This window comes from Salvelinus alpinus, chromosome 6 (genome assembly GCF_045679555.1).
Source record: "Salvelinus alpinus chromosome 6, SLU_Salpinus.1, whole genome shotgun sequence".
NCBI classification, from domain to species: Eukaryota; Metazoa; Chordata; class Actinopteri; order Salmoniformes; family Salmonidae; genus Salvelinus; species Salvelinus alpinus.
The window spans coordinates 99,222,771-99,294,859 of record NC_092091.1 but is presented as its reverse complement, the minus strand read 5'-3'; positions in this window follow the sequence as shown (position 1 = coordinate 99,294,859).

Sequence of the window (72,089 nt, the reverse complement as noted above, 5' to 3'; positions counted from 1 at the left end):
CATCTACCACCCCACTACCACTATCAGATTAGAGCCATATTGGAGACTAGGTATCTACCACCCCACTACCACTATCAGATTAGAGCCATAAAGGCACTAGGCATCTACCACTCCACTACCACTATCAGATTAGAGCCATAAGGGCACTAGGCATCTACCACCCCACTACCACTATCAGATTAGAGCCATAAGGGCACTAGGCATCTACCACCCCACTACCACTATCAGATTAGAGCCATAATGGAGACTAGGTATCTACCACCCCACTACCACTATCAGATTAGAGCCATAATGGAGACTAGGTATCTACCACCCCACTACCACTATGTGATTAGAGCCATAATGGAGACTAGGTATCTACCACCCCACTACAACTATCAGATTAGAGCCATAATGGAGACTAGAAATCTACCACCCCACTACCACTATCAGATTCGAGCCATAATGGAGACTAGACATCTACCACCCCACTACCACTATCAGATTAGAGCCATAATGGAGACTAGGTATCTACCACCCCACTACCACTATCAGATTAGAGCCATAAAGGCACTAGGCATCTACCACCCCACTACCACTATCAGATTAGAGCCATAAGGGCACTAGGCATCTACCACCCCACTACTACTATCAGATTAGAGCCATAATGGAGACTAGGTATCTACCACCCCACTACCACTATCAGATTAGAGCCATAAAGGCACTAGGCATCTACCACCCCACTACCACTATCAGATTAGAGCCATAATGGAGACTAGGTATCTACCACCCCACTACCACTATCAGATTAGAGCCATAAAGGCACTAGGCATCTAACACCGAACTACCACTATCAGATTAGAGCCATAAAGGCACTAGGCATCTACCACCCCACTACCACTATCAGATTAGAGCCATAATGGAGACTAGGTATCTACCACCCCACTACCACTATCAGATTAGAGCCATAATGGAGACTAGGTATCTACCACCCCACTACCACTACCAGATTAGAGCCATAATGGAGACTAGGTATCTACCACCCCACTACAACTATGTGATTAGAGCCATAATGGAGACTAGGTATCTACCACCCCACTACCACTATCAGATTAGAGCCATAATGGAGACTAGAAATCTACCACCCCACTACCACTATCAGCTTCGAGCCATAATGGAGACTATACATCTACCACCCCACTACCACTATCAGATTAGAGCCATAATGGAGACTAGGTATCTACCACCCCACTACCACTATCAGATTAGAGCCATAAGGGCACTAGGCATCTACCACCCCACTACTACTACCAGATTAGAGCCATAATGGAGACTAGGTATCTACCACCCCACTACCACTATCAGATTAGAGCCATAATGGAGACTAGGTATCTACCACCCCACTACCACTATCAGATTCGAGCCATAATGGAGACTAGACACTACCACCCCACTACCACTATCAGATTAGATACATAATGGAGACTAGGTATCTACCACCCCACTACCACTATCAGATTAGAGCCATAAAGGCACTAGGCATCTACCACCCCACTACCACTATCAGATTAGAGCCATAAGGGCACTAGACACCTACCACCCCACTACCACTATCAGATTAGAGCCATAAGGGCACTAGACATCTACCACCCCACTACTACTACCAAATTAGAGCCAAAACGGAGACATCTACCACCCCACTACTACTACCAGATTAGAGCCATAAGAAGAGACTAATCATTTACCACCCCACTACCTCTATCAGATAAGAGCCACAATGGAGACTAGGTATCTACCACCCCACTACCACTATCAGATTAGAGCCATAAGGGCACTAGGCATCTACCACCCCACTACCACTATCAGATTAGAGCCATAATGGAGACTAGAAATCTACCACCCCACTACCACTATCACATTCGAGCCATAATGGAGACTAGAAATCTACCACCCCACTACCACTATCAGATTCGAGCCATAATGGAGACTAGACATCTACCACCCCACTACCACTATCAGATTAGAGCCATAATGGAGACTAGGTATCTACCACCCCACTACCACTATCAGATTAGAGCCATAAAGGCACTAGGCATCTACCACCCCACTTCCACTATTAGATTAGAGCCATAATGGAGACTAGGTATCTATCACCCCACTACCACTATCAGATTAGAGCCATAATGGAGACTAGACATCTACCACTATCAGATTAAAGCCATACGGGCACTAGACATCTACCACCGCACTACCACTATCAGATTAGAGCCATATTGGAGACTAGGTATCTACCACCCCACTACCTCTATCAGATTAGAGCCATAATGGAGACTAGGTATCTACCACCCCACTACCTCTATCAGATTAGAGCCATAATGGAGACTAGGTATCTCCCACCCCACTACCACTATCAGATTAGAGCCATAATGGAGACTAGGTATCTACCACCCCACTACCACTATCAGATTAGAGCCATAATGGAGACTAGGTATCTACCACCCCTCTACCTCTATCAGATTAGAGCCATAATGGAGACTAGGTATCTACCACCCCACTACCACTATGTGATTAGAGCCATAATGGAGACTAGGTATCTACCACCCCACTACCACTATCAGATTAGAGCCATAATGGAGACTAGACATCAACCACCCCACTACCACTATCAGATTAGAGCCATAATGGAGACTAGGTATCTACCACCCCACTACCACTATCAGATTAGAGCCATAAAGGCACTAGGTATCTACCACCCCACTACCACTATCAGATTAGAGCCATAAGGGCACTAGGCATCTACCACCCCACTACCACTATCAGATTAGAGCCATAAAGGCACTAGGCATCTACCACCCCACTACCACTATCAGATTAGAGCCATAATGGAGACTAGACATCTACCACCCCACTACCACTATCAGATTAGAGCCATAATGGAGACTAGGTATGTACCACCCCACTACCACTATCAGATTAGAGCCATAATGGAAACTAGGTATCTACCACCCCACTACCACTATCAGATTAGAGCCATAATGGAGGATAGGTATCTACCACCCCACTACCACTATCAGATTAGAGCCATAATGGAGACTAGAAATCTACCACCCCACTACCACTATCACATTCGAGCCATAATGGAGACTAGACATCTAACACCCCACTACCACTATCAGATTAGAGCCATAATGGAGACTAGGTATCTACCACCCCACTACCATTATCAGATTAGAGCCATAAGGGCATTAGGCATCTACCACCCCACTACCACTATCAGTTTAGAGCCATAATGGAGACTAGGTATCTACCACCCCACTACCACTATCAGATTAGAGCCATAAAGGCACTAGGCATCTACCACCCCACTACCACTATCAGATTAGAGCCATAAGGGCACTAGGCATCTACCACCCCACTACCACTATCATATTAGAGCCATAAGGGCACTAGGCATCTACCACCCCACTACCACTATCAGATTAGAGCCATAATGGAGACTAGAAATCTACCACCCCACTACCACTATCAGATTCGAGCCATAATGGAGACTAGACATCTACCACCCCACTACCACTATCAGATTAGAGCCATAATGGAGACTAGGTATCTACCACCCCACTACCACTATCAGATTAGAGCCATAAGGGCATTAGGCATCTACCACCCCACTACCACTATCAGATTAGAGCCATAATGGAGACTAGGTATCTACCACCCCACTACCACTATCAGATTAGAGCCATAAAGGCACTAGGCATCTACCACCCCACTACCACTATCAGATTAGAGCCATAAGGGCACTAGGCATCTACCACCCCACTACCACTATCATATTAGAGCCATAAGGGCACTAGGCATCTACCACCCCACTACCACTATCAGATTCGAGCCATAATGGAGACTAGACATCTACCACCCCACTACCACTATCAGATTAGAGCCATAATGGAGACTAGGTATCTACCACCCCACTACCACTATCAGATTAGAGCCATAATGGAGACTAGAAATCTACCACCCCACTACCACTATCAGATTCGAGCCATAATGGAGACTAGACATCTACCACCCCACTACCACTATCAGATTAGAGCCATAATGGAGACTAGGTATCTACCACCCCACTACCACTATCAGATTAGAGCCATAATGGAGACTAGGTATCTACCACCCCACTACCACTATCAGATTAGAGCCATAAAGGCACTAGGCATCTACCACCCCACTACCACTATCAGATTAGAGCCATAAGGGCACTAGGCATCTACCACCCCACTACCACTATCATATTAGAGCCATAAGGGCACTAGGCATCTACCACCCCACTACCATTATCAGATTCGAGCCATAATGGAGACTAGACATCTACCACCCCACTACCACTATCAGATTAGAGCCATAATGGAGACTAGGTATCTACCACCCCACTACCACTATCAGATTAGAGCCATAAAGGCACTAGGCATCTACCACCCCACTACCACTATCAGATTAGAGCCATAAGGGCACTAGGCATCTACCACCCCACTACTTTTATCAGATTAGAGCCATAAGGGAGACTAGGTATCTACCACCCCACTATCACTATCAGATTAGAGCCATAAGGGCACTAGGCATCTACCACCCCACTACCACTATCAGATTAGAGCCATAATGGAGAGTAGGTATCTACCACCCCACTACCACTATCAGATTAGAGCCATAAAGGCACTAGGCATCTACCACCGAACTACCACTATCAGATTAGAGCCATAAGGGCACTAGGCATCTACCACCCCACTACCACTATCAGATTAGAGCCATATTGGAGACTAGGTATCTACCACCCCACTACCACTATCAGATTAGAGCCATAAAGGCACTAGGCATCTACCACTCCACTACCACTATCAGATTAGAGCCATAAGGGCACTAGGCATCTACCACCCCACTACCACTATCAGATTAGAGCCATAAGGGCACTAGGCATCTACCACCCCACTACCACTATCAGATTAGAGCCATAATGGAGACTAGGTATCTACCACCCCACTACCACTATCAGATTAGAGCCATAAAGGCACTAGGCATCTACCACCCCACTACCACTATCAGATTAGAGCCATAAGGGCACTAGGCATCTACCACCCCACTACCACTATCAGATTAGAGCCATAATGGAGTCTAGATATCTACCACCCCACTACCTCTATCAGATTAGAGCCATAATGGAGACTAAGTATCTCCCACCCCACTACCACTATCAGATTAGATCCATAATGGAGACAAGGTATCTACCACCCCACTACCACTATCAGATTAGAGCCATAATGGAGACTAGGTATCTACCACCCCACTACCACTATGTGATTAGAGCCATAATGGAGACTAGGTATCTACCACCCCACTACAACTATCAGATTAGAGCCATAATGGAGACTAGAAATCTACCACCCCACTACCACTATCAGATTCGAGCCATAATGGAGACTAGACATCTACCACCCCACTACCACTATCAGATTAGAGCCATAATGGAGACTAGGTATCTACCACCCCACTACCACTATCAGATTAGAGCCATAAAGGCACTAGGCATCTACCACCCCACTACCACTATCAGATTAGAGCCATACGGGCACTAGGCATCTACCACCCCACTACTACTATCAGATTAGAGCCATAATGGAGACTAGGTATCTACCACCCCACTACCACTATCAGATTAGAGCCATAAAGGCACTAGGCATCTACCACCCCACTACCACTATCAGATTAGAGCCATAATGGAGACTAGGTATCTACCACCCCACTACCACTATCAGATTAGAGCCATAAAGGCACTAGGCATCTAACACCGAACTACCACTATCAGATTAGAGCCATAAAGGCACTAGGCATCTACCACCCCACTACCACTATCAGATTAGAGCCATAATGGAGACTAGGTATCTACCACCCCACTACCACTATCAGATTAGAGCCATAATGGAGACTAGGTATCTACCACCCCACTACCACTACCAGATTAGAGCCATAATGGAGACTAGGCATCTACCACCCCACTACCACTATCAGATTAGAGCCATAATGGAGACTAGAAATCTACCACCCCACTACCACTATCAGCTTCGAGCCATAATGGAGACTATACATCTACCACCCCACTACCACTATCAGATTAGAGCCATAATGGAGACTAGGTATCTACCACCCCACTACCACTATCAGATTAGAGCCATAAGGGCACTAGGCATCTACCACCCCACTACTACTACCAGATTAGAGCCATAATGGAGACTAGGTATCTACCACCCCACTACCACTATCAGATTAGAGCCATAATGGAGACTAGGTATCTACCACCCCACTACCACTATCAGATTCGAGCCATAATGGAGACTAGACACTACCACCCCACTACCACTATCAGATTAGATACATAATGGAGACTAGGTATCTACCACCCCACTACCACTATCAGATTAGAGCCATAAAGGCACTAGGCATCTACCACCCCACTACCACTATCAGATTAGAGCCATAAGGGCACTAGACACCTACCACCCCACTACCACTATCAGATTAGAGCCATAAGGGCACTAGACATCTACCACCCCACTACTACTACCAAATTAGAGCCAAAACGGAGACATCTACCACCCCACTACTACTACCAGATTAGAGCCATAAGAAGAGACTAATCATTTACCACCCCACTACCTCTATCAGATAAGAGCCACAATGGAGACTAGGTATCTACCACCCCACTACCACTATCAGATTAGAGCCATAAGGGCACTAGGCATCTACCACCCCACTACCACTATCAGATTAGAGCCATAATGGAGACTAGAAATCTACCACCCCACTACCACTATCACATTCGAGCCATAATGGAGACTAGAAATCTACCACCCCACTACCACTATCAGATTCGAGCCATAATGGAGACTAGACATCTACCACCCCACTACCACTATCAGATTAGAGCCATAATGGAGACTAGGTATCTACCACCCCACTACCACTATCAGATTAGAGCCATAAAGGCACTAGGCATCTACCACCCCACTTCCACTATTAGATTAGAGCCATAATGGAGACTAGGTATCTATCACCCCACTACCACTATCAGATTAGAGCCATAATGGAGACTAGACATCTACCACTATCAGATTAAAGCCATACGGGCACTAGACATCTACCACCGCACTACCACTATCAGATTAGAGCCATATTGGAGACTAGGTATCTACCACCCCACTACCTCTATCAGATTAGAGCCATAATGGAGACTAGGTATCTACCACCCCACTACCTCTATCAGATTAGAGCCATAATGGAGACTAGGTATCTCCCACCCCACTACCACTATCAGATTAGAGCCATAATGGAGACTAGGTATCTACCACCCCACTACCACTATCAGATTAGAGCCATAATGGAGACTAGGTATCTACCACCCCTCTACCTCTATCAGATTAGAGCCATAATGGAGACTAGGTATCTACCACCCCACTACCACTATGTGATTAGAGCCATAATGGAGACTAGGTATCTACCACCCCACTACCACTATCAGATTAGAGCCATAATGGAGACTAGACATCAACCACCCCACTACCACTATCAGATTAGAGCCATAATGGAGACTAGGTATCTACCACCCCACTACCACTATCAGATTAGAGCCATAAAGGCACTAGGTATCTACCACCCCACTACCACTATCAGATTAGAGCCATAAGGGCACTAGGCATCTACCACCCCACTACCACTATCAGATTAGAGCCATAAAGGCACTAGGCATCTACCACCCCACTACCACTATCAGATTAGAGCCATAATGGAGACTAGACATCTACCACCCCACTACCACTATCAGATTAGAGCCATAATGGAGACTAGGTATGTACCACCCCACTACCACTACCAGATTAGAGCCATAATGGAAACTAGGTATCTACCACCCCACTACCACTATCAGATTAGAGCCATAATGGAGGATAGGTATCTACCACCCCACTACCACTATCAGATTAGAGCCATAATGGAGACTAGAAATCTACCACCCCACTACCACTATCACATTCGAGCCATAATGGAGACTAGACATCTAACACCCCACTACCACTATCAGATTAGAGCCATAATGGAGACTAGGTATCTACCACCCCACTACCATTATCAGATTAGAGCCATAAGGGCATTAGGCATCTACCACCCCACTACCACTATCAGTTTAGAGCCATAATGGAGACTAGGTATCTACCACCCCACTACCACTATCAGATTAGAGCCATAAAGGCACTAGGCATCTACCACCCCACTACCACTATCAGATTAGAGCCATAAGGGCACTAGGCATCTACCACCCCACTACCACTATCATATTAGAGCCATAAGGGCACTAGGCATCTACCACCCCACTACCACTATCAGATTAGAGCCATAATGGAGACTAGAAATCTACCACCCCACTACCACTATCAGATTCGAGCCATAATGGAGACTAGACATCTACCACCCCACTACCACTATCAGATTAGAGCCATAATGGAGACTAGGTATCTACCACCCCACTACCACTATCAGATTAGAGCCATAAGGGCATTAGGCATCTACCACCCCACTACCACTATCAGATTAGAGCCATAATGGAGACTAGGTATCTACCACCCCACTACCACTATCAGATTAGAGCCATAAAGGCACTAGGCATCTACCACCCCACTACCACTATCAGATTAGAGCCATAAGGGCACTAGGCATCTACCACCCCACTACCACTATCATATTAGAGCCATAAGGGCACTAGGCATCTACCACCCCACTACCACTATCAGATTCGAGCCATAATGGAGACTAGACATCTACCACCCCACTACCACTATCAGATTAGAGCCATAATGGAGACTAGGTATCTACCACCCCACTACCACTATCAGATTAGAGCCATAAAGGCACTAGGCATCTACCACCCCACTACCACTATCAGATTAGAGCCATAAGGGCACTAGGCATCTACCACCCCACTACTTTTATCAGATTAGAGCCATAAGGGAGACTAGGTATCTACCACCCCACTATCACTATCAGATTAGAGCCATAAGGGCACTAGGCATCTACCACCCCACTACCACTATCAGATTAGAGCCATAATGGAGAGTAGGTATCTACCACCCCACTACCACTATCAGATTAGAGCCATAAAGGCACTAGGCATCTACCACCGAACTACCACTATCAGATTAGAGCCATAAGGGCACTAGGCATCTACCACCCCACTACCACTATCAGATTAGAGCCATATTGGAGACTAGGTATCTACCACCCCACTACCACTATCAGATTAGAGCCATAAAGGCACTAGGCATCTACCACTCCACTACAACTATCAGATTAGAGCCATAAGGGCACTAGGCATCTACCACCCCACTACCACTATCAGATTAGAGCCATAAGGGCACTAGGCATCTACCACCCCACTACCACTATCAGATTAGAGCCATAATGGAGACTAGGTATCTACCACCCCACTACCACTATCAGATTAGAGCCATAAAGGCACTAGGCATCTACCACCCCACTACCACTATCAGATTAGAGCCATAAGGGCACTAGGCATCTACCACCCCACTACCACTATCAGATTAGAGCCATAATGGAGTCTAGATATCTACCACCCCACTACCTCTATCAGATTAGAGCCATAATGGAGACTAGGTATCTCCCACCCCACTACCACTATCAGATTAGATCCATAATGGAGACAAGGTATCTACCACCCCACTACCACTATCAGATTAGAGCCATAATGGAGACTAGGTATCTACCACCCCACTACCACTATGTGATTAGAGCCATAATGGAGACTAGGTATCTACCACCCCACTACAACTATCAGATTCGAGCCATAATGGAGACTAGACATCTACCACCCCACTACCACTATCAGATTAGAGCCATAATGGAGACTAGGTATCTACCACCCCACTACCACTATCAGATTAGAGCCATAAAGGCACTAGGCATCTACCACCCCACTACCACTATCAGATTAGAGCCATAAGGGCACTAGGCATCTACCACCCCACTACTACTATCAGATTAGAGCCATAATGGAGACTAGGTATCTACCACCCCACTACCACTATCAGATTAGAGCCATAAAGGCACTAGGCATCTACCACCCCACTACCACTATCAGATTAGAGCCATAATGGAGACTAGGTATCTACCACCCCACTACCACTATCAGATTAGAGCCATAAAGGCACTAGGCATCTAACACCGAACTACCACTATCACATTAGAGCCATAAAGGCACTAGGCATCTACCACCCCACTACCACTATCAGATTAGAGCCATAATGGAGACTAGACATCTACCACCCCACTACCACTATCAGATTAGAGCCATAATGGAGACTAGAAATCTACCACCCCACTACCACTATCACATTCGAGCCATAATGGAGACTAGACATCTAACACCCCACTACCACTATCAGATTAGAGCCATAATGGAGACTAGGTATCTACCACCCCACTACCATTATCAGATTAGAGCCATAAGGGCATTAGGCATCTACCACCCCACTACCACTATCAGTTTAGAGCCATAATGGAGACTAGGTATCTACCACCCCACTACCACTATCAGATTAGAGCCATAAAGGCACTAGGCATCTACCACCCCACTACCACTATCAGATTAGAGCCATAAGGGCACTAGGCATCTACCACCCCACTATCACTATCATATTAGAGCCATAAGGGCACTAGGCATCTACCACCCCACTACCACTATCAGATTAGAGCCATAATGGAGACTAGAAATCTACCACCCCACTACCACTATCAGATTCGAGCCATAATGGAGACTAGACATCTACCACCCCACTACCACTATCAGATTAGAGCCATAATGGAGACTAGGTATCTACCACCCCACTACCACTATCAGATTAGAGCCATAAGGGCATTAGGCATCTACCACCCCACTACCACTATCAGATTAGAGCCATAATGGAGACTAGGTATCTACCACCCCACTACCACTATCAGATTAGAGCCATAAAGGCACTAGGCATCTACCACCCCACTACCACTATCAGATTAGAGCCATAAGGGCACTAGGCATCTACCACCCCACTACCACTATCATATTAGAGCCATAAGGGCACTAGGCATCTACCACCCCACTACCACTATCAGATTCGAGCCATAATGGAGACTAGACATCTACCACCCCACTACCACTATCAGATTAGAGCCATAATGGAGACTAGGTATCTACCACCCCACTACCACTATCAGATTAGAGCCATAAAGGCACTAGGCATCTACCACCCCACTACCACTATCAGATTAGAGCCATAAGGGCACTAGGCATCTACCACCCCACTACTTTTATCAGATTAGAGCCATAAGGGAGACTAGGTATCTACCACCCCACTATCACTATCAGATTAGAGCCATAAGGGCACTAGGCATCTACCACCCCACTACCACTATCAGATTAGAGCCATAATGGAGAGTAGGTATCTACCACCCCACTACCACTATCAGATTAGAGCCATAAAGGCACTAGGCATCTACCACCGAACTACCACTATCAGATTAGAGCCATAAGGGCACTAGGCATCTACCACCCCACTACCACTATCAGATTAGAGCCATATTGGAGACTAGGTATCTACCACCCCACTACCACTATCAGATTAGAGCCATAAAGGCACTAGGCATCTACCACTCCACTACAACTATCAGATTAGAGCCATAAGGGCACTAGGCATCTACCACCCCACTACCACTATCAGATTAGAGCCATAAGGGCACTAGGCATCTACCACCCCACTACCACTATCAGATTAGAGCCATAATGGAGACTAGGTATCTACCACCCCACTACCACTATCAGATTAGAGCCATAAAGGCACTAGGCATCTACCACCCCACTACCACTATCAGATTAGAGCCATAAGGGCACTAGGCATCTACCACCCCACTACCACTATCAGATTAGAGCCATAATGGAGTCTAGATATCTACCACCCCACTACCTCTATCAGATTAGAGCCATAATGGAGACTAGGTATCTCCCACCCCACTACCACTATCAGATTAGATCCATAATGGAGACAAGGTATCTACCACCCCACTACCACTATCAGATTAGAGCCATAATGGAGACTAGGTATCTACCACCCCACTACCACTATGTGATTAGAGCCATAATGGAGACTAGGTATCTACCACCCCACTACAACTATCAGATTCGAGCCATAATGGAGACTAGACATCTACCACCCCACTACCACTATCAGATTAGAGCCATAATGGAGACTAGGTATCTACCACCCCACTACCACTATCAGATTAGAGCCATAAAGGCACTAGGCATCTACCACCCCACTACCACTATCAGATTAGAGCCATAAGGGCACTAGGCATCTACCACCCCACTACTACTATCAGATTAGAGCCATAATGGAGACTAGGTATCTACCACCCCACTACCACTATCAGATTAGAGCCATAAAGGCACTAGGCATCTACCACCCCACTACCACTATCAGATTAGAGCCATAATGGAGACTAGGTATCTACCACCCCACTACCACTATCAGATTAGAGCCATAAAGGCACTAGGCATCTAACACCGAACTACCACTATCACATTAGAGCCATAAAGGCACTAGGCATCTACCACCCCACTACCACTATCAGATTAGAGCCATAATGGAGACTAGGTATCTACCACCCCACTACCACTATCAGATTAGAGCCATAATGGAGACTAGGTATCTACCACCCCACTACCACTACCAGATTAGAGCCATAATGGAGACTAGGTATCTACCACCCCACTACAACTATGTGATTAGAGCCATAATGGAGACTAGGTATCTACCACCCCACTACCACTATCAGATTAGAGCCAAAATGGAGACTAGAAATCTACCACCCCACTACCACTATCAGATTCGAGCCATAATGGAGACTAGACACTACCACCCCACTACCACTATCAGATTAGATACATAATGGAGACTAGGTATCTACCACCCCACTACCACTATCAGATTAGAGCCATAAAGGCACTAGGCATCTACCACCCCACTACCACTATCAGATTAGAGCCATAATGGAGACTAGGTATCTACCACCCCACTACCACTATCAGATTAGAGCCATAAGGGCATTAGGCATCTACCACCCCACTACCACTATCAGATTAGAGCCATAATGGAGACTAGGTATCTACCACCCCACTACCACTATCAGATTAGAGCCATAAAGGCACTAGGCATCTACCACCCCACTACCACTATCAGATTAGAGCCATAAGGGCACTAGGCATCTACCACCCCACTACCACTATCATATTAGAGCCATAAGGGCACTAGGCATCTACCACCCCACTACCACTATCAGATTCGAGCCATAATGGAGACTAGACATCTACCACCCCACTACCACTATCAGATTAGAGCCATAATGGAGACTAGGTATCTACCACCCCACTACCACTATCAGATTAGAGCCATAAAGGCACTAGGCATCTACCACCCCACTACCACTATCAGATTAGAGCCATAAGGGCACTAGGCATCTACCACCCCACTACTTTTATCAGATTAGAGCCATAAGGGAGACTAGGTATCTACCACCCCACTATCACTATCAGATTAGAGCCATAAGGGCACTAGGCATCTACCACCCCACTACCACTATCAGATTAGAGCCATAATGGAGAGTAGGTATCTACCACCCCACTACCACTATCAGATTAGAGCCATAAGGGCACTAGGCATCTACCACCCCACTACCACTATCAGATTAGAGCCATATTGGAGACTAGGTATCTACCACCCCACTACCACTATCAGATTAGAGCCATAAAGGCACTAGGCATCTACCACTCCACTACCACTATCAGATTAGAGCCATAAGGGCACTAGGCATCTACCACCCCACTACCACTATCAGATTAGAGCCATAAGGGCACTAGGCATCTACCACCCCACTACCACTATCAGATTAGAGCCATAATGGAGACTAGGTATCTACCACCCCACTACCACTATCAGATTAGAGCCATAAAGGCACTAGGCATCTACCACCCCACTACCACTATCAGATTAGAGCCATAAGGGCACTAGGCATCTACCACCCCACTACCACTATCAGATTAGAGCCATAATGGAGTCTAGATATCTACCACCCCACTACCTCTATCAGATTAGAGCCATAATGGAGACTAGGTATCTCCCACCCCACTACCACTATCAGATTAGATCCATAATGGAGACAAGTTATCTACCACCCCACTACCACTATCAGATTAGAGCCATAATGGAGACTAGGTATCTACCACCCCACTACCACTATGTGATTAGAGCCATAATGGAGACTAGGTATCTACCACCCCACTACAACTATCAGATTAGAGCCATAATGGAGACTAGAAATCTACCACCCCACTACCACTATCAGATTCGAGCCATAATGGAGACTAGACATCTACCACCCCACTACCACTATCATATTAGAGCCATAAGGGCACTAGGCATCTACCACCCCACTACCACTATCAGATTCGAGCCATAATGGAGACTAGACATCTACCACCCCACTACCACTATCAGATTAGAGCCATAATGGAGACTAGGTATCTACCACCCCACTACCACTATCAGATTAGAGCCATAAAGGCACTAGGCATCTACCACCCCACTACCACTATCAGATTAGAGCCATAAGGGCACTAGGCATCTACCACCCCACTACTTTTATCAGATTAGAGCCATAAGGGAGACTAGGTATCTACCACCCCACTATCACTATCAGATTAGAGCCATAAGGGCACTAGGCATCTACCACCCCACTACCACTATCAGATTAGAGCCATAATGGAGAGTAGGTATCTACCACCCCACTACCACTATCAGATTAGAGCCATAAGGGCACTAGGCATCTACCACCCCACTACCACTATCAGATTAGAGCCATATTGGAGACTAGGTATCTACCACCCCACTACCACTATCAGATTAGAGCCATAAAGGCACTAGGCATCTACCACTCCACTACCACTATCAGATTAGAGCCATAAGGGCACTAGGCATCTACCACCCCACTACCACTATCAGATTAGAGCCATAAGGGCACTAGGCATCTACCACCCCACTACCACTATCAGATTAGAGCCATAATGGAGACTAGGTATCTACCACCCCACTACCACTATCAGATTAGAGCCATAAAGGCACTAGGCATCTACCACCCCACTACCACTATCAGATTAGAGCCATAAGGGCACTAGGCATCTACCACCCCACTACCACTATCAGATTAGAGCCATAATGGAGTCTAGATATCTACCACCCCACTACCTCTATCAGATTAGAGCCATAATGGAGACTAGGTATCTCCCACCCCACTACCACTATCAGATTAGATCCATAATGGAGACAAGGTATCTACCACCCCACTACCACTATCAGATTAGAGCCATAATGGAGACTAGGTATCTACCACCCCACTACCACCATGTGATTAGAGCCATAATGGAGACTAGGTATCTACCACCCCACTACAACTATCAGATTAGAGCCATAATGGAGACTAGAAATCTACCACCCCACTACCACTATCAGATTCGAGCCATAATGGAGACTAGACATCTACCACCCCACTACCACTATCAGATTAGAGCCATAATGGAGACTAGGTATCTACCACCCCACTACCACTATCAGATTAGAGCCATAAAGGCACTAGGCATCTACCACCCCACTACCACTATCAGATTAGAGCCATAAGGGCACTAGGCATCTACCACCCCACTACTACTATCAGATTAGAGCCATAATGGAGACTAGGTATCTACCACCCCACTACCACTATCAGATTAGAGCCATAAAGGCACTAGGCATCTACCACCCCACTACCACTATCAGATTAGAGCCATAATGGAGACTAGGTATCTACCACCCCACTACCACTATCAGATTAGAGCCATAAAGGCACTAGGCATCTAACACCGAACTACCACTATCAGATTAGAGCCATAAAGGCACTAGGCATCTACCACCCCACTACCACTATCAGATTAGAGCCATAATGGAGACTAGGTATCTACCACCCCACTACCACTATCAGATTAGAGCCATAATGGAGACTAGGTATCTACCACCCCACTACCACTATCAGATTAGAGCCATAATGGAGACTAGGTATCTACCACCCCACTACAACTATGTGATTAGAGCCATAATGGAGACTAGGTATCTACCACCCCACTACCACTATCAGATTAGAGCCATAATGGAGACTAGGTATCTACCACCCCACTACCACTACCAGATTAGAGCCATAATGGAGACTAGGTATCTACCACCCCACTACAACTATGTGATTAGAGCCATAATGGAGACTAGGTATCTACCACCCCACTACCACTATCAGATTAGAGCCATAATGGAGACTAGAAATCTACCACCCCACTACCACTATCAGCTTCGAGCCATAATGGAGACTACACATCTACCACCCCACTACCACTATCAGATTAGAGCCATAATGGAGACTAGGTATCTACCACCCCACTACCACTATCAGATTAGAGCCATAAGGGCACTAGGCATCTACCACCCCACTACTACTACCAGATTAGAGCCATAATGGAGACTAGGTATCTACCACCCCACTACCACTATCAGATTAGAGCCATAATGGAGACTAGGTATCTACCACCCCACTACCACTATCAGATTCGAGCCATAATGGAGACTAGACACTACCACCCCACTACCACTATCAGATTAGATACATAATGGAGACTAGGTATCTACCACCCCACTACCACTATCAGATTAGAGCCATAAAGGCACTAGGCATCTACCACCCCACTACCACTATCAGATTAGAGCCATAAGGGCACTAGACACCTACCACCCCACTACCACTATCAGATTAGAGCCATAAGGGCACTAGACATCTACCACCCCACTACTACTACCAAATTAGAGCCAAAACGGAGACATCTACCACCCCACTACTACTACCAGATTAGAGCCATAAGAAGAGACTAATCATTTACCACCCCACTACCTCTATCAGATAAGAGCCACAATGGAGACTAGGTATCTACCACCCCACTACCACTATCAGATTAGAGCCATAAGGGCACTAGGCATCTACCACCCCACTACCACTATGTGATTAGAGCCATAATGGAGACTAGGTATCTACCACTCCACTACCACTATCAGATTAGAGCCCTAATGGAGACTAGAAATCTACCACCCCACTACCACTATCAGATTCGAGCCATAATGGAGACTAGACATCTACCACCCCACTACCACTATCAGATTAGAGCCATCATGGAGACTAGGTATCTACCACCCCACTACCACTATCAGATTAGAGCCATAAAGGCATTAGGCATCTACCACCATCAGATTAGAGCCATAAGGGCACTAGGCATCTACCACCCCACTACTACTACCACATTAGAGCCATAAGGGAGACTAGGTATCTACCACCCCACTACCACTATCAGATTAGAGCCATAAGGGCACTAGGCATCTACCACCCCACTACCACTATCAGACTAGAGCCATAATGGAGACTAGGTATCTCCCAGCCCACTACCACTATCAGATTAGAGCCATAATGGAGACTAGGTATCTACCACCCCACTACCACTATGTGATTAGAGCCATAATGGAGACTAGGTATCTACCACCCCGCTACCACTATCAGATTAGAGCCATAATGGAGACTAGAAATCTACCACCCCACTACCACTATCAGCTTCGAGCCATAATGGAGACTAGACATCTACCACCCCACTACCACTATCAGATTAGAGCCATAATGTAGACTAGGTATCTACCACCCCACTACCACTATCAGATTAGAGCCATAAGGGCATTAGGCATCTACCACCCCACTACCACTATCAGTTTAGAGCCATAATGGAGACTAGGTATCTACCACCCCACTACCACTATCAGATTAGAGCCATAAAGGCACTAGGCATCTACCACCCCACTACCACTATCAGATTAGAGCCATAAGGGCACTAGGCATCTACCACCCCACTACCACTATCATATTAGAGCCATAAGGGCACTAGGCATCTACCACCCCACTACCACTATCAGATTAGAGCCATAATGGAGACTAGAAATCTACCACCCCACTACCACTATCACATTCGAGCCATAATGGAGACTAGACATCTAACACCCCACTACCACTATCAGATTAGAGCCATAATGGAGACTAGGTATCTACCACCCCACTACCACTATCAGATTAGAGCCATAAGGGCATTAGGCATCTACCACCCCACTACCACTATCAGTTTAGAGCCATAATGGAGACTAGGTATCTACCACCCCACTACCACTATCAGATTAGAGCCATAAAGGCACTAGGCATCTACCACCCCACTACCACTATCAGATTAGAGCCATAAGGGCACTAGGCATCTACCACCCCACTACCACTATCATATTAGAGCCATAAGGGCACTAGGCATCTACCACCCCACTACCACTATCAGATTAGAGCCATAATGGAGACTAGAAATCTACCACCCCACTACCACTATCAGATTCGAGCCATAATGGAGACTAGACATCTACCACCCCACTACCACTATCAGATTAGAGCCATAATGGAGACTAGGTATCTACCACCCCACTACCACTATCAGATTAGAGCCATAAGGGCATTAGGCATCTACCACCCCACTACCACTATCAGATTAGAGCCATAATGGAGACTAGGTATCTACCACCCCACTACCACTATCAGATTAGAGCCATAAAGGCACTAGGCATCTACCACCCCACTACCACTATCAGATTAGAGCCATAAGGGCACTAGGCATCTACCACCCCACTACCACTATCATATTAGAGCCATAAGGGCACTAGGCATCTACCACCCCACTACCACTATCAGATTCGAGCCATAATGGAGACTAGACATCTACCACCCCACTACCACTATCAGATTAGAGCCATAATGGAGACTAGGTATCTACCACCCCACTACCACTATCAGATTAGAGCCATAAAGGCACTAGGCATCTACCACCCCACTACCACTATCAGATTAGAGCCATAAGGGCACTAGGCATCTACCACCCCACTACTTTTATCAGATTAGAGCCATAAGGGAGACTAGGTATCTACCACCCCACTATCACTATCAGATTAGAGCCATAAGGGCACTAGGCATCTACCACCCCACTACCACTATCAGATTAGAGCCATAATGGAGACTAGAATTCTACCACCCCACTACCACTATCACATTCGAGCCATAATGGAGACTAGACATCTAACACCCCACTACCACTATCAGATTAGAGCCATAATGGAGACTAGGTATCTACCACCCCACTACCACTATCAGATTAGAGCCATAAGGGCATTAGGCATCTACCACCCCACTACCACTATCAGTTTAGAGCCATAATGGAGACTAGGTATCTACCACCCCACTACCACTATCAGATTAGAGCCATAAAGGCACTAGGCATCTACCACCCCACTACCACTATCAGATTAGAGCCATAAGGGCACTAGGCATCTTCCACCCCACTACCACTGTCATATTAGAGCCATAAGGGCACTAGGCATCTACCACCCCACTACCACTATCAGATTAGAGCCATAATGGAGACTAGAAATCTACCACCCCACTACCACTATCAGATTCGAGCCATAATGGAGACTAGACATCTACCACCCCACTACCACTATCAGATTAGAGCCATAATGGAGACTAGGTATCTACCACCCCACTACCACTATCAGATTAGAGCCATAAGGGCATTAGGCATCTACCACCCCACTACCACTATCAGATTAGAGCCATAATGGAGACTAGGTATCTACCACCCCACTACCACTATCAGATTAGAGCCATAAAGGCACTAGGCATCTACCACCCCACTACCACTATCAGATTAGAGCCATAAGGGCACTAGGCATCTACCACCCCACTACCACTATCATATTAGAGCCATAAGGGCACTAGGCATCTACCACCCCACTACCACTATCAGATTCGAGCCATAATGGAGACTAGACATCTACCACCCCACTACCACTATCAGATTAGAGCCATAATGGAGACTAGGTATCTACCACCCCACTATCACTATCAGATTAGAGCCATAAGGGCACTAGGCATCTACCACCCCACTACCACTATCATATTAGAGCCATAAGGGCACTAGGCATCTACCACCCCACTACCACTATCAGATTCGAGCCATAATGGAGACTAGGCATCTACCACCCCACTACTTTTATCAGATTAGAGCCATAATGGAGACTAGAAATCTACCACCCCACTACCACTATCAGATTCGAGCCATAATGGAGACTAGACATCTACCACCCCACTACCACTATCAGATTAGAGCCATAATGGAGACTAGGTATCTACCACCCCACTACCACTATCAGATTAGAGCCATAAGGGCATTAGGCATCTACCACCCCACTACCACTATCAGATTAGAGCCATAATGGAGACTAGGTATCTACCACCCCACTACCACTATCAGATTAGAGCCATAAAGGCACTAGGCATCTACCACCCCACTACCACTATCAGATTAGAGCCATAAGGGCACTAGGCATCTACCACCCCACTACCACTATCATATTAGAGCCATAAGGGCACTAGGCATCTACCACCCCACTACCACTATCAGATTCGAGCCATAATGGAGACTAGACATCTACCACCCCACTACCACTATCAGATTAGAGCCATAATGGAGACTAGGTATCTACCACCCCACTATCACTATCAGATTAGAGCCATAAGGGCACTAGGCATCTACCACCCCACTACCACTATCATATTAGAGCCATAAGGGCACTAGGCATCTACCACCCCACTACCACTATCAGATTAGAGCCATAATGGAGACTAGGCATCTACCACCCCACTACTTTTATCAGATTAGAGCCATAAGGGAGACTAGGTATCTACCACCCCACTATCACTATCAGATTAGAGCCATAAGGGAGACTAGGCATCTACCACCCCACTACCACTATCAGATTAGAGCCATAATGGAGACTAGGTATCTCCCAGCCCACTACCACTATCAGATTAGAGCCATAATGGAGACTAGGTATCTACCACCCCACTACCACTATGTGATTAGAGCCATAATGGAGACTAGGTATCTACCACCCCGCTACCACTATCAGATTAGAGCCATAATGGAGACTAGAAATCTACCACCCCACTACCACTATCAGCTTCGAGCCATAATGGAGACTAGACATCTACCACCCCACTACCACTATCAGATTAGAGCCATAATGGAGACTAGGTATCTACCACCCCACTACCACTATCAGATTAGAGCCATAAGGGCATTAGGCATCTACCACCCCACTACCACTATCAGTTTAGAGCCATAATGGAGACTAGGTATCTACCACCCCACTACCACTATCAGATTAGAGCCATAAAGGCACTAGGCATCTACCACCCCACTACCACTATCAGATTAGAGCCATAAGGGCACTAGGCATCTACCACCCCACTACCACTATCATATTAGAGCCATAAGGGCACTAGGCATCTACCACCCCACTACCACTATCAGATTAGAGCCATAATGGAGACTAGAAATCTACCACCCCACTACCACTATCACATTCGAGCCATAATGGAGACTAGACATCTAACACCCCACTACCACTATCAGATTAGAGCCATAATGGAGACTAGGTATCTACCACCCCACTACCACTATCAGATTAGAGCCATAAGGGCATTAGGCATCTACCACCCCACTACCACTATCAGTTTAGAGCCATAATGGAGACTAGGTATCTACCACCCCACTACCACTATCAGATTAGAGCCATAAAGGCACTAGGCATCTACCACCCCACTACCACTATCAGATTAGAGCCATAAGGGCACTAGGCATCTACCACCCCACTACCACTATCATATTAGAGCCATAAGGGCACTAGGCATCTACCACCCCACTACCACTATCAGATTAGAGCCATAATGGAGACTAGAAATCTACCACCCCACTACCACTATCAGATTCGAGCCATAATGGAGACTAGACATCTACCACCCCACTACCACTATCAGATTAGAGCCATAATGGAGACTAGGTATCTACCACCCCACTACCACTATCAGATTAGAGCCATAAGGGCATTAGGCATCTACCACCCCACTACCACTATCAGTTTAGAGCCATAATGGAGACTAGGTATCTACCACCCCACTACCACTATCAGATTAGAGCCATAAAGGCACTAGGCATCTACCACCCCACTACCACTATCAGATTAGAGCCATAAGGGCACTAGGCATCTACCACCCCACTACCACTATCATATTAGAGCCATAAGGGCACTAGGCATCTACCACCCCACTACCACTATCAGATTAGAGCCATAATGGAGACTAGAAATCTACCACCCCACTACCACTATCACATTCGAGCCATAATGGAGACTAGACATCTAACACCCCACTACCACTATCAGATTAGAGCCATAATGGAGACTAGGTATCTACCACCCCACTACCACTATCAGATTAGAGCCATAAGGGCATTAGGCATCTACCACCCCACTACCACTATCAGTTTAGAGCCATAATGGAGACTAGGTATCTACCACCCCACTACCACTATCAGATTAGAGCCATAACGGCACTAGGCATCTCACCACCCCACTACCACTATCAGATTAGAGCCATAAGGGCACTAGGCATCTACCACCCCACTACCACTATCATATTAGAGCCATAAGGGCACTAGGCATCTACCACCCCACTACCACTATCAGATTAGAGCCATAATGGAGACTAGAAATCTACCACCCCACTACCACTATCAGATTCGAGCCATAATGGAGACTAGACATCTACCACCCCACTACCACTATCAGATTAGAGCCATAATGGAGACTAGGTATCTACCACCCCACTACCACTATCAGATTAGAGCCATAATGGAGACTAGGTATCTACCACCCCACTATCACTATCAGATTAGAGCCATAAGGGCACTAGGCATCTACCACCCCACTACCACTATCAGATTAGAGCCATAAGGGCACTAGGCATCTACCACCCCACTACCACTATCAGATTCGAGCCATAATGGAGACTAGGCATCTACCACCCCACTACTTTTATCAGATTAGAGCCATAAGGGAGACTAGGTATCTACCACCCCACTATCACTATCAGATTAGAGCCATAAGGGCACTAGGCATCTACCACCCCACTACCACTATCAGATTAGAGCCATAATGGAGACTAGGTATCTCCCAGCCCACTACCACTATCAGATTAGAGCCATAATGGAGACTAGGTATCTACCACCCCACTACCACTATGTGATTAGAGCCATAATGGAGACTAGGTATCTACCACCCCGCTACCACTATCAGATTAGAGCCATAATGGAGACTAGAAATCTACCACCCCACTACCACTATCAGCTTCGAGCCATAATGGAGACTAGACATCTACCACCCCACTACCACTATCAGATTAGAGCCATAATGGAGACTAGGTATCTACCACCCCACTACCACTATCAGATTAGAGCCATAAGGGCATTAGGCATCTACCACCCCACTACCACTATCAGTTTAGAGCCATAATGGAGACTAGGTATCTACCACCCCACTACCACTATCAGATTAGAGCCATAAAGGCACTAGGCATCTACCACCCCACTACCACTATCAGATTAGAGCCATAAGGGCACTAGGCATCTACCACCCCACTACCACTATCATATTAGAGCCATAAGGGCACTAGGCATCTACCACCCCACTACCACTATCAGATTAGAGCCATAATGGAGACTAGAAATCTACCACCCCACTACCACTATCACATTCGAGCCATAATGGAGACTAGACATCTAACACCCCACTACCACTATCAGATTAGAGCCATAATGGAGACTAGGTATCTACCACCCCACTACCACTATCAGATTAGAGCCATAAGGGCATTAGGCATCTACCACCCCACTACCACTATCAGTTTAGAGCCATAATGGAGACTAGGTATCTACCACCCCACTACCACTATCAGATTAGAGCCATAAAGGCACTAGGCATCTACCACCCCACTACCACTATCAGATTAGAGCCATAAGGGCACTAGGCATCTACCACCCCACTACCACTATCATATTAGAGCCATAAGGGCACTAGGCATCTACCACCCCACTACCACTATCAGATTAGAGCCATAATGGAGACTAGAAATCTACCACCCCACTACCACTATCAGATTCGAGCCATAATGGAGACTAGACATCTACCACCCCACTACCACTATCAGATTAGAGCCATAATGGAGACTAGGTATCTACCACCCCACTACCACTATCAGATTAGAGCCATAAGGGCATTAGGCATCTACCACCCCACTACCACTATCAGATTAGAGCCATAATGGAGACTAGGTATCTACCACCCCACTACCACTATCAGATTAGAGCCATAAAGGCACTAGGCATCTACCACCCCACTACCACTATCAGATTAGAGCCATAAGGGCACTAGGCATCTACCACCCCACTACCACTATCATATTAGAGCCATAAGGGCACTAGGCATCTACCACCCCACTACCACTATCAGATTCGAGCCATAATGGAGACTAGACATCTACCACCCCACTACCACTATCAGATTAGAGCCATAATGGAGACTAGGTATCTACCACCCCACTACCACTATCAGATTAGAGCCATAAAGGCACTAGGCATCTACCACCCCACTACCACTATCAGATTAGAGCCATAAGGGCACTAGGCATCTACCACCCCACTACTTTTATCAGATTAGAGCCATAAGGGAGACTAGGTATCTACCACCCCACTATCACTATCAGATTAGAGCCATAAGGGCACTAGGCATCTACCACCCCACTACCACTATCAGATTAGAGCCATAATGGAGACTAGAATTCTACCACCCCACTACCACTATCACATTCGAGCCATAATGGAGACTAGACATCTAACACCCCACTACCACTATCAGATTAGAGCCATAATGGAGACTAGGTATCTACCACCCCACTACCACTATCAGATTAGAGCCATAAGGGCATTAGGCATCTACCACCCCACTACCACTATCAGTTTAGAGCCATAATGGAGACTAGGTATCTACCACCCCACTACCACTATCAGATTAGAGCCATAAAGGCACTAGGCATCTACCACCCCACTACCACTATCAGATTAGAGCCATAAGGGCACTAGGCATCTTCCACCCCACTACCACTATCATATTAGAGCCATAAGGGCACTAGGCATCTACCACCCCACTACCACTATCAGATTAGAGCCATAATGGAGACTAGAAATCTACCACCCCACTACCACTATCAGATTCGAGCCATAATGGAGACTAGACATCTACCACCCCACTACCACTATCAGATTAGAGCCATAATGGAGACTAGGTATCTACCACCCCACTACCACTATCAGATTAGAGCCATAAGGGCATTAGGCATCTACCACCCCACTACCACTATCAGATTAGAGCCATAATGGAGACTAGGTATCTACCACCCCACTACCACTATCAGATTAGAGCCATAAAGGCACTAGGCATCTACCACCCCACTACCACTATCAGATTAGAGCCATAAGGGCACTAGGCATCTACCACCCCACTACCACTATCATATTAGAGCCATAAGGGCACTAGGCATCTACCACCCCACTACCACTATCAGATTCGAGCCATAATGGAGACTAGACATCTACCACCCCACTACCACTATCAGATTAGAGCCATAATGGAGACTAGGTATCTACCACCCCACTATCACTATCAGATTAGAGCCATAAGGGCACTAGGCATCTACCACCCCACTACCACTATCATATTAGAGCCATAAGGGCACTAGGCATCTACCACCCCACTACCACTATCAGATTCGAGCCATAATGGAGACTAGGCATCTACCACCCCACTACTTTTATCAGATTAGAGCCATAAGGGAGACTAGGTATCTACCACCCCACTATCACTATCAGATTAGAGCCATAAGGGCACTAGGCATCTACCACCCCACTACCACTATCAGATTAGAGCCATAATGGAGAGTAGGTATCTACCACCCCACTACCACTATCAGATTAGAGCCATAAAGGCACTAGGCATCTACCACCGAACTACCACTATCAGATTAGAGCCATAAGGGCACTAGGCATCTACCACCCCACTACCACTATCAGATTAGAGCCATATTGGAGACTAGGTATCTACCACCCCACTACCACTATCAGATTAGAGCCATAAAGGCACTAGGCATCTACCACTCCACTACCACTATCAGATTAGAGCCATAAGGGCACTAGGCATCTACCACCCCACTACCACTATCAGATTAGAGCCATAAGGGCACTAGGCATCTACCACCCCACTACCACTATCAGATTAGAGCCATAATGGAGACTAGGTATCTACCACCCCACTACCACTATCAGATTAGAGCCATAAAGGCACTAGGCATCTACCACCCCACTACCACTATCAGATTAGAGCCATAAGGGCACTAGGCATCGACCACCCCACTACCACTATCAGATTAGAGCCATAATGTAGTCTAGATATCTACCACCCCACTACCTCTATCAGATTAGAGCCATAATGGAGACTAGGTATCTCCCACCCCACTACCACTATCAGATTAGATCCATAATGGAGACAAGGTATCTACCACCCCACTACCACTATCAGATTAGAGCCATAATGGAGACTAGGTATCTACCACCCCACTACCACTATGTGATTAGAGCCATAATGGAGACTAGGTATCTACCACCCCACTACAACTATCAGATTAGAGCCATAATGGAGACTAGAAATCTACCACCCCACTACCACTATCAGATTCGAGCCATAATGGAGACTAGAGATCTACCACCCCACTACCACTATCAGATTAGAGCCATAATGGAGACTAGGTATCTACCACCCCACTACCACTATCAGATTAGAGCCATAAAGGCACTAGGCATCTACCACCCCACTACCACTATCAGATTAGAGCTATAAGGGCACTAGGCATCTACCACCCCACTACTACTATCAGATTAGAGCCATAATGGAGACTAGGTATCTACCACCCCACTACCACTATCAGATTAGAGCCATAAAGGCACTAGGCATCTACCACCCCACTACCACTATCAGATTAGAGCCATAATGGAGACTAGGTATCTACCACCCCACTACCACTATCAGATTAGAGCCATAAAGGCACTAGGCATCTAACACCGAACTACCACTATCAGATTAGAGCCATAAAGGCACTAGGCATCTACCACCCCACTACCACTATCAGATTAGAGCCATAATGGAGACTAGGTATCTACCACCCCACTACCACTATCAGATTAGAGCCATAATGGAGACTAGGTATCTACCACCCCACTACCACTACCAGATTAGAGCCATAATGGAGACTAGGTATCTACCACACCACTAACACTACCAGATTTGAGCCATAATGGAGACTAGGTATCTTCCACCCCACTACCACTACCAGATTAGAGCCATAATGGAGACTAGGTATCTACCACCCCACTACCACTACCAAATTAGAGCCATAATGGAGAGTAAGTATCTTCCACCCCACTACCACTATCAGATTAGAGCCATAATGGAGACTAGGTATCTACCACCCCACTACCACTATCAGATTAGAGCCATAATGGAGACTAGGTATCTACCACCCCACTACCACTATCGGACTAGAGCCATAAGGCCACTAGGCATCTACCACCACACTACCGCTATCATATTAGAGCCATTAGGGCACTAGACATCTACCACCCCACTACCACTATCAGATTAGAGCCATAAAGGCACTAGGCATCTACCAACCCACTACCACTATCAGATTAGAGCCATAATGGAGACTAGGTATCTACCACCCCACTACCACTATCAGATTAGAGCCATAAAGGCACTAGGCATCTACCACCCCACTACCACTATCAGATTAGAGCCATAAGGGCACTAGGCATCTACCACCCCACTACCACTATCATATTAGAGCCATAAGGGCACTAGGCATCTACCACCCCACTACCACTATCAGATTAGAGCCATAATGGAGACTAGAAATCTACCACCCCACTACCACTATCAGATTCGAGCCATAATGGAGACTAGACATCTACCACCCCACTACCACTATCAGATTAGAGCCATAATGGAGACTAGGTATCTACCACCCCACTACCACTATCAGATTAGAGCCATAAGGGCATTAGGCATCTACCACCCCACTACCACTATCAGATTAGAGCCATAATGGAGACTAGGTATCTACCACCCCACTACCACTATCAGATTAGAGCCATAAAGGCACTAGGCATCTACCACCCCACTACCACTATCAGATTAGAGCCATAAGGGCACTAGGCATCTACCACCCCACTACCACTATCATATTAGAGCCATAAGGGCACTAGGCATCTACCACCCCACTACCACTATCAGATTCGAGCCATAATGGAGACTAGACATCTACCACCCCACTACCACTATCAGATTAGAGCCATAATGGAGACTAGGTATCTACCACCCCACTACCACTATCAGATTAGAGCCATAAAGGCACTAGGCATCTACCACCCCACTACCACTATCAGATTAGAGCCATAAGGGCACTAGGCATCTACCACCCCACTACTTTTATCAGATTAGAGCCATAAGGGAGACTAGGTATCTACCACCCCACTATCACTATCAGATTAGAGCCATAAGGGCACTAGGCATCTACCACCCCACTACCACTATCAGATTAGAGCCATAATGGAGACTAGAATTCTACCACCCCACTACCACTATCACATTCGAGCCATAATGGAGACTAGACATCTAACACCCCACTACCACTATCAGATTAGAGCCATAATGGAGACTAGGTATCTACCACCCCACTACCACTATCAGATTAGAGCCATAAGGGCATTAGGCATCTACCACCCCACTACCACTATCAGTTTAGAGCCATAATGGAGACTAGGTATCTACCACCCCACTACCACTATCAGATTAGAGCCATAAAGGCACTAGGCATCTACCACCCCACTACCACTATCAGATTAGAGCCATAAGGGCACTAGGCATCTTCCACCCCACTACCACTATCATATTAGAGCCATAAGGGCACTAGGCATCTACCACCCCACTACCACTATCAGATTAGAGCCATAATGGAGACTAGAAATCTACCACCCCACTACCACTATCAGATTCGAGCCATAATGGAGACTAGACATCTACCACCCCACTACCACTATCAGATTAGAGCCATAATGGAGACTAGGTATCTACCACCCCACTACCACTATCAGATTAGAGCCATAAGGGCATTAGGCATCTACCACCCCACTACCACTATCAGATTAGAGCCATAATGGAGACTAGGTATCTACCACCCCACTACCACTATCAGATTAGAGCCATAAAGGCACTAGGCATCTACCACCCCACTACCACTATCAGATTAGAGCCATAAGGGCACTAGGCATCTACCACCCCACTACCACTATCATATTAGAGCCATAAGGGCACTAGGCATCTACCACCCCACTACCACTATCAGATTCGAGCCATAATGGAGACTAGACATCTACCACCCCACTACCACTATCAGATTAGAGCCATAATGGAGACTAGGTATCTACCACCCCACTATCACTATCAGATTAGAGCCATAAGGGCACTAGGCATCTACCACCCCACTACCACTATCATATTAGAGCCATAAGGGCACTAGGCATCTACCACCCCACTACCACTATCAGATTCGAGCCATAATGGAGACTAGGCATCTACCACCCCACTACTTTTATCAGATTAGAGCCATAAGGGAGACTAGGTATCTACCACCCCACTATCACTATCAGATTAGAGCCATAAGGGCACTAGGCATCTACCACCCCACTACCACTATCAGATTAGAGCCATAATGGAGAGTAGGTATCTACCACCCCACTACCACTATCAGATTAGAGCCATAAAGGCACTAGGCATCTACCACCGAACTACCACTATCAGATTAGAGCCATAAGGGCACTAGGCATCTACCACCCCACTACCACTATCAGATTAGAGCCATATTGGAGACTAGGTATCTACCACCCCACTACCACTATCAGATTAGAGCCATAAAGGCACTAGGCATCTACCACTCCACTACCACTATCAGATTAGAGCCATAAGGGCACTAGGCATCTACCACCCCACTACCACTATCAGATTAGAGCCATAAGGGCACTAGGCATCTACCACCCCACTACCACTATCAGATTAGAGCCATAATGGAGACTAGGTATCTACCACCCCACTACCACTATCAGATTAGAGCCATAAAGGCACTAGGCATCTACCACCCCACTACCACTATCAGATTAGAGCCATAAGGGCACTAGGCATCGACCACCCCACTACCACTATCAGATTAGAGCCATAAAGGCACTAGGCATCTACCACCCCACTACCACTATCAGATTAGAGCCATAATGGAGACTAGGTATCTCCCACCCCACTACCACTATCAGATTAGATCCATAATGGAGACAAGGTATCTACCACCCCACTACCACTATCAGATTAGAGCCATAATGGAGACTAGGTATCTACCACCCCACTACCACTATGTGATTAGAGCCATAATGGAGACTAGGTATCTACCACCCCACTACAACTATCAGATTAGAGCCATAATGGAGACTAGAAATCTACCACCCCACTACCACTATCAGATTCGAGCCATAATGGAGACTAGAGATCTACCACCCCACTACCACTATCAGATTAGAGCCATAATGGAGACTAGGTATCTACCACCCCACTACCACTATCAGATTAGAGCCATAAAGGCACTAGGCATCTACCACCCCACTACCACTATCAGATTAGAGCCATAAGGGCACTAGGCATCTACCACCCCACTACTACTATCAGATTAGAGCCATAATGGAGACTAGGTATCTACCACCCCACTACCACTATCAGATTAGAGCCATAAAGGCACTAGGCATCTACCACCCCACTACCACTATCAGATTAGAGCCATAATGGAGACTAGGTATCTACCACCCCACTACCACTATCAGATTAGAGCCATAAAGGCACTAGGCATCTAACACCGAACTACCACTATCAGATTAGAGCCATAAAGGCACTAGGCATCTACCACCCCACTACCACTATCAGATTAGAGCCATAATGGAGACTAGGTATCTACCACCCCACTACCACTATCAGATTAGAGCCATAATGGAGACTAGGTATCTACCACCCCACTACCACTACCAGATTAGAGCCATAATGGAGACTAGGTATCTACCACACCACTAACACTACCAGATTTGAGCCATAATGGAGACTAGGTATCTTCCACCCCACTACCACTACCAGATTAGAGCCATAATGGAGACTAGGTATCTACCACCCCACTACCACTACCAAATTAGAGCCATAATGGAGACTAGGTATCTACCACCCCACTACCACTATCAGATTAGAGCCATAAAGGCACTAGGCATCTACCACCATCAGATTAGAGCCATAAGGGCACTAGGCATCTACCACCCCACTACTACTACCACATTAGAGCCATAAGGGAGACTAGGTATCTACCACCCCACTACCACTATCAGATTAGAGCCATAAGGGCACTAGGCATCTACCACCCCACTACCACTATCAGATTAGAGCCATAATGGAGACTAGGTATCTACCACCCCACTACCACTATCAGATTAGAGCCATAAAGGCACTAGGCATCTACCACCCCACTACCACTATCAGATTAGAGCCATAAGGGCACTAGGCATCTACCACCCCACTACTATTATCAGATTAGAGCCATAAGGGAGACTAGGTATCTACCACCCCACTATCACTATCAGATTAGAGCCATAAGGGCACTAGGCATCTACCACCCCACTACCACTATCAGATTAGAGCCATAATGGAGACTAGGTATCTACCACCCCACTACCACTATCAGATTAGAGCCATTAAGGCACTAGGCATCTACCACCGAACTACCACTATCAGATTAGAGCCATAAGGGCACTAGGCATCTACCACCCCACTACCACTATCAGATTAGAGCCATATTGGAGACTAGGTATCCATATTGGATACTAGGGCACTAGGCATCTACCACCCCACTACCACTATCAGATTAGAGCCATAAAGGCACTAGTCATCTACCACCCCACTACCACTATCAGATTAGAGCCATAAGGGCACTAGGCATCTACCACCCCACTACCACTATCAGATTAGAGCCATAAGGGCACTAGGCATCTACCACCCCACTACCACTATCAGATTAGAGCCATAATGGAGACTAGGTATCTGCCACCCCACTACCACTATCAGATTAGAGCCATAAAGGCACTAGGCATCTACCACCCCACTACCACTATCAGATTAGAGCCATAAGGGCACTAGGCATCTACCACCCCACTACCACTATCATATTAGAGCCATAATGGAGTCTAGATATCTACCACCCCTCTACCTCTATCAGATTAGAGCCATAATGGAGACTAGGTATCTCCCACCCCACTACCACTATCAGATTAGATCCATAATGGAGACTAGGTATCTACCACCCCACTACCACTATCAGATTAGAGCCATAATGGAGACTAGGTATCTACCACCCCACTACCACTATCACATTCGAGCCATAATGGAGACTAGACATCTAACACCCCACTACCACTATCAGATTAGAGCCATAATGGAGACTAGGTATCTACCACCCCACTACCACAATCAGATTAGAGCCATAAGGGCATTAGGCATCTACCACCCCACTACCACTATCAGTTTAGAGCCATAATGGAGACTAGGTATCTACCACCCCACTACCACTATCAGATTAGAGCCATAAAGGCACTAGGCATCTACCACCCCACTACCACTATCAGATTAGAGCCATAAGGGCACTAGGCATCTACCACCCCACTACCACTATCATATTAGAGCCATAAGGGCACTAGGCATCTACCACCCCACTACCACTATCAGATTAGAGCCATAATGGAGACTAGAAATCTACCACCCCACTACCACTATCAGATTCGAGCCATAATGGAGACTAGACATCTACCACCCCACTACCACTATCAGATTAGAGCCATAATGGAGACTAGGTATCTACCACCCCACTACCACTATCAGATTAGAGCCATAAGGGCATTAGGCATCTACCACCCCACTACCACTATCAGATTAGAGCCATAATGGAGACTAGGTATCTACCACCCCACTACCACTATCAGATTAGAGCCATAAAGGCACTAGGCATCTACCACCCCACTACCACTATCAGATTAGAGCCATAAGGGCACTAGGCATCTACCACCCCACTACCACTATCATATTAGAGCCATAAGGGCACTAGGCATCTACCACCCCACTACCACTATCAGATTCGAGCCATAATGGAGACTAGACATCTACCACCCCACTACCACTATCAGATTAGAGCCATAATGGAGACTAGGTATCTACCACCCCACTACCACTATCAGATTAGAGCCATAAAGGCACTAGGCATCTACCACCCCACTACCACTATCAGATTAGAGCCATAAGGGCACTAGGCATCTACCACCCCACTACTTTTATCAGATTAGAGCCATAAGGGAGACTAGGTATCTACCACCCCACTATCACTATCAGATTAGAGCCATAAGGGCACTAGGTATCTACCACCCCACTACCACTATCAGATTAGAGCCATAATGGAGAGTAGGTATCTACCACCCCACTACCACTATCAGATTAGAGCCATAAAGGCACTAGGCATCTACCACCGAACTACCACTATCAGATTAGAGCCATAAGGGCACTAGGCATCTACCACCCCACTACCACTATCAGATTAGAGCCATATTGGAGACTAGGTATCTACCACCCCACTACCACTATCAGATTAGAGCCATAAAGGCACTAGGCATCTACCACTCCGCTACCACTATCAGATTAGAGCCATAAGGGCACTAGGCATCTACCACCCCACTACCACTATCAGATTAGAGCCATAAGGGCACTAGGCATCTACCACCCCACTACCACTATCAGATTAGAGCCATAATGGAGACTAGGTATCTACCACCCCACTACCACTATCAGATTAGAGCCATAAAGGCACTAGGCATCTACCACCCCACTACCACTATCAGATTAGAGCCATAAGGGCACTAGGCATCTACCACCCCACTACCACTATCAGATTAGAGCCATAATGGAGTCTAGATATCTACCACCCCACTACCTCTATCAGATTAGAGCCATAATGGAGACTAGGTATCTCCCACCCCACTACCACTATCAGATTAGATCCATAATGGAGACAAGGTATCTACCACCCCACTACCACTATCAGATTAGAGCCATAATGGAGACTAGGTATCTACCACCCCACTACCACTATGTGATTAGAGCCATAATGGAGACTAGGTATCTACCACCCCACTACAACTATCAGATTAGAGCCATAATGGAGACCAGAAATCTACCACCCCACTACCACTATCAGATTCGAGCCATAATGGAGACTAGAGATCTACCACCCCACTACCACTATCAGATTAGAGCCATAATGGAGACTAGGTATCTACCACCCCACTACCACTATCAGATTAGAGCCATAAAGGCACTAGGCATCTACCACCCCACTACCACTATCAGATTAGAGCCATAAGGGCACTAGGCATCTACCACCCCACTACTACTATCAGATTAGAGCCATAATGGAGACTAGGTATCTACCACCCCACTACCACTATCAGATTAGAGCCATAAAGGCACTAGGCATCTACCACCCCACTACCACTATCAGATTAGAGCCATAATGGAGACTAGGGATCTACCACCCCACTACCACTATCAGATTAGAGCCATAAAGGCACTAGGCATCTAACACCGAACTACCACTATCAGATTAGAGCCATAAAGGCACTAGGCATCTACCACCCCACTACCACTATCAGATTAGAGCCATAATGGAGACTAGGTATCTACCACCCCACTACCACTATCAGATTAGAGCCATAATGGAGACTAGGTATCTACCACCCCACTACCACTACCAGATTAGAGCCATAATGGAGACTAGGTATCTACCACACCACTAACACTACCAGATTTGAGCCATAATGGAGACTAGGTATCTTCCACCCCACTACCACTACCAGATTAGAGCCATAATGGAGACTAGGTATCTACCACCCCACTACCACTACCAAATTAGAGCCATAATGGAGACTAGGTATCTACCACCCCACTACCACTATCAGATTAGAGCCATAAAGGCACTAGGCATCTACCACCATCAGATTAGAGCCATAAGGGCACTAGGCATCTACCACCCCACTACTACTACCACATTAGAGCCATAACGGAGACTAGGTATCTACCACCCCACTACCACTATCAGATTAGAGCCATAAGGGCACTAGGCATCTACCACCCCACTACCACTATCAGATTAGAGCCATAATGGAGACTAGGTATCTACCACCCCACTACCACTATCAGATTAGAGCCATAAGGGCATTAGGCATCTACCACCCCACTACCACTATCAGATTAGAGCAATAATGGAGACTAGGTATCTACCACCCCACTACCACTATCAGATTAGAGCCATAAATGCACTAGGCATCTACCACCCCACTACCACTATCAGATTAGAGCCATAAGGGCACTAGGCATCTACCACCCCACTACCACTATCAGATTAGAGCCATAATGGAGACTAGAAATCTACCACCCCACTACCACTATCAGATTCAGGCCATAATGGAGACTAGACATCTACCATCCCACTACCACTATCAGATTAGAGCCATAATGGAGACTAGGTATCTACCACCCCACTACCACTATCAGATTAGAGCCATAAAGGCACTAGGCATCTACCACCCCACTACCACTATCAGATTAGAGCCATAAGGGCACTAGGCATCTACCACCCCACTACTATTATCAGATTAGAGCCATAAGGGAGACTAGGTATCTACCACCCCACTATCACTATCAGATTAGAGCCATAAGGGCACTAGGCATCTACCACCCCACTACCACTATCAGATTAGAGCCATAATGGAGACTAGGTATCTACCACCCCACTACCACTATCAGATTAGAGCCATTAAGGCACTAGGCATCTACCACCGAACTACCACTATCAGATTAGAGCCATAAGGGCACTAGGCATCTACCACCCCACTACCACTATCAGATTAGAGCCATATTGGAGACTAGGTATCTACCACCCCACTACCACTATCAGATTAGAGCCATAAAGGCACTAGTCATCTACCACCCCACTACCACTATCAGATTAGAGCCATAAGGGCACTAGGCATCTACCACCCCACTACCACTATCAGATTAGAGCCATAAAGGCACTAGGCATCTGCCACCCCACTACCACTATCAGATTAGAGCCATAAGGGCACTAGGCATCTACCACCCCACTACCACTATCATATTAGAGCCATAATGGAGACTAGGTATCTACCACCCCACTACCACTATCAGATTAGAGCCATTAAGGCACTAGGCATCTACCACCGAACTACCACTATCAGATTAGAGCCATAAGGGCACTAGGCATCTACCACCCCACTACCACTATCAGATTAGAGCCATAATGGAGACTAGGTATCTACCACCCCACTACCACTATCAGATTAGAGCCATAAAGGCACTAGGCATCTACCACCCCACTACCACTCTCAGATTAGAGCCATAAGGGCACTAGGCATCTACCACCCCACTACCACTATCAGATTAGAGCCATAAGGGCACTAGGCATCTACCACCCCACTACCACTATCAGATTAGAGCCATAATGGAGACTAGGTATCTGCCACCCCACTACCACTATCAGATTAGAGCCATAAAGGCACTAGGCATCTACCACCCCACTACCACTATCAGATTAGAGCCATAAGGGCACTAGGCATCTACCACCCCACTACCACTATCATATTAGAGCCATAATGGAGTCTAGATATCTACCACCCCTCTACCTCTATCAGATTAGAGCCATAATGGAGACTAGGTATCTCCCACCCCACTACCACTATCAGATTAGATCCATAATGGAGACTAGGTATCTACCACCCCACTACCACTATCAGATTAGAGCCTAATGGAGACTAGGTATCTACCACCCCACTACCACTATCACATTCGAGCCATAATGGAGACTAGACATCTAACACCCCACTACCACTATCAGATTAGAGCCATAATGGAGACTAGGTATCTACCACCCCACTACCACTATCAGATTAGAGCCATAAGGGCATTAGGCATCTACCACCCCACTACCACTATCAGATTAGAGCCATAATGGAGACTAGGTATCTACCACCACACTACCACTATCAGATTAGAGCCATAAAGGCACTAGGCATCTACCACCCCACTACCACTATCAGATTAGAGCCATAAGGGCACTAGGCATCTACCACCCCACTACCACTATCATATTAGAGCCATAAGGGCACTAGGCATCTACCACCCCACTACCACTATCAGATTAGAGCCATAATGGAGACTAGAAATCTACCACCCCACTACCACTATCAGATTCGAGCCATAATGGAGACTAGACATCTACCACCCCACTACCACTATCAGATTAGAGCCATAATGGAGACTAGGTATCTACCACCCCACTACCACTATCAGATTAGAGCCATAAGGGCATTAGGCATCTACCACCCCACTACCACTATCAGATTAGAGCCATAATGGAGACTAGGTATCTACCACCCCACTACCACTATCAGATTAGAGCCATAAAGGAACTAGGCATCTACCACCCCACTACCACTATCAGATTAGAGCCATAAGGGCACTAGGCATCTACCACCCCACTACCACTATCAGATTAGAGCCATAAGGGCACTAGGCATCTACCACCCCACTACCACTATCAGATTCGAGCCATAATGGAGACTAGACATCTACCACCCCACTACCACTATCAGATTAGAGCCATAATGGAGACTAGGTATCTACCACCCCACTACCACTATCAGATTAGAGCCATAAAGGCACTAGGCATCTACCACCCCACTACCACTATCAGATTAGAGCCATAAGGGCACTAGGCATCTACCACCCCACTACTTTTTTCAGATTAGAGCCATAAGGGAGACTAGGTATCTACCACCCCACTATCACTATCAGATTAGAGCCATAAGGGCACTAGGCATCTACCACCCCACTACCACTATCAGATTAGAGCCATAATGGAGAGTAGGTATCTACCACCCCACTACCACTATCAGATTAGAGCCATAAAGGCACTAGGCATCTACCACCGAACTACCACTATCAGATTAGAGCCATAAGGGCACTAGGCATCTACCACCCCACTACCACTATCAGATTAGAGCCATATTGGAGACTAGGTATCTACCACCCCACTACCACTATCAGATTAGAGCCATAATGGAGACTAGGTATCTACCACCCCACTACCACTATCACATTCGAGCCATAATGGAGACTAGACATCTAACACCCCACTACCACTATCAGATTAGAGCCATAATGGAGACTAGGTATCTACCACCCCACTACCACTATCAGATTAGAGCCATAAGGGCATTAGGCATCTACCACCCCACTACCACTATCAGTTTAGAGCCATAATGGAGACTAGGTATCTACCACCCCACTACCACTATCAGATTAGAGCCATAAGGGCATTAGGCATCTACCACCCCACTACCACTATCAGATTAGAGCCATAATGGAGACTAGGTATCTACCACCCCACTACCACTATCAGATTAGAGCCATAAAGGCACTAGGCATCTACCACCCCACTACCACTATCAGATTAGAGCCATAAGGGCACTAGGCATCTACCACCCCACTACCACTATCATATTAGAGCCATAAGGGCACTAGGCATCTACCACCCCACTACCACTATCAGATTCGAGCCATAATGGAGACTAGACATCTACCACCCCACTACCACTATCAGATTAGAGCCATAATGGAGACTAGGTATCTACCACCCCACTACCACTATCAGATTAGAGCCATAAAGGCACTAGGCATCTACCACCCCACTACCACTATCAGATTAGAGCCATAAGGGCACTAGGCATCTACCACCCCACTACTTTTATCAGATTAGAGCCATAAGGGAGACTAGGTATCTACCACCCCACTATCACTATCAGATTAGAGCCATAAGGGCACTAGGCATCTACCACCCCACTACCACTATCAGATTAGAGCCATAATGGAGAGTAGGTATCTACCACCCCACTACCACTATCAGATTAGAGCCATAAAGGCACTAGGCATCTACCACCGAACTACCACTATCAGATTAGAGCCATAAGGGCACTAGGCATCTACCACCCCACTACCACTATCAGATTAGAGCCATATTGGAGACTAGGTATCTACCACCCCACTACCACTATCAGATTAGAGCCATAAAGGCACTAGGCATCTACCACTCCACTACCACTATCAGATTAGAGCCATAAGGGCACTAGGCATCTACCACCCCACTACCACTATCAGATTAGAGCCATAAGGGCACTAGGCATCTACCACCCCACTACCACTATCAGATTAGAGCCATAATGGAGACTAGGTATCTACCACCCCACTACCACTATCAGATTAGAGCCATAAAGGCACTAGGCATCTACCACCCCACTACCACTATCAGATTAGAGCCATAAGGGCACTAGGCATCTACCACCCCACTACCACTATCAGATTAGAGCCATAATGGAGTCTAGATATCTACCACCCCACTACCTCTATCAGATTAGAGCCATAATGGAGACTAGGTATCTCCCACCCCACTACCACTATCAGATTAGATCCATAATGGAGACAAGGTATCTACCACCCCACTACCACTATCAGATTAGAGCCATAATGGAGACTAGGTATCTACCACCCCACTACCACTATGTGATTAGAGCCATAATGGAGACTAGGTATCTACCACCCCACTACAACTATCAGATTAGAGCCATAATGGAGACTAGAAATCTACCACCCCACTACCACTATCAGATTAGAGCCATAATGGAGACTAGAGATCTACCACCCCACTACCACTATCAGATTAGAGCCATAATGGAGACTAGGTATCTACCACCCCACTACCACTATCAGATTAGAGCCATAAAGGCACTAGGCATCTACCACCCCACTACCACTATCAGATTAGAGCCATAAGGGCACTAGGCATCTACCACCCCACTACTACTATCAGATTAGAGCCATAATGGAGACTAGGTATCTACCACCCCACTACCACTATCAGATTAGAGCCATAAAGGCACTAGGCATCTACCACCCCACTACCACTATCAGATTAGAGCCATAATGGAGACTAGGTATCTACCACACCACTAACACTACCAGATTTGAGCCATAATGGAGACTAGGTATCTTCCACCCCACTACCACTACCAGATTAGAGCCATAATGGAGACTAGGTATCTACCACCCCACTACCACTACCAAATTAGAGCCATAATGGAGACTAGGTATCTACCACCCCACTACCACTATCAGATTAGAGCCATAAAGGCACTAGGCATCTACCACCATCAGATTAGAGCCATAAGGGCACTAGGCATCTACCACCCCACTACTACTGCCACATTAGAGCCATAAGGGAGACTAGGTATCTACCACCCCACTACCACTATCAGATTAGAGCCATAAGGGCACTAGGCATCTACCACCCCACTACCACTATCAGATTAGAGCCATAATGGAGACTAGGTATCTACCACCCCACTACCACTATCAGATTAGAGCCATAAGGGCATTAGGCATCTACCACCCCACTACCACTATCAGATTAGAGCAATAATGGAGACTAGGTATCTACCACCCCACTACCACTATCAGATTAGAGCCATAAATGCACTAGGCATCTACCACCCCACTACCACTATCAGATTAGAGCCATAAGGGCACTAGGCATCTACCACCCCACTACCACTATCAGATTAGAGCCATAATGGAGACTAGAAATCTACCACCCCACTACCACTATCAGATTCAGGCCATAATGGAGACTAGACATCTACCACCCCACTACCACTATCAGATTAGAGCCATAATGGAGACTAGGTATCTACCACCCCACTACCACTATCAGATTAGAGCCATAAAGGCACTAGGCATCTACCACCCCACTACCACTATCAGATTAGAGCCATAAGGGCACTAGGCATCTACCACCCCACTACTATTATCAGATTAGAGCCATAAGGGAGACTAGGTATCTACCACCCCACTATCACTATCAGATTAGAGCCATAAGGGCACTAGGCATCTACCACCCCACTACCACTATCAGATTAGAGCCATAATGGAGAGTAGGTATCTACCACCCCACTACCACTATCAGATTAGAGCCATTAAGGCACTAGGCATCTACCACCGAACTACCACTATCAGATTAGAGCCATAAGGGCACTAGGCATCTACCACCCCACTACCACTATCAGATTAGAGCCATATTGGAGACTAGGTATCTACCACCCCACTACCACTATCAGATTAGAGCCATAAAGGCACTAGTCATCTACCACCCCACTACCACTATCAGATTAGAGCCATAAGGGCACTAGGCATCTACCACCCCACTACCACTATCAGATTAGAGCCATAAGGGCACTAGGCATCTACCACCCCACTACCACTATCAGATTAGAGCCATAATGGAGACTAGGTATCTGCCACCCCACTACCACTATCAGATTAGAGCCATAAAGGCACTAGGCATCTACCACCCCACTACCACTATCAGATTAGAGCCATAAGGGCACTAGGCATCTACCACCCCACTACCACTATCATATTAGAGCCATAATGGAGTCTAGATATCTACCACCCCTCTACCTCTATCAGATTAGAGCCATAATGGAGAATAGGTATCTCCCACCCCACTACCACTATCAGATTAGATCCATAATGGAGACTAGGTATCTACCACCCCACTACCACTATCAGATTAGAGCCATAATGGAGACTAGGTATCTACCACCCCACTACCACTATGTGATTAGAGCCATAATGGAGACTAGGTATCTACCACCCCACTACAACTATCAGATTAGAGCCATAATGGAGACTAGAAATCTACCACCCCACTACCACTATCAGATTCGAGCCATAATGGAGACTAGACATCTACAACCCCACTACCACTATCAGATTAGAGCCATAATGGAGACTAGGTATATACCACCCCACTACCACTATCAGATTAGAGCCATAAAGGCACTAGGCATCTACCACCCCACTACCACTATCAGATTAGAGCCATAAGGGCACTAGGCATCTACCACCCCACTACTACTATCAGATTAGAGCCATAATGGAGACTAGGTATCTACCACCCCACTACCACTATCAGATTAGAGCCATAAAGGCACTAGGCATCTACCACCCCACTACCACTATCAGATTAGAGCCATCATGGAGACTAGGTATCTACCACCCCACTACCACTATCAGATTAGAGCCATAAAGGCAGTAGGGCATTAGGCATCTACCACCCCACTACCACTATCAGATTAGAGCCATAATGGAGACTAGGTATCTACCACCCCACTACCACTATCAGATTAGAGCCATAAAGGCACTAGGCATCGACCACCCCACTACCACTATCAGATTAGAGCCATAATGGAGACTAGGTATCTACCACCCCACTACCACTATCAGATTAGAGCCATAATGGAGACTAGGTATCTACCACCCCACTACCACTACCAGATTAGAGCCATAATGGAGACTAGGTATCTACCACACCACTAACACTACCAGATTAGAGCCATAATGGAGACTAGGTATCTACCACCCCACTACCACTATCAGATTAGAGCCATAATGGAGACTAGGTATCTACCACCCCACTACCTCTATCAGATTAGAGCCATAATGGAGAGTAGGTATCTTCCACCCCACTACCACTATCAGATTAGAGCCATAATGGAGACTAGGTATCTACCACCCCACTACTACTATCAGATTAGAGCCATAATGAAGACTAGGTATCTACCACCCCTCTACCACTACCAGATTAGAGCCATAATGGAGACTAGGTATCTACCACCCCACTACCACTATCAGATTAGAGCCATAAGGGCACTAGGCATCTACCACCACACTACCACTGTCAGATTAGAGCCATAAGGGCACTAGGCATCTACCACCCCTCTACCACTACCAGATTAGAGCCATAATGGAGACTAGGTATCTACCACCCCACTACCTCTATCAGATTAGAGCCATAAGGGCACTAGGCATCTATCAACCCACTACCACTATCAGATTAGAGCCATAAAGGCACAAGGCATCTACCACCCCACTACCACTATCAGATTAGAGCCATAATGGAGACAGGTATCTACCACCCCACTACCACTATCAGATTAGAGCCATAAGGGGACTAGGCATCTACCACCCCACTACCACTATCAGATTAGAGCCATAAAGGCACTAGGCATCTACCACCCCACTACCACTATCAGATTAGAGCCATAAGGGCACTAGGCATCTACCACCCCACTACTACTATCAGATTAGAGCCATAATGGAGACTAGGTATCTACCACCCCACTACCACTATCAGATTAGAGCCATAAAGGCACTAGGCATCTACCACCCCACTACCACTATCAGATTAGAGCCATCATGGAGACTAGGTATCTACCACCCCACTACCACTATCAGATTAGAGCCATAAAGGCACTAGGCATCTAACACCGAAACTACCACTATCAGATTAGAGCCATAAGGGCATTAGGCATCTACCACCCCACTACCACTATCAGATTAGAGCCATAATGGAGACTAGGTATCTACCACCCCACTACCACTATCAGATTAGAGCCATAAAGGCACTAGGCATCGACCACCCCACTACCACTATCAGATTAGAGCCATAATGGAGACTAGGTATCTACCACCCCACTACCACTATCAGATTAGAGCCATAATGGAGACTAGGCATCTACCACCCCACTACCACTATCAGATTAGAGCCATAATGGAGACTAGGTATCTACCACACCACTAACACTACCAGATTAGAGCCATAATGGAGACTAGGTATCTACCACCCCACTACCACTATCAGATTAGAGCCATAATGGAGACTAGGTATCTACCACCCCACTACCTCTATCAGATTAGAGCCATAATGGAGAGTAGGTATCTTCCACCCCACTACCACTATCAGATTAGAGCCATAATGGAGACTAGGTATCTACCACCCCACTACTACTATCAGATTAGAGCCATAATGAAGACTAGGTATCTACCACCCCTCTACCACTACCAGATTAGAGCCATAATGGAGACTAGGTATCTACCACCCCACTACCACTATCAGATTAGAGCCATAAGGGCACTAGGCATCTACCACCACACTACCACTGTCAGATTAGAGCCATAAGGGCACTAGGCATCTACCACCCCTCTACCACTACCAGATTAGAGCCATAATGGAGACTAGGTATCTACCACCCCACTACCTCTATCAGATTAGAGCCATAAGGGCACTAGGCATCTATCAACCCACTACCACTATCAGATTAGAGCCAAAAAGGCACAAGGCATCTACCACCCCACTACCACTATCAGATTAGAGCCAAAAAGGCACAAGGCATCTACCACCCCACTACCACTATCAGATTAGAGCCATAATGGAGACAGGTATCTACCACCCCACTACCACTATCAGATTAGAGCCATAAGGGGACTAGGCATCTACCACCCCACTACCACTATCAGATTAGAGCCATATTGGACACTAGGTATCTACCACCCCACTACCACTATCAGATTAGAGCCATAAAGGCACTAGGCATCTACCACCCCACTACCACTATCAGATTCGAGCCATAATGGAGACTAGGTATCTACCACCCCACTACACCTATCAGATTAGAGCCATAATGGAGACTAGGTATCTACCACCCCACTACCACTACCAGATTAGAGCCATAATGGAGACTAGGTATCTACCACACCACTAACACTACCAGATTAGAGCCATAATGGAGACTAGGTATCTACCACCCCACTACCACTATCAGATTAGAGCCATAATGGAGACTAGGTATCTTCCACCCCACTACCACTACCAGATTAGAGCCATAATGGAGACTAGGTATCTACCACCCCACTACCACTACCAAATTAGAGCCATAATGGAGTCTAGGTATCTACCACCCCACTACCACTATCATATTAGAGCCATAATGGAGACTAGGTATCTACCACCCCACTACCTCTATCAGATTAGAGCCATAATGGAGAGTAGGTATCTTCCACCCCACTACCACTATCAGATTAGAGCCATAATGGAGACTAGGTATCTACCACCCCACTACTACTATCAGATTAGAGCCATAATGAAGACTAGGTATCTACCACCCCTCTACCACTACCAGATTAGAGCCATAATGGAGACTAGGTATCTACCACCCCACTACCACTATCAGATTAGAGCCATAAGGGCACTAGGCATCTACCACCACACTACCACTGTCAGATTAGAGCCATAAGGGCACTAGGCATCTACCACCCCACTACCACTATCAGATTAGAGCCATAATGGAGACTAGGTATCTACCACCCCACTACCACTATCAGATTAGAGCCAAAAAGGCACAAGGCATCTACCACCCCACTACCACTATCAGATTAGAGCCATAATGGAGACAGGTATCTACCACCCCACTACCACTATCAGATTAGAGCCATAAGGGGACTAGGCATCTACCACCCCACTACCACTATCAGATTAGAGCCATAAAGGCACTAGGGATCTATCACCCCACTACCACTATCAGATTAGAGCCATAATGGAGACTAGGTATCTACCACCCCACTACCTCTATCAGATTAGAGCCATAAGGGCACTAGGCATCTATCAACCCACTACCACTATCAGATTAGAGCCAAAAAGGCACAAGGCATCTACCACCCCACTACCACTATCAGATTAGAGCCATAATGGAGACAGGTATCTACCACCCCACTACCACTATCAGATTAGAGCCATAAGGGGACTAGGCATCTACCACCCCACTACCACTATCAGATTAGAGCCATAAAAGCACTAGGGATCTATCACCCCACTACCACTATCAGATTAGAGCCATAATGGAGACTAGGTATCTACCACCCCACTACCTCTATCAGATTAGAGACATAATGGAGAGTAGGTATCTTCCACCCCACTACCACATTAGAGCCATAATGGAGACTAGGTATCTACCACCCCACTACCACTATCAGATTAGTGCCATAAGGGCACAAGGCATCTACCACCCCACTACCACTATCAGATTAGAGCCATAATGGAGACAGGTATCTACCACCCCACTACTACTACCACATTAGAGCCATAAGGGAGACTAGGTATCTACCACCCCACTACCACTATCAGATTAGAGCCATAAGGGCACTAGGCATCTACCACCCCACTACCACTATCAGATTAGAGCCATAATGGAGACTAGGTATCTACCACCCCACTACCACTATCAGATTAGAGCAATAAGGGCATTAGGCATCTACCACCCCACTACCACTATCAGATTAGAGCAATAATGGAGACTAGGTATCTACCACCCCACTACCACTATCAGATTAGAGCCATAAATGCACAAGGCATCTACCACCCCACTACCACTATCAGATTAGAGCCATAAGGGCACTAGGCATCTACCACCCCACTACCACTATCAGATTAGAGCCATAATGGAGACTAGGTATCTACCACCCCACTACCTCTATCAGATTAGAGCCATAAGGGCACTAGGCATCTATCAACCCACTACCACTATCAGATTAGAGCCAAAAAGGCACAAGGCATCTACCACCCCACTACCACTATCAGATTAGAGCCATAATGGAGACAGGTATCTACCACCCCACTACCACTATCAGATTAGAGCCATAAGGGGACTAGGCATCTACCACCCCACTACCACTATCAGATTAGAGCCATAAAGGCACTAGGGATCTATCACCCCACTACCACTATCAGATTAGAGCCATAATGGAGACTAGGTATCTACCACCCCACTACCTCTATCAGAATAGAGCCATAAGGGCACTAGGCATCTATCAACCCACTACCACTATCAGATTAGAGCCAAAAAGGCACAAGGCATCTACCACCCCACTACCACTATCAGATTAGAGCCATAATGGAGACAGGTATCTACCACCCCACTACCACTATCAGATTAGAGCCATAAGGGGACTAGGCATCTACCACCCCACTACCACTATCAGATTAGAGCCATATTGGACACTAGGTATCTACCACCCCACTACCACTATCAGATTAGAGCCATAAAGGCACTAGGCATCTACCACCCCACTACCACTATCAGATTCGAGCCATAATGGAGACTAGGTATCTACCACCCCACTACACCTATCAGATTAGAGCCATAATGGAGACTAGGTATCTACCACCCCACTACCACTACCAGATTAGAGCCATAATGGAGACTAGGTATCTACCACACCACTAACACTACCAGATTAGAGCCATAATGGAGACTAGGTATCTACCACCCCACTACCACTATCAGATTAGAGCCATAATGGAGACTAGGTATCTTCCACCCCACTACCACTACCAGATTAGAGCCATAATGGAGACTAGGTATCTACCACCCCACTACCACTACCAAATTAGAGCCATAATGGAGACTAGGTATCTACCACCCCACTACCACTATCAGATTAGAGCCATAATGGAGACTAGGTATCTACCACCCCACTACCTCTATCAGATTAGAGCCATAATGGAGAGTAGGTATCTTCCACCCCACTACCACTATCAGATTAGAGCCATAATGGAGACTAGGTATCTACCACCCCACTACTACTATCAGATTAGAGCCATAATGAAGACTAGGTATCTACCACCCCTCTACCACTACCAGATTAGAGCCATAATGGAGACTAGGTATCTACCACCCCACTACCACTATCAGATTAGAGCCATAAGGGCACTAGGCATCTACCACCACACTACCACTGTCAGATTAGAGCCATAAGGGCACTAGGCATCTACCACCCCACTACCACTATCAGATTAGAGCCATAATGGAGACTAGGTATCTACCACCCCACTACCTCTATCAGATTAGAGCCATAAGGGCACTAGGCATCTATCAACCCACTACCACTATCAGATTAGAGCCAAAAAGGCACAAGGCATCTACCACCCCACTACCACTATCAGATTAGAGCCATAATGGAGACAGGTATCTACCACCCCACTACCACTATCAGATTAGAGCCATAAGGGGACTAGGCATCTACCACCCCACTACCACTATCAGATTAGAGCCATAAAGGCACTAGGGATCTATCACCCCACTACCACTATCAGATTAGAGCCATAATGGAGACTAGGTATCTACCACCCCACTACCTCTATCAGATTAGAGCCATAAGGGCACTAGGCATCTATCAACCCACTACCACTATCAGATTAGAGCCAAAAAGGCACAAGGCATCTACCACCCCACTACCACTATCAGATTAGAGCCATAATGGAGACAGGTATCTACCACCCCACTACCACTATCAGATTAGAGCCATAAGGGGACTAGGCATCTACCACCCCACTACCACTATCAGATTAGAGCCATAAAAGCACTAGGGATCTATCACCCCACTACCACTATCAGATTAGAGCCATAATGGAGACTAGGTATCTACCACCCCACTACTACTATCAGATTAGAGCCATAATGAAGACTAGGTATCTACCACCCCTCTACCACTACCAGATTAGAGCCATAATGGAGACTAGGTATCTACCACCCCACTACCACTATCAGATTAGAGCCATAAGGGCACTAGGCATCTACCACCACACTACCACTGTCAGATTAGAGCCATAAGGGCACTAGGCATCTACCACCCCACTACCACTATCAGATTAGAGCCATAATGGAGACTAGGTATCTACCACCCCACTACCTCTATCAGATTAGAGACATAATGGAGAGTAGGTATCTTCCACCCCACTACCACATTAGAGCCATAATGGAGACTAGGTATCTACCACCCCACTACCACTATCAGATTAGTGCCATAAGGGCACAAGGCATCTACCACCCCACTACCACTATCAGATTAGAGCCATAATGGAGACAGGTATCTACCACCCCACTACTACTACCACATTAGAGCCATAAGGGAGACTAGGTATCTACCACCCCACTACCACTATCAGATTAGAGCCATAAGGGCACTAGGCATCTACCACCCCACTACCACTATCAGATTAGAGCCATAATGGAGACTAGGTATCTACCACCCCACTACCACTATCAGATTAGAGCCATAAGGGCATTAGGCATCTACCACCCACTACCACTATCAGATTAGAGCAATAATGGAGACTAGGTATCTACCACCCCACTACCACTATCAGATTAGAGCCATAAATGCACTAGGCATCTACCACCCCACTACCACTATCAGATTAGAGCCATAAGGGCACTAGGCATCTACCACCCCACTACCACTATCAGATTAGAGCCATAATGGAGACTAGAAATCTACCACCCCACTACCACTATCAGATTCAGGCCATAATGGAGACTAGACATCTACCACCCCACTACCACTATCAGATTAGAGCCATAATGGAGACTAGGTATCTACCACCCCACTACCACTATCAGATTAGAGCCATCAAGGCACTAGGCATCTACCACCCCACTACCACTATCAGATTAGAGCCATAAGGGCACTAGGCATCTACCACCCCACTACTATTATCAGATTAGAGCCATAAGGGAGACTAGGTATCTACCACCCCACTATCACTATCAGATTAGAGCCATAAGGGCACTAGGCATCTACCACCCCACTACCACTATCAGATTAGAGCCATAATGGAGACTAGGTATCTACCACCCCACTACCACTATCAGATTAGAGCCATTAAGGCACTAGGCATCTACCACCGAACTACCACTATCAGATTAGAGCCATAAGGGCACTAGGCATCTACCACCCCACTACCACTATCAGATTAGAGCCATATTGGAGACTAGGTATCTACCACCCCACTACCACTATCAGATTAGAGCCATAAAGGCACTAGTCATCTACCACCCCACTACCACTATCAGATTAGAGCCATAAGGGCACTAGGCATCTACCACCCCACTACCACTATCAGATTAGAGCCATAAGGGCACTAGGCATCTACCACCCCACTACCACTATCAGATTAGAGCCATAATGGAGACTAGATATCTGCCACCCCACTACCACTATCAGATTAGAGCCATAAAGGCACTAGGCATCTACCACCCCACTACCACTATCAGATTAGAGCCATAAGGGCACTAGGCATCTACCACCCCACTACCACTATCATATTAGAGCCATAATGGAGTCTAGATATCTACCACCCCTCTACCTCTATCAGATTAGAGCCATAATGGAGACTAGGTATCTCCCACCCCACTACCACTATCAGATTAGATCCATAATGGAGACTAGGTATCTACCACCCCACTACCACTATCAGATTAGAGCCATAATGGAGACTAGGTATCTACCACCCCACTACCACTATGTGATTAGAGCCATAATGGAGACTAGGTATCTACCACCCCACTACAACTATCAGATTAGAGCCATAATGGAGACTAGAAATCTACCACCCCACTACCACTATCAGATTCGAGCCATAATGGAGACTAGACATCTACAACCCCACTACCACTATCAGATTAGAGCCATAATGGAGACTAGGTATATACCACCCCACTACCACTATCAGATTAGAGCCATAAAGGCACTAGGCATCTACCACCCCACTACCACTATCAGATTAGAGCCATAAGGGCACTAGGCATCTACCACCCCACTACTACTATCAGATTAGAGCCATAATGGAGACTAGGTATCTACCACCCCACTACCACTATCAGATTAGAGCCATAAAGGCACTAGGCATCTACCACCCCACTACCACTATCAGATTAGAGCCATCATGGAGACTAGGTATCTACCACCCCACTACCACTATCAGATTAGAGCCATAAAGGCACTAGGCATCTAACACCGAAACTACCACTATCAGATTAGAGCCATAAGGGCACTAGGCATCTACCACCCCACTACCACTATCAGATTAGAGCCATAATGGAGACTAGGTATCTACCACCCCACTACCACTATCAGATTAGAGCCATAAAGGCACTAGGCATCGACCACCCCACTACCACTATCAGATTCGAGCCATAATGGAGACTAGGTATCTACCACCCCACTACACCTATCAGATTAGAGCCATAATGGAGACTAGGTACCTACCACCCCACTACCACTACCAGATTAGAGCCATAATGGAGACTAGGTATCTACCACACCACTAACACTACCAGATTAGAGCCATAATGGAGACTAGGTATCTACCACCCCACTACCACTATCAGATTAGAGCCATAATGGAGACTAGGTATCTTCCACCCCACTACCACTACCAGATTAGAGCCATAATGGAGACTAGGTATCTACCACCCCACTACCACTACCAAATTAGAGCCATAATGGAGACTAGGTATCTACCACCCCACTACCACTATCAGATTAGAGCCATAATGGAGACTAGGTATCTACCACCCCACTACCTCTATCAGATTAGAGCCATAATGGAGACTAGGTATCTACCACCCCACTACTACTATCAGATTAGAGCCATAATGAAGACTAGGTATCTACCACCCCTCTACCACTACCAGATTAGAGCCATAATGGAGACTAGGTATCTACCACCCCACTACCACTATCAGATTAGAGCCATAAGGGCACTAGGCATCTACCACCACACTACCACTGTCAGATTAGAGCCATAAGGGCACTAGGCATCTACCACCCCACTACCACTATCAGATTAGAGCCATAATGGAGACTAGGTATCTACCACCCCACTACCTCTATCAGATTAGAGCCATAAGGGCACTAGGCATCTATCAACCCACTACCACTATCAGATTAGAGCCAAAAAGGCACAAGGCATCTACCACCCCACTACCACTATCAGATTAGAGCCATAATGGAGACAGGTATCTACCACCCCACTACCACTATCAGATTAGAGCCATAAGGGGACTAGGCATCTACCACCTCACTACCACTATCAGATTAGAGCCATAAAGGCACTAGGCATCTATCAACCCACTACCACTATCAGATTAGAGCCAAAAAGGCACAAGGCATCTACCACCCCACTACCACTATCAGATTAGAGCCATAATGGAGACAGGCATCTACCACCCCACTACCACTATCAGATTAGAGCCATAAGGGCACTAGGCATCTATCAACCCACTACCACTATCAGATTAGAGCCAAAAAGGCACAAGGCATCTACCACCCCACTACCACTATCAGATTAGAGCCATAATGGAGACAGGTATCTACCACCCCACTACCACTATCAGATTAGAGCCATAAGGGCACTAGGCATCTACCACCCCACTACCACTATCAGATTAGAGCCATAAGGGCACTAGGCATCTACCACCCCACTACCACTATCAGATTAGAGCCATAATGGAGACTAGGTATCTGCCACCCCACTACCACTATCAGATTAGAGCCATAAAGGCACTAGGCATCTACCACCCCACTACCACTATCAGATTAGAGCCATAAGGGCACTAGGCATCTACCACCCCACTACCACTATCATATTAGAGCCATAATGGAGTCTAGATATCTACCACCCCTCTACCTCTATCAGATTAGAGCCATAATGGAGACTAGGTATCTCCCACCCCACTACCACTATCAGATTAGATCCATAATGGAGACTAGGTATCTACCACCCCACTACCACTATCAGATTAGAGCCATAATGGAGACTAGGTATCTACCACCCCACTACCACTATGTGATTAGAGCCATAATGGAGACTAGGTATCTACCACCCCACTACAACTATCAGATTAGAGCCATAATGGAGACTAGAAATCTACCACCCCACTACCACTATCAGATTCGAGCCATAATGGAGACTAGACATCTACAACCCCACTACCACTATCAGATTAGAGCCATAATGGAGACTAGGTATATACCACCCCACTACCACTATCAGATTAGAGCCATAAAGGCACTAGGCATCTACCACCCCACTACCACTATCAGATTAGAGCCATAAGGGCACTAGGCATCTACCACCCCACTACTACTATCAGATTAGAGCCATAATGGAGACTAGGTATCTACCACCCCACTACCACTATCAGATTAGAGCCATAAAGGCACTAGGCATCTACCACCCCACTACCACTATCAGATTAGAGCCATCATGGAGACTAGGTATCTACCACCCCACTACCACTATCAGATTAGAGCCATAAAGGCACTAGGCATCTAACACCGAAACTACCACTATCAGATTAGAGCCATAAGGGCACTAGGCATCTACCACCCCACTACCACTATCAGATTAGAGCCATAATGGAGACTAGGTATCTACCACCCCACTACCACTATCAGATTAGAGCCATAAAGGCACTAGGCATCGACCACCCCACTACCACTATCAGATTAGAGCCATAATGGAGACTAGGTATCTACCACCCCACTACACCTATCAGATTAGAGCCATAATGGAGACTAGGTATCTACCACCCCACTACCACTACCAGATTAGAGCCATAATGGAGACTAGGTATCTACCACACCACTAACACTACCAGATTAGAGCCATAATGGAGACTAGGTATCTACCACCCCACTACCACTATCAGATTAGAGCCATAATGGAGACTAGGTATCTTCCACCCCACTACCACTACCAGATTAGAGCCATAATGGAGACTAGGTATCTACCACCCCACTACACCTATCAGATTAGAGCCATAATGGAGACTAGGTACCTACCACCCCACTACCACTACCAGATTAGAGCCATAATGGAGACTAGGTATCTACCACCCCACTAACACTACCAGATTAGAGCCATAATGGAGACTAGGTATCTACCACCCCACTACCACTATCAGATTAGAGCCATAATGGAGACTAGGTATCTTCCACCCCACTACCACTACCAGATTAGAGCCATAATGGAGACTAGGTATCTACCACCCCACTACCACTACCAAATTAGAGCCATAATGGAGACTAGGTATCTACCACCCCACTACCACTATCAGATTAGAGCCATAATGGAGACTAGGTATCTACCACCCCACTACCTCTATCAGATTAGAGCCATAATGGAGACTAGGTATCTACCACCCCACTACTACTATCAGATTAGAGCCATAATGAAGACTAGGTATCTACCACCCCTCTACCACTACCAGATTAGAGCCATAATGGAGACTAGGTATCTACCACCCCACTACCACTATCAGATTAGAGCCATAAGGGCACTAGGCATCTACCACCACACTACCACTGTCAGATTAGAGCCATAAGGGCACTAGGCATCTACCACCCCACTACCACTATCAGATTAGAGCCATAATGGAGACTAGGTATCTACCACCCCACTACCTCTATCAGATTAGAGCCATAAGGGCACTAGGCATCTATCAACCCACTACCACTATCAGATTAGAGCCAAAAAGGCACAAGGCATCTACCACCCCACTACCACTATCAGATTAGAGCCATAATGGAGACAGGTATCTACCACCCCACTACCACTATCAGATTAGAGCCATAAGGGGACTAGGCATCTACCACCTCACTACCACTATCAGATTAGAGCCATAAAGGCACTAGGCATCTATCAACCCACTACCACTATCAGATTAGAGCCAAAAAGGCACAAGGCATCTACCACCCCACTACCACTATCAGATTAGAGCCATAATGGAGACAGGCATCTACCACCCCACTACCACTATCAGATTAGAGCCATAAGGGCACTAGGCATCTATCAACCCACTACCACTATCAGATTAGAGCCAAAAAGGCACAAGGCATCTACCACCCCACTACCACTATCAGATTAGAGCCATAATGGAGACAGGTATCTACCACCCCACTACCACTATCAGATTAGAGCCATAAGGGCACTAGGCATCTACCACCCCACTACCACTATCAGATTAGAGCCATAAGGGCACTAGGCATCTACCACCCCACTACCACTATCAGATTAGAGCCATAATGGAGACTAGGTATCTGCCACCCCACTACCACTATCAGATTAGAGCCATAAAGGCACTAGGCATCTACCACCCCACTACCACTATCAGATTAGAGCCATAAGGGCACTAGGCATCTACCACCCCACTACCACTATCATATTAGAGCCATAATGGAGTCTAGATATCTACCACCCCTCTACCTCTATCAGATTAGAGCCATAATGGAGACTAGGTATCTCCCACCCCACTACCACTATCAGATTAGATCCATAATGGAGACTAGGTATCTACCACCCCACTACCACTATCAGATTAGAGCCATAATGGAGACTAGGTATCTACCACCCCACTACCACTATGTGATTAGAGCCATAATGGAGACTAGGTATCTACCACCCCACTACAACTATCAGATTAGAGCCATAATGGAGACTAGAAATCTACCACCCCACTACCACTATCAGATTCGAGCCATAATGGAGACTAGACATCTACAACCCCACTACCACTATCAGATTAGAGCCATAATGGAGACTAGGTATATACCACCCCACTACCACTATCAGATTAGAGCCATAAAGGCACTAGGCATCTACCACCCCACTACCACTATCAGATTAGAGCCATAAGGGCACTAGGCATCTACCACCCCACTACTACTATCAGATTAGAGCCATAATGGAGACTAGGTATCTACCACCCCACTACCACTATCAGATTAGAGCCATAAAGGCACTAGGCATCTACCACCCCACTACCACTATCAGATTAGAGCCATCATGGAGACTAGGTATCTACCACCCCACTACCACTATCAGATTAGAGCCATAAAGGCACTAGGCATCTAACACCGAAACTACCACTATCAGATTAGAGCCATAAGGGCACTAGGCATCTACCACCCCACTACCACTATCAGATTAGAGCCATATTGGAGACTAGGTATCTACCACCCCACTACCACTATCAGATTAGAGCCATAAAGGCACTAGGCATCGACCACCCCACTACCACTATCAGATTCGAGCCATAATGGAGACTAGGTATCTACCACCCCACTACACCTATCAGATTAGAGCCATAATGGAGACTAGGTATCTACCACCCCACTACCACTACCAGATTAGAGCCATAATGGAGACTAGGTATCTACCACACCACTAACACTACCAGATTAGAGCCATAATGGAGACTAGGTATCTACCACCCCACTACCACTATCAGATTAGAGCCATAATGGAGACTAGGTATCTTCCACCCCACTACCACTACCAGATTAGAGCCATAATGGAGACTAGGTATCTACCACCCCACTACCACTACCAAATTAGAGCCATAATGGAGACTAGGTATCTACCACCCCACTACCACTATCAGATTAGAGCCATAATGGAGACTAGGTATCTACCACCCCACTACCTCTATCAGATTAGAGCCATAATGGAGAGTAGGTATCTTCCACCCCACTACCACTATCAGATTAGAGCCATAATGGAGACTAGGTATCTACCACCCCACTACTACTATCAGATTAGAGCCATAATGAAGACTAGGTATCTACCACCCCTCTACCACTACCAGATTAGAGCCATAATGGAGACTAGGTATCTACCACCCCACTACCACTATCAGATTAGAGCCATAAGGGCACTAGGCATCTACCACCACACTTCCACTGTCAGATTAGAGCCATAAGGGCACTAGGCATCTACCACCCCACTACCACTATCAGATTAGAGCCATAATGGAGACTAGGTATCTACCACCCCACTACCTCTATCAGATTAGAGCCATAAGGGCACTAGGCATCTATCAACCCACTACCACTATCAGATTAGAGCCAAAAAGGCACAAGGCATCTACCACCCCACTACCACTATCAGATTAGAGCCATAATGGAGACAGGTATCTACCACCCCACTACCACTATCAGATTAGAGCCATAAGGGGACTAGGCATCTACCACCCCACTACCACTATCAGATTAGAGCCATAAAGGCACTAGGGATCTATCACCCCACTACCACTATCAGATTAGAGCCATAATGGAGACTAGGTATCTACCACCCCACTACCACTATCAGATTAGAGCCATAATGGAGACTAGGTATCTACCACCCCACTACCTCTATCAGATTAGAGCCATAATGGAGAGTAGGTATCTTCCACCCCACTACCACTATCAGATTAGAGCCATAATGGAGACTAGGTATCTACCACCCCACTACTACTATCAGATTAGAGCCATAATGAAGACTAGGTATCTACCACCCCTCTACCACTACCAGATTAGAGCCATAATGGAGACTAGGTATCTACCACCCCACTACCACTATCAGATTAGAGCCATAAGGGCACTAGGCATCTACCACCACACTACCACTGTCAGAATAGAGCCATAAGGGCACTAGGCATCTACCACCCCACTACCACTATCAGATTAGAGCCATAATGGAGACTAGGTATCTACCACCCCACTACCTCTATCAGATTAGAGCCATAAGGGCACTAGGCATCTATCAACCCACTACCACTATCAGATTAGAGCCAAAAAGGCACAAGGCATCTACCACCCCACTACCACTATCAGATTAGAGCCATAATGGAGACAGGTATCTACCACCCCACTACCACTATCAGATTAGAGCCATAAGGGGACTAGGCATCTACCACCCCACTACCACTATCAGATTAGAGCCATAAAGGCACTAGGGATCTATCACCCCACTACCTCTATCAGATTAGAGCCATAAGGGCACTAGGCATCTATCAACCCACTACCACTATCAGATTAGAGCCAAAAAGGCACAAGGCATCTACCACCCCACTACCACTATCAGATTAGAGCCATAATGGAGACAGGTATCTACCACCCCACTACCACTATCAGATTAGAGCCATAAGGGGACTAGGCATCTACCACCCCACTACCACTATCAGATTAGAGCCATAATGGTGACTAGGTATCTACCACCCCACTACCACTATCAGATTAGTGCCATAAGGGCACTAGGCATCTACCACCCAACTACCACTATCAGATTAGAGCCATAATGGTGACTAGGTATCTACCACCCAACTACCACTATCAGATTAGAGCCATAATGGAGAGTAGGTATCTTCCACCCCACTACCACATTAGAGCCATAATGGAGACTAGGTATCTACCACCCCACTACCACTATCAGATTAGTGCCATAAGGGCACTAGGCATCTACCACCCAACTACCACTATCAGATTAGAGCCATAATGGTGACTAGGTATCTACCACCCCACTACCACTATCAGATTAGAGCCATAGGGGCACTAGGCATCTACCACCCCACTACCACTATCAGATTAGAGCCATAAAGGCACTAGGCATCTACCACCCCACTACCACTATCAGATTAGAGCCATAAAGGAGACTAGGTATCTAACACCCCACTACCACTATCAGATTAGAGCCATAATGGAGACTAGGTATCTACCACCCCACTACCACTACCAGATTAGAGCCATAATGGAGACTAGGTATCTACCACCCCACTACCACTATCAGATTAGAGCCATAATGGAGACTAGGTATCTACCACCCCACTACCACTATCAGATTAGAGCCATAATGGAGACTAGGTATCTACCACCCCACTACCACTATCAGATTAGAGCCATAATGGAGACTAGGTATCTACCACCCCACTACCACTATCAGATTAGAGCCATAATGGAGACTAGGTATCTACCACCCCACTACCTCTATCAGATTAGAGCCATAATGGAGAGTAAGTATCTTCCACCCCACTACCACTATCAGATTAGAGCCATAATGGAGACTAGGTATCTACCACCCCACTACCACTATCAGATTAGAGCCATAATGGAGACTAGGTATCTACCACCCCACTACCACTATCGGACTAGAGCCATAAGGCCACTAGGCATCTACCACCACACTACCGCTATCATATTAGAGCCATTAGGGCACTAGACATCTACCACCCCACTACCACTATCAGATTAGAGCCATAAAGGCACTAGGCATCTACCAACCCACTACCACTATCAGATTAGAGCCATAATGGAGACTAGGTATCTACCACCCCACTACCACTATCAGATTAGAGCCATAAGGGCACTAGGCATCTACCACCCCACTACCACTATCAGATTAGTGCCATAATGGAGACTAGGTATCTACCACCCCACTACCACTATCAGATTAGAGCCATAATGGAGACTAGACATCTACCACTATCAGATTAGAGCCATAAGGGCACTAGACATCTACCACCCCACTACCACTATCAGATTAGAGCCATAATGGAGACTAGGTATCTACCACCCCACTACCACTATCAGATTAGAGCCATAATGGAGACTAGTCATTTACCACCCCACTACCAATATCAGATTAGAGCCATATTGGAGACTAGGTATGTCCCACCCCACTACCTCTATCAGATTAGAGCCATAATGGAGACTAGGTATCTACCACCCCGCTAACTCTATCAGATTAGAGCCATAATGGAGACTAGGTATCTACCACCCCGCTAACTCTATCAGATTAGAGCCATAATGGAGACTAGGTATCTACCACCCCACTACCACTATCAGATTAGAGCCATACGGGCTCTAGGCATCTACCACCCCACTACCACTATCAGATTAGAGCCATAATGGAGACTAGGTATCTATCACCCCACTACCATTATCAGATTAGACCCAAAAGGGCACTAGGCATCTACCACCCCACTACCACTATCAGATTAGAGCCATAATGGAGACTAGGTATCTACCACCCCACTACCACTATCAGATTAGAGCCATACGGGCTCTAGGCATCTACCACCCCACTACCACTATCAGATTAGAGCCATAATGGAGACTAGGTATCTATCACCCCACTACCATTATCAGATTAGAGCCATAAGGGCACTAGGCATCTACCACCCCACTACCACTATCAGATTAGAGCCATAATGGAGACTAGACATCTACCACTATCAGATTAGAGCCATGAGGACACTAGACATCTACCACCCCACTACCACTATCAGATTAGAGCCATAAGGGCACTAGGCATCTATCAACCCACTACCACTATCAGATTAGAGCCAAAAAGGCACAAGGCATCTACCACCCCACTACCACTATCAGATTAGAGCCATAATGGAGACAGGTATCTACCACCCCACTACCACTATCAGATTAGAGCCATAAGGGGACTAGGCATCTACCACCCCACTACCACTATCAGATTAGAGCCATATTGGACACTAGGTATCTACCACCCCACTACCACTATCAGATTAGAGCCATAAAGGCACTAGGCATCTACCACCCCACTACCACTATCAGATTCGAGCCATAATGGAGACTAGGTATCTACCACCCCACTACACCTATCAGATTAGAGCCATAATGGAGAATAGGTATCTACCACCCCACTACCACTACCAGATTAGAGCCATAATGGAGACTAGGTATCTACCACACCACTAACACTACCAGATTAGAGCCATAATGGAGACTAGGTATCTACCACCCCACTACCACTATCAGATTAGAGCCATAATGGAGACTAGGTATCTTCCACCCCACTACCACTACCAGATTAGAGCCATAATGGAGACTAGGTATCTACCACCCCACTACCACTACCAAATTAGAGCCATAATGGAGACTAGGTATCTACCACCCCACTACCACTATCAGATTAGAGCCATAATGGAGACTAGGTATCTACCACCCCACTACCTCTATCAGATTAGAGCCATAATGGAGAGTAGGTATCTTCCACCCCACTACCACTATCAGATTAGAGCCATAATGGAGACTAGGTATCTACCACCCCACTACTACTATCAGATTAGAGCCATAATGAAGACTAGGTATCTACCACCCCTCTACCACTACCAGATTAGAGCCATAATGGAGACTAGGTATCTACCACCCCACTACCACTATCAGATTAGAGCCATAAGGGCACTAGGCATCTACCACCACACTACCACTGTCAGATTAGAGCCATAAGGGCACTAGGCATCTACCACCCCACTACCACTATCAGATTAGAGCCATAATGGAGACTAGGTATCTACCACCCCACTACCTCTATCAGATTAGAGCCATAAGGGCACTAGGCATCTATCAACCCACTACCACTATCAGATTAGAGCCAAAAAGGCACAAGGCATCTACCACCCCACTACCACTATCAGATTAGAGCCATAATGGAGACAGGTATCTACCACCCCACTACCACTATCAGATTAGAGCCATAAGGGGACTAGGCATCTACCACCCCACTACCACTATCAGATTAGAGCCATAAAGGCACTAGGGATCTATCACCCCACTACCTCTATCAGATTAGAGCCATAAGGGCACTAGGCATCTATCAACCCACTACCACTATCAGATTAGAGCCAAAAAGGCACAAGGCATCTACCACCCCACTACCACTATCAGATTAGAGCCATAATGGAGACAGGTATCTACCACCCCACTACCACTATCAGATTAGAGCCATAAGGGGACTAGGCATCTACCACCCCACTACCACTATCAGATTAGAGCCATAATGGAGACTAGGTATCTACCACACCACTACCACTACCAGATTAGAGCCATAATGGAGACTAGGTATCTACCACCCCACTACCACTATCAGATTAGAGCCATAATGGAGACTAGGTATCTACCACCCCACTACCACTATCAGATTAGAGCCATAATGGAGACTAGGTATCTACCACCCCACTACCACTATCAGATTAGAGCCATAATGGAGACTAGGTATCTACCACCCCACTACCACTATCAGATTAGAGCCATAATGGAGACTAGGTATCTACCACCCCACTACCTCTATCAGATTAGAGCCATAATGGAGAGTAAGTATCTTCCACCCCACTACCACTATCAGATTAGAGCCATAATGGAGACTAGGTATCTACCACCCCACTACCACTATCAGATTAGAGCCATAATGGAGACTAGGTATCTACCACCCCACTACCACTATCGGACTAGAGCCATAAGGGCACTAGGCATCTACCACCACACTACCGCTATCATATTAGAGCCATTAGGGCACTAGACATCTACCACCCCACTACCACTATCAGATTAGAGCCATAAAGGCACTAGGCATCTACCAACCCACTACCACTATCAGATTAGAGCCATAATGGAGACTAGGTATCTACCACCCCACTACCACTATCAGATTAGAGCCATAAGGGCACTAGGCATCTACCACCCCACTACCACTATCAGATTAGTGCCATAATGGAGACTAGGTATCTACCACCCCACTACCACTATCAGATTAGAGCCATAATGGAGACTAGACATCTACCACTATCAGATTAGAGCCATAAGGGCACTAGACATCTACCACCCCACTACCACTATCAGATTAGAGCCATAATGGAGACTAGGTATCTACCACTATCAGATTAGAGCCATAATGGAGACTAGTCATTTACCACCCCACTACCAATATCAGATTAGAGCCATATTGGAGACTAGGTATGTCCCACCCCACTACCTCTATCAGATTAGAGCCATAATGGAGACTAGGTATCTACCACCCCGCTAACTCTATCAGATTAGAGCCATAATGGAGACTAGGTATCTACCACCCCGCTAACTCTATCAGATTAGAGCCATAATGGAGACTAGGTATCTACCACCCCACTACCACTATCAGATTAGAGCCATACGGGCTCTAGGCATCTACCACCCCACTACCACTATCAGATTAGAGCCATAATGGAGACTAGGTATCTATCACCCCACTACCATTATCAGATTAGAGCCATAAGGGCACTAGGCATCTACCACCCCACTACCACTATCAGATTAGAGCCATAATGGAGACTAGACATCTACCACTATCAGATTAGAGCCAGGAGGACACTAGACATCTACCACCCCACTACCAATATCAGATTAGAGCCATATTGGAGACTAGGTATGTCCCACCCCACTACCACTATCAGATTAGAGCCATATTGGAGACTAGGTATCTCCCACCCCACTACCTCTATCAGATTAGAGCCATAATGGAGACTAGGTATCTACCACCCCGCTAACTCTATCAGATTAGAGCCATAATGGAGACTAGGTATCTACCACCCCACTACCACTATCAGATTAGAGCCATACGGGCTCTAGGCATCTACCACCCCACTACCACTATCAGATTAGAGCCATAATGGAGACTAGGTATCTATCACCCCACTACCATTATCAGATTAGAGCCATAAGGGCACTAGGCATCTACCACCCCACTACCACTATCAGATTAGAGCCATAATGGAGACTAGACATCTACCACTATCAGATTAGAGCCATGAGGACACTAGACATCTACCACCCCACTACCACTATCAGATTAGAGCCATAAAGGCACTAGGGATCTATCACCCCACTACCACTATCAGATTAGAGCCATAATGGAGACTAGGTATCTACCACCCCACTACCACTATCAGATTAGAGCCATAATGGAGACTAGGCATCTACCACCCCACTACCTCTATCAGATTAGAGCCATAATGGAGAGTAGGTATCTTCCACCCCACTACCACATTAGAGCCATAATGGAGACTAGGTATCTACCACCCCACTACCACTATCAGATTAGTGCCATAAGGGCACTAGGCATCTACCACCCCACTACCACTATCAGATTAGAGCCATATTGGAGACTAGGTATCTACCACCCCACTACCACTATCAGATTAGAGCCATAAAGGCACTAGGCATCTACCACCTCACTACCACTATCAGATTCGAGCCATAATGGAGACTAGGTATCTACCACCCCACTACACCTATCAGATTAGAGCCATAATGGAGACTAGGTATCTACCACCCCACTACCACTACCAGATTAGAGCCATAATGGAGACTAGGTATCTACCACACCACTAACACTACCAGATTAGAGCCATAATGGAGACTAGGTATCTACCACCCCACTACCACTATCAGATTAGAGCCATAATGGAGACTAGGTATCTTCCACCCCACTACCACTACCAGATTAGAGCCATAATGGAGACTAGGTATCTACCACCCCACTACCACTACCAAATTAGAGCCATAATGGAGACTAGGTATCTACCACCCCACTACCACTATCAGATTAGAGCCATAATGGAGACTAGGTATCTACCACCCCACTACCTCTATCAGATTAGAGCCATAATGGAGAGTAGGTATCTTCCACCCCACTACCACTATCAGATTAGAGCCATAATGGAGACTAGGTATCTACCACCCCACTACTACTATCAGATTAGAGCCATAATGAAGACTAGGTATCTACCACCCCTCTACCACTACCAGATTAGAGCCATAATGGAGACTAGGTATCTACCACCCCACTACCACTATCAGATTAGAGCCATAAGGGCACTAGGCATCTACCACCACACTACCACTGTCAGATTAGAGCCATAAGGGCACTAGGCATCTACCACCCCACTACCACTATCAGATTAGAGCCATAATGGAGACTAGGTATCTACCACCCCACTACCTCTATCAGATTAGAGCCATAAGGGCACTAGGCATCTATCAACCCACTACCACTATCAGATTAGAGCCAAAAAGGCACAAGGCATCTACCACCCCACTACCACTATCAGATTAGAGCCATAATGGAGACAGGTATCTACCACCCCACAACCACTATCAGATTAGAGCCATAAGGGGACTAGGCATCTACCACCCCACTACCACTATCAGATTAGAGCCATAAAGGCACTAGGGATCTATCACCCCACTACCACTATCAGATTAGAGCCATAATGGAGACTAGGTATCTACCACCCCACTACCTCTATCAGATTAGAGACATAATGGAGAGTAGGTATCTACCACCCCACTACCACTATCAGATTAGTGCCATAAGGGCACTAGGCATCTACCACCCCACTACCACTATCAGATTAGAGCCATAATGGAGACTAGGTATCTACCACCCCACTACCACTATCAGATTAGAGCCATAGGGGCACTAGGCATCTACCACCCCACTACCACTATCAGATTAGAGCCATAAAGGCACTAGGCATCTACCACCCCACTACCACTATCAGATTAGAGCCATAAAGGAGACTAGGTATCTAACACCCCACTACCACTATCAGATTAGAGCCATAAAGGCACTAGGCATCTACCAACCCACTACCACTATCAGATTAGAGCCATAATGGAGACTAGGTATCTACCACCCCACTACCACTATCAGATTAGAGCCATAAGGGCACTAGGCATCTACCACCCCACTACCACTATCAGATTAGTGCCATAATGGAGACTAGGTATCTACCACCCCACTACCACTATCAGATTAGAGCCATAATGGAGACTAGACATCTACCACTATCAGATATCTACCACCCCACTACCACTATCAGATTAGAGCCATACTGGAGACTAGGTATCTACCACCCCACTACCACTATCAGATTAGAGCCATAATGGAGACTAGTCATTTACCACCCCACTACCAATATCAGATTAGAGCCATATTGGAGACTAGGTATGTCCCACCCCACTACCTCTATCAGATTAGAGCCATAATGGAGACTAGGTATCTACCACCCCGCTAACTCTATCAGATTAGAGCCATAATGGAGACTAGGTATCTACCACCCCGCTAACTCTATCAGATTAGAGCCATAATGGAGACTAGGTATCTACCACCCCACTACCACTATCAGATTAGAGCCATACGGGCTCTAGGCATCTACCACCCCACTACCACTATCAGATTAGAGCCATAATGGAGACTAGGTATCTATCACCCCACTACCATTATCAGATTAGAGCCATAAGGGCACTAGGCATCTACCACCCCACTACCACTATCAGATTAGAGCCATAATGGAGACTAGACATCTACCACTATCAGATTAGAGCCATGAGGACACTAGACATCTACCACCCCACTACCAATATCAGATTAGAGCCATATTGGAGACTAGGTATGTCCCACCCCACTACCACTATCAGATTAGAGCCATATTGGAGACTAGGTATCTCCCACCCCACTACCTCTATCAGATTAGAGCCATAATGGAGACTAGGTATCTACCACCCCGCTAACTCTATCAGATTAGAGCCATAATGGAGACTAGGTATCTACCACCCCACTACCACTATCAGATTAGAGCCATACGGGCTCTAGGCATCTACCACCCCACTACCACTATCAGATTAGAGCCATAATGGAGACTAGGTATCTATCACCCCACTACCATTATCAGATTAGAGCCATAAGGGCACTAGGCATCTACCACCCCACTACCACTATCAGATTAGAGCCATAATGGAGACTAGACATCTACCACTATCAGATTAGAGCCATGAGGACACTAGACATCTACCACCCCACTACCACTATCAGATTAGAGCCATAAAGGCACTAGGGATCTATCACCCCACTACCACTATCAGATTAGAGCCATAATGGAGACTAGGTATCTACCACCCCACTACCACTATCAGATTAGAGCCATAATGGAGACTAGGCATCTACCACCCCACTACCTCTATCAGATTAGAGCCATAATGGAGAGTAGGTATCTTCCACCCCACTACCACATTAGAGCCATAATGGAGACTAGGTATCTACCACCCCACTACCACTATCAGATTAGTGCCATAAGGGCACTAGGCATCTACCACCCCACTACCACTATCAGATTAGAGCCATATTGGAGACTAGGTATCTACCACCCCACTACCACTATCAGATTAGAGCCATAAAGGCACTAGGCATCTACCACCTCACTACCACTATCAGATTCGAGTCATAATGGAGACTAGGTATCTACCACCCCACTACACCTATCAGATTAGAGCCATAATGGAGACTAGGTATCTACCACCCCACTACCACTACCAGATTAGAGCCATAATGGAGACTAGGTATCTACCACACCACTAACACAACCAGATTAGAGCCATAATGGAGACTAGGTATCTACCACCCCACTACCACTATCAGATTAGAGCCATAATGGAGACTAGGTATCTTCCACCCCACTACCACTACCAGATTAGAGCCATAATGGAGACTAGGTATCTACCACCCCACTACCACTACCAAATTAGAGCCATAATGGAGACTAGGTATCTACCACCCCACTACCACTATCAGATTAGAGCCATAATGGAGACTAGGTATCTACCACCCCACTACCTCTATCAGATTAGAGCCATAATGGAGAGTAGGTATCTTCCACCCCACTACCACTATCAGATTAGAGCCATAATGGAGACTAGGTATCTACCACCCCACTACTACTATCAGATTAGAGCCATAATGAAGACTAGGTATCTACCACCCCTCTACCACTACCAGATTAGAACCATAATGGAGACTAGGTATCTACCACCCCACTACCACTATCAGATTAGAGCCATAAGGGCACTAGGCATCTACCACCACACTACCACTGTCAGATTAGAGCCATAAGGGCACTAGGCATCTACCACCCCACTACCACTATCAGATTAGAGCCATAATGGAGACTAGGTATCTACCACCCCACTACCTCTATCAGATTAGAGCCATAAGGGCACTAGGCATCTATCAACCCACTACCACTATCAGATTAGAGCCAAAAAGGCACAAGGCATCTACCACCCCACTACCACTATCAGATTAGAGCCATAATGGAGACAGGTATCTACCACCCCACTACCACTATCAGATTAGAGCCATAAGGGGACTAGGCATCTACCACCCCACTACCACTATCAGATTAGAGCCATAAAGGCACTAGGGATCTATCACCCCACTACCACTATCAGATTAGAGCCATAATGGAGACTAGGTATCTACCACCCCACTACCTCTATCAGATTAGAGACATAATGGAGAGTAGGTATCTACCACCCCACTACCACTATCAGATTAGTGCCATAAGGGCACTAGGCATCTACCACCCCACTACCACTATCAGATTAGAGCCATAATGGAGACTAGGTATCTACCACCCCACTACCACTATCAGATTAGAGCCATAGGGGCACTAGGCATCTACCACCCCACTACCACTATCAGATTAGAGCCATAAAGGCACTAGGCATCTACCACCCCACTACCACTATCAGATTAGAGCCATAAAGGAGACTAGGTATCTACCACCCCACTACCACTACCAGATTAGAGCCATAATGGAGACTAGGTATCTACCACACCACTACCACTACCAGATTAGAGCCATAATGGAGACTAGGTATCTACCACCCCACTACCACTATCAGATTAGAGCCATAATGGAGACTAGGTATCTACCACCCCACTACCACTATCAGATTAGAGCCATAATGGAGACTAGGTATCTACCACCCCACTACCACTATCAGATTAGAGCCATAATGGAGACTAGGTATCTACCACCCCACTACCACTATCAGATTAGAGCCATAATGGAGACTAGGTATCTACCACCCCACTACCTCTATCAGATTAGAGCCATAATGGAGAGTAAGTATCTTCCACCCCACTACCACTATCAGATTAGAGCCATAATGGAGACTAGGTATCTACCACCCCACTACCACTATCAGATTAGAGCCATAATGGAGACTAGGTATCTACCACCCCACTACCACTATCAGATTAGAGCCATAAAGGAGACTAGGTATCTAACACCCCACTACCACTATCGGATTAGAGCCATAATGGAGACTAGGTATCTACCACCCCACTACCACTACCAGATTAGAGCCATAATGGAGACTAGGTATCTACCACACCACTACCACTACCAGATTAGAGCCATAATGGAGACTAGGTATCTACCACCCCACTACCACTATCAGATTAGAGCCATAATGGAGACTAGGTATCTACCACCCCACTACCACTATCAGATTAGAGCCATAATGGAGACTAGGTATCTACCACCCCACTACCACTATCAGATTAGAGCCATAATGGAGACTAGGTATCTACCACCCCACTACCTCTATCAGATTAGAGCCATAATGGAGAGTAAGTATCTTCCACCCCACTACCACTATCAGATTAGAGCCATAATGGAGACTAGGTATCTACCACCCCACTACCACTATCAGATTAGAGCCATAATGGAGACTAGGTATCTACCACCCCACTACCACTATCAGACTAGAGCCATAAGGGCACTAGGCATCTACCACCACACTACCGCTATCATATTAGAGCCAGTAGGGCACTAGACATCTACCACCCCACTACCACTATCAGATTAGAGCCATAAAGGCACTAGGCATCTACCAACCCACTACCACTATCAGATTAGAGCCATAATGGAGACTAGGTATCTACCACCCCACTACCACTATCAGATTAGAGCCATAAGGGCACTAGGCATCTACCACCCCACTACCACTATCAGATTATAGCCATAAAGTCACTAGGTATCTACCACCCCACTACCACTATCAGATTAGTGCCATAATGGAGACTAGGTATCTACCACCCCACTACCACTATCAGATTAGAGCCATAATGGAGACTAGACATCTACCACTATCAGATTAGAGCCATAAGGGCACTAGACATCTACCACCCCACTACCACTATCAGATTAGAGCCATAATGGAGACTAGGTATCTACCACCCCACTACCACTATCAGATTAGAGCCATAATGGAGACTAGTCATTTACCACCCCACTACCAATATCAGATTAGAGCCATAATGGAGACTAGGTATCTCCCACCCCACTACCTCTATCAGATTAGAGCCATAATGGAGACTAGGTATCTACCACCCCACTACCACTACCAGATTAGAGCCATAATGGAGACTAGGTATCTACCACACCACTAACACAACCAGATTAGAGCCATAATGGAGACTAGGTATCTACCACCCCACTACCACTATCAGATTAGAGCCATAATGGAGACTAGGTATCTTCCACCCCACTACCACTACCAGATTAGAGCCATAATGGAGACTAGGTATCTACCACCCCACTACCACTACCAAATTAGAGCCATAATGGAGACTAGGTATCTACCACCCCACTACCACTATCAGATTAGAGCCATAATGGAGACTAGGTATCTACCACCCCACTACCTCTATCAGATTAGAGCCATAATGGAGAGTAGGTATCTTCCACCCCACTACCACTATCAGATTAGAGCCATAATGGAGACTAGGTATCTACCACCCCACTACTACTATCAGATTAGAGCCATAATGAAGACTAGGTATCTACCACCCCTCTACCACTACCAGATTAGAACCATAATGGAGACTAGGTATCTACCACCCCACTACCACTATCAGATTAGAGCCATAAGGGCACTAGGCATCTACCACCACACTACCACTGTCAGATTAGAGCCATAAGGGCACTAGGCATCTACCACCCCACTACCACTATCAGATTAGAGCCATAATGGAGACTAGGTATCTACCACCCCACTACCTCTATCAGATTAGAGCCATAAGGGCACTAGGCATCTATCAACCCACTACCACTATCAGATTAGAGCCAAAAAGGCACAAGGCATCTACCACCCCACTACCACTATCAGATTAGAGCCATAATGGAGACAGGTATCTACCACCCCACTACCACTATCAGATTAGAGCCATAAGGGGACTAGGCATCTACCACCCCACTACCACTATCAGATTAGAGCCATAAAGGCACTAGGGATCTATCACCCCACTACCACTATCAGATTAGAGCCATAATGGAGACTAGGTATCTACCACCCCACTACCTCTATCAGATTAGAGACATAATGGAGAGTAGGTATCTACCACCCCACTACCACTATCAGATTAGTGCCATAAGGGCACTAGGCATCTACCACCCCACTACCACTATCAGATTAGAGCCATAATGGAGACTAGGTATCTACCACCCCACTACCACTATCAGATTAGAGCCATAGGGGCACTAGGCATCTACCACCCCACTACCACTATCAGATTAGAGCCATAAAGGCACTAGGCATCTACCACCCCACTACCACTATCAGATTAGAGCCATAAAGGAGACTAGGTATCTAACACCCCACTACCACTATCGGATTAGAGCCATAATGGAGACTAGGTATCTACCACCCCACTACCACTACCAGATTAGAGCCATAATGGAGACTAGGTATCTACCACACCACTACCACTACCAGATTAGAGCCATAATGGAGACTAGGTATCTACCACCCCACTACCACTATCAGATTAGAGCCATAATGGAGACTAGGTATCTACCACCCCACTACCACTATCAGATTAGAGCCATAATGGAGACTAGGTATCTACCACCCCACTACCACTATCAGATTAGAGCCATAATGGAGACTAGGTATCTACCACCCCACTACCACTATCAGATTAGAGCCATAATGGAGACTAGGTATCTACCACCCCACTACCTCTATCAGATTAGAGCCATAATGGAGAGTAAGTATCTTCCACCCCACTACCACTATCAGATTAGAGCCATAATGGAGACTAGGTATCTACCACCCCACTACCACTATCAGATTAGAGCCATAATGGAGACTAGGTATCTACCACCCCACTACCACTATCAGATTAGAGCCATAAAGGAGACTAGGTATCTAACACCCCACTACCACTATCGGATTAGAGCCATAATGGAGACTAGGTATCTACCACCCCACTACCACTACCAGATTAGAGCCATAATGGAGACTAGGTATCTACCACACCACTACCACTACCAGATTAGAGCCATAATGGAGACTAGGTATCTACCACCCCACTACCACTAT